Here is a 60,948-nt window from a genome sequence, read left to right as displayed (position 1 = left end):
CAAACAATGCAGCATTTTTATTACAAGTCAATGAATTACGAGACAATGAAAGCTCGTAATTAAGGAGTCATGAATTGTACATAAATTTTATTATACATTAATCATACTCAAATAGTGGTGACATAGTAGGTAGGAAGGTTTTTAGCCAATTTAATCGGGAACCGTTTCAATAATGAAATCAGAAAAATTGGCAAAGTCTGATAGGAAACGATCGACTTGGGGTCACAAATATCCAAGTCTGACCAGCAGCACTACAAATATACTCATAGAGGCAGAAGCTTAACGACCGATCTATGCTGCTGGCTATATTTGCATGACTCATTTTAGTTCGAAAAGTACCAGAAAAATATTCTATATTTAAAAGCGAATAAAAGAACCATATGCTAAGTTAATTCTCATAAATATAATATATATTTTTTTAATTGAGAGGTGGTGTCGCTATAGCTCCCCCCTTGACTACAGCCATGGTTCCTACATAGTATTAATCTCCATTATTCGTGTCCAAAATAAAAGTAAGGCAAACGCTTTAGTTGTTGGCTGGGATACAATTATTATCCACTTGAAATAAAATAACACAATAATACAAATTAAAAGTAAAATAATATATGTATTATTATCAGTAAACGGAAACATAATATCCTTATTTTTCAACTTTTAAAATTCAGCAGTCAACAAGCGTAACAGTGATGTTTTTCCCTATTTGCATGCGAATGGAAATTTCAAAATTTTATTTGTTGATAATATGTGTGGTTTAGACCAACACGAATTAGAATATTTTTTCGAATGGCAACATTAGTTTGACGTTTACTGTTAGTGTTGTGACGTTTGTGCTCGCTTGATTGAGACGGCCACATGGACAGCGCGATCCCGTTATGAAATTAATTTATAACTCTCAATACTTTGCAACACGTTTAATTACCACTTGAATTTAAGTTGTTTATAGTTTGACTTAAATAAAAACAAAAATGAGACGATCAAAAGGCTATCAAGATTTGGACGAATCCGGTGAAACCACACAGAGGACTAGAGGACCTCCACCGGTATTGGGCCCCGTCCAAGAAATCGAAATGGCAACAGTTTCAGTCGTTCCAGATGGTAAGTCCTATTATGACTTATGAATCACCATCAGCTCTATCTTTGTCCCATATTCATTTTTTTAATCATATTTTAGATACGTTCACTGTTACTCAAGCTGTAAATTCTCTTGGCTTTGGATGGTTTCAAGTGAAGCTCTCTCTCTGCACAGGTTTGTGTTGGATGGCTGACTCCATGGAGATGACTATATTGAGTATACTATCTCCTGCGCTTCATTGTGAATGGAATATATCAAAGTAAATATTTCTATATTATAATTCTGACTTTTTTTTTGTTTGGGAAAATATAAATTTGATTTTATTTCAGGTATCAACAGGCTCTCACTACCACGGTTGTGTTTTTGGGAATGATGTTGAGCTCGACATTTTGGGGAAATCTCAGCGATAGATACGGGCGAAAAACGGTAAGCATCCGATGGTTGCCAGTTTATTGTTTGTTTAATTTTGCATTTCCTTAATTTCTTTTCATCATTTCAGGCTCTTTCAATGTGTGGAGTGTTGCTATTCTATTATGGGTTTCTAAGTGCTATAGCCCCCAACTTTTTGTGGTTGTTATTTTTAAGAGGTCTCGTCGGTTTCGCAATCGGCTGTGTTCCGCAATCGTAAGTATAATATGTCTTCATCTTTGTGTTTTTGTGTGTTTTTTCGTTTGCTTTTCTGCCTTGATTTATTTAAAGAATCAATATGGCCATTACCATTTCATTTTCATACTTTTTTTAATACATTTTCAGTGTTGTTTGTTGCACTGTTTGTTTTTTTTAATTATTGTTTGTTTTTGGTTTATTTGCTTAATTTTTTTCGTAGCGTTACCCTTTACGCTGAATTCCTGCCTACAAAACAACGAGCAAAGTGTGTCGTTTTACTAGACGTAAGTATATAGTTATTTTATCTTAGAAAAGCCCATTGATATTCACTGATTATACGATTTCTTCATCCCTTTATAACACTGAGCAACAAAAAATTATGTCTGAGTTTGCAGCGCGGAGCTAATCAACTTAACTAAGTTTGACCCACTGAAAGCATGGGAAAAAAATTCTATAAAAACTAATAACATGGGAAAAAAATTCCCAAAATACACAGATACACACGCATTTTTTCTAAATCATGAAAACGGGATCAGTGATCGATTCCGAGTTCGAATCAGTCAAAATCTCGAGTTCGAATTTTCGCATGATCACAAAACTTCATCCATTGTTACTACATACATATGTAGATAAAGTAAAAAGTGTAAAAATCATATATTTCTGACTTTTAAAACTCGCTAGATAATTAATTACAAGTATTTAAAGTAATAAAAAACACAATGAATAAAAAACCTCCGACTATTGATTACAATACTCGCTTTTAGTACAACAATACTATAGTTTGATATAAAGACCACAAATGCTAAAAAACTGCGCATTTTTCAAACGCTCATATGTCATAAATGAAAGCGAAACAAGAAAAATCATTATCATATTCGAATTCAGTGAATCAAACTTAATCACGATTGATTGAGCCACAGAGTAGCTCATGGGTTAAATCACTGTTTACGAATAGAAAAGATCGTGGGTTCAAATCCCGGCCCGAATCGAATAATATATACACAGCTGGCGAGATCTGGATAGTTATTAACCACTTAATGGCCACGCGTTTTTACAAACTGATTCGATTATTTTATTATATGTATTTAGTGCCTAGACACTCTTGAATATATCACAAACTAACGAAAAATATTGTTTCAATTTCATTAGTATCACAAGATGTTTTTAGATGTCACTGTGAAGAAACCAAAATTAATTTCAGAGTCATAGCCTTAAATACGAAAGAGTGCGCTTATGGTGATAAAGTGGTTTAAAAAACCCAAATCGACCATCTCCTGCTAGAATTTTCTGATTTATCTAGCTTAATTGTTGTGATTGTGAGTCTTAAATGTGTTTCTTGCAAATTCATCATATATTACATTTGTTGATTTTACCAGTTTGTCTATAGATGACGCTATTGTATTGCAATGTATTGTTTGTTTAGTACTTGTATCTACAAAAATTTGATCGTAGGTGTCGCCTTGGAGCAACCTGTCATGGCACTCGTGGTAGAAATATATGTATATGTAATAAATAAATAAGTTGCTCAGTGTAATTAGCACATATTAATTTTCTCACAAAAATACTATAAGAATGAGCTTTTGTAAGACGAAATCCTATAAATAATAACTATTTATACCAAGCACCCAAAATATTTATATTTCACATACATAGTTTGATCCATTTTGTTATTTTGAAATAGCATAGTCTCTAAGCTGTATCTGTGTTATTCATAATTTTTTTTTTAATTTTATCATTCCAGTGTTTTTGGGCACTCGGTGCTTGCCTTGAAGTGGCATTAGCTTTAGTAGTCATGCCTACTTTGGGAATCCATTGGCTTTTAGCCTTGTCGACGGCTCCACTATTACTATTTGCTATGATTTGTCCGGTAATGCGATATGAATTTCACAGCAAAAATTTTGATTTACAATCATAATATGACTGCAATTATGTATATTTGATTTTAGTGGCTTCCAGAATCTGCACGATTTCTCGTTGCTTGCGGAAAACCAGATAAAGCCTTAGCAACATTAGAACAGGTGATTGTCACAATATTTGCTGTGCTATATTTTTGGTATTCGAATCATTCATGTTTGTAATTCAAATTCTTTAAGGTTGCTCGCGACAATGGTCGTCCAATGCTAACTGGAAGATTAGTCTGTGATGATACCGGAAGTATTGGTCAAAGAGGTAGATTAGGACCACTTCTATCACCTCCACTGAGAAATACATCATTATTACTTTGGTTTATTTGGTATTAATATAACAGGTCCCTACGAGGAGCATTGTCATTTTTAAAAAAGCAAAACGGAATTAATTTTTCAAAAAAAAAAATTTAACTAATGTTAATGTTTGATGGAGTATACCACTAACGTTACGTAGTAAAAATGGAAAGTTCATCATCCCTGATGCAGTTTTCTATCCTGGGCATCTTCTATTCGGTTCGGTGACAATTTCGCACATGGCGATCTTGCACACGTCATGAAAATCTCGAACACGGAATATCTGGCACTCGAAAATTACACCCACCGAGAGTTTCCCACGTGAACTATTACGCTAACGAGAATTCGAGTGCCAGATATTCCTTAGTCGCAATTTTCGTGGCATCGATTGTCATCTGCGAAATTGTCCGTTTACCCTTATGTTCATCCATTCCTGGGGCGCCTGGTGATTTATTCTTCAATATTTATTTATATGTAGTTTTGAACCATTGTGGCATTGCAGAAAAATATGATTAAAAAAACAAAATAATAATACATAATAAAAATAAACATAAGGAAAAAATTAAATTAAATATGGAATAAAAAATATCAAATAGCAGAATAAATAGTAAGGAATGTCTTGAATCTACAGCCAGCACTGATATATAAGAACCAGCCGTAAATACAAAACATCCCCACAAGGGTCAAATGGAAGAGAGAAGATCAAAATTCACTCATACGTTCATCAATTATGAAAATAACGATGAGCGCAGGCTATCAGATAAATAAGTTAAAATAATCTACGCTCATTTGGTGGAAAATATCACATTCAGGCACGGCAGCCTTTCATTAAGAAGTCGGATAGCTCTTAGAATAGAAACCATTCGATAAAGAACTGTGCAGACAAGAGGTACACCCATCAAATGATGTCTACCACGCACATAATCAACAGGGACATAAATTCCCAATTGTGCCAGCAACGAATTAATCCAATCATTTTTATTTTATTTTATTATACATCAATTAATCAAGCACACTTGTCTAACAGATTGCTCCAAAGCGACGAGTGTGCTAAACAGATTAAGAATGGAAAAAATATATGAAAATACAAGAAAAAATACAGAAATTCTTAACTGTTCAAACTAACTCAACTGTTCCAATTGGTCGCGCGTGCAGAAAATGACGAGAGATGTGACAAATGTCAATGGCACCATCCAGTGAATTTAAGAAAACGGAGGCCACGAGGAGTGAGAGAATTGCTATAAGCCACAGCTCTAGCCAGAGGAGCGTGAAAAATGGGACGATAGTGGGTCCATATCAAAGCATGAAGCATGAAGGCCCAACTCAGCCAGAATAGACGGACAGAAAATAAAACCTCTAAATAATCCATACCCAAAATGTAGGCTAGAAATATGAGTAATACCCATGCTCTTTCCTATATAGGAAACGAAAAAATGCTTTTTTCACTTTATCAATAACTAAAGAGTAATTTGCATCATACGGATTCCACAATCGCATTATACTCTAGCTTGCTTCTAACAAGCGAGAAGACAAATAGTTGGAGAATATCCTAGCATGTCTCAGGATAAATCCGAGTCGACGAAAGGAAACGTCAGCAACTGTCTTGATGTGGTCGTGAAAGGTCAGTTGAGGGAAAATGATACCAATCAACTATATGTAGTATCCACACGCTTCAACAAAATAGATCCAATGGAATATCGGTGACAATAGAGAGAATGTACCTCCATAACTCAAAATTGCATCCATTAATTATTAAAATTAAGTTCTAAACCTAAAATAGAACTGAACTCAGCTTGAAGAAGTGAGGTTTGCCTCTCATCCTTGACCGACAAGTATGATTTGACGTCGTCAGCAAACAAGAGACATGATGCATTGGATAGGACTCTAATTTTACTTGTGGTTCGCAATTTCTCAACCTATTTCATAATTAACCACTGTTCCATTGCTACTGAATACAAAATGGCGATCCATTTGAAGGTGAATGGCCGCACCCTCACCACTCCGTGACTCTCCCTTCCAAGAGTATCAACCCACCAAAAATTACAATGCTCCTCATTGTTACCCTTTACTTATATCCGTTGTATTTTACATATATGTACTCACATATGTTTAAACTTTTTGTCTATTTTATTTAGGATGACTTGTGCTTTCTGCTATTATGGTCTAGTTTTAATGACAACGGAATTGTTTGAAACATCGGTAGACCATAGCGGAACATGTGCTTCAGACTGTAGACCACTACAAACGACTGACTATATGGATTTGCTTTGGACAACTTTGGCAGAATTTCCAGGTTTGAATTAAATGTTTAAAAATTTCAAAGTCCATTTTATTAATGAATCGTAAACAACTATATTTCATCTTTACAGGTATATTTGCTACAATTTATATAATTGAACGCTTTGGAAGGAAAAAAACTATGGCATCACAATTCATTATATTTGCAATTTGCATCTCATTTCTAATCATTGCTACTGAAAAGTAAGTGTATATTGCCAATATTTATGCTATATGATTTAGTAAACATTTTATCAATTTATTTTCATATTTCAGTCGCACATTTATGACGTGCATTCTTTTCCTAGCGAGAGGAATAATAGCTGGTCTCTTTCAAGCTGCTTATGTTTACACTCCAGAAGTATGCTTTGTTTCATCGTAAAATATTTTTTCTTATAAATCTACATATGCTAAATTAACTGACATACTTTCTAGGTGTATCCGACACCTCTAAGAGCAACTGCTGTCGGTGCATGCAGTGCTGTAGCAAGACTCGGCGCCATGATTACTCCGTACGTTGCTCAAGTGCTTTTGAAATCATCAGTGGGATTAGCGACCCAAGTTTATGGGGTATCAGCACTGTTGGCAGCTGGAGCATGCCTGGCACTCCCGATCGAAACAAAAGGACAAGAATTAAAAGAAAACATCGAAAGACCAGCAACATCGACATAATGTAAAGAAACGCGTCTCTTTAAAAGTTACTATTTATTTTTATTTAAAGTTTAACTTAAGCACATGTGTTATACCTCAACTTTTTAATATTTTTTTAAGCATAAAAGTAATTTATTTTTGTTTTATACTTGGATTTTTCCTTATTTAAATTATATTATACGAGTATATTGCATCATATACAAGTGAGATTAAAACATTTAGTCGTAGCTAAATATGTTAGTAATTAAATTCAGATAAATATTTCCAAAGATTTTAAATGTGCATCTGTAACTTTTATTTAACTATTAATCTACTCAAAACGTATTATCATGCAAATTTAATCTGAATTTTAGTATTAAACATGACAGCGCGGGATACATGCTAACATTAAATTAATTACTTAAATAAATAAATATATTATTGTTATTAACCGATTGACATTTCCGTGTTGTGATTTTGAAATTTTATGTATTTAACCCAGTATTAAAAGGATCGCGAGTATTATATTCTAAAATATATATAACTTTAAACCATATTGTTGAGCGATTTAATCGATTTATTATATTAAAAAATATATTGTTTTAAATAAAATATACATATGTATGTATTGCAAGATTAATTTGACTAAAGTAATACAACACATCTGCCAAACGAATGTAATTATAGAACTATTATATGTAGGTTTTGATGAATGAATTTTAGATTCGAGATATTTTATACATATGTAGACTGATATCGGTCAATTGCTATTCTTGTTACTCTTATATGATATTTATTGTGATACTAAAAATCGAGCATTTATAATTTTATAAAACATTGAAATTAACTAGATTTTTTATTTTGTTCAAGTTTTAAATCACCGTTCTCCTAAAATAAAATAATTATGTGCACATTAGTTTTTCCCATTTAGTAGAACCTCGACAGCTTTACTTGTGTGAGTGCGATTCTGATATAATTTCAACATCTGTCAGAGTATCACATCCTTAAAACCAGGACTGTGGAGTAGCTCCAAAATTTACCAACTCCGATGCTCTGACCTTATGCTTCAACTCCGATGCTCTGACTTGAACAATTTTAGTAAGATCGACTTTTCTTGCCAAAGTATAAAATTGTTAGTATAAATATGAATTATCGGTAATGAAATGGCTACAAATAATAAAAAGTAAGTACATTCATAGTGTATTGTGTATGAATTTCATACAAAAACAATCCAATTAAATAAAAATAAAATGAGGGGTTTTTAAATAAAATAGGTGGTTTTGGAAAGGAGTTGATTCTGTATTTGAAATTAAAATTAAACGATTGGGAAAGGAGCAAGGATATTGAAGTCGTGAGAATAAAACTCTCAATTATAAATCTATAGCTTGTAATTGTGTAGATTTACAAATTAGGTGTTTTACTTTTTTACTTGTTTTATAATCAATTCTATGTAAATTTCACAAGTATTAAATGAAGTCTACTGACTTCTAACATTAAAAATAAATTTACTTTGGTACATCTAACAACTTCCTGCAATAGTGAGTAGAAATATTAAAATTGGAATGAGTTAAGATATGATAACTAATATATTATACGTATCACAATTAAAATCTAATAACTAACATAATTTTAATCTCCTTAATAATGAAAAACTTTACTAGTGCATTTCTGTAAGTAACGTTTGTATTAATCTTTAAAAACGTTCTTTTAAAATAAAATAAAACAAAAATAAAAATCATAAAGCTTTTACAAATTACAAATGGGACATCAACGATACACAATTACTAGGATTTACGAATTAAACATTTTTTGGCGCTTCACTAATGCGATTTAAATATTTATTTAGTACTCTTTTACAAAAAATTTCATTGTAACACTGCAACCATGTAACTTTAATTTTGAAATAAAAGTGACAATTTTAGACAAAATGACACAAATTCAAACTAATATACGAAAATAACAACTGCGTGCGAAATTATTGGAGATTACAAACGTTGAAATTAATACGTAACAGTAAAGATATCCTTTAAATGAAAAATTAAACTGTTTGAAATAACTAAGTATGTATGTATGTGTTATACAAATCATAAAATATTATATTTACATAATTTTTATTAAAATAAGCATTAAAAAAAAAATTTCGTTTGCATATAAGTCTTGTAAATAGGCAAGATAAATGTACATATATGAGATAAAAATATCTTCATTACATAAATTTCGCTGAAGCTATCAAAGACTGTGGTCACAAATTAATCATTACGATGCGGTTAGTAAAAGTGTTAACATAATACTAAAATACATATGCGAAACAATCTTCGAGGAGTAAAGTTGAAAATCATATTAAAATTATTTATTTATCATACATTTCCATCTATATTGTGTAAACCTTCCAATATTAACGATCTAGCCTATTTATTTTAACTTCAAGCATTTTAAGAGATTCATCAACACACTCTTATATAGTTATAAATTGTAAAAGCAAAAAATAATCATAAAAGTTTAATAAAACACATACACTAGTCACTCTGGTTAAAAATAATTTTTCAAATAACTGAAAAACACATCTTAACTAATTGATCATCAGAATAATATTATATGCTAAAAATCATAATAAAGTTTTACCATACATTTTAAAGGACCAATAGAATCCACTCGTTATTTACTAACACAAAGTTAATTTTTATTTTAGTACAACATGTAAATTCCAATGATAGTTATAAAAAAAAAACATTTCAATTTAACATTAAATGAAGGACAAAACTTTTAACACAAAAACGATAGTACCTAGTCGAAGACAAAAAAATGTGTCTTAGCATATAATAAAAAAAAAGAATAGTGCAATTTAAAACATTTATCAATTTTATAACTATTTTAAAGTCCTAATTCCTTTCGAGATAATCAAACATCTTGAGGAAATAATCAAATTACACAACACACAAACACACATCAACAGACCAGTTATCCGTCCCGCTTCACCGCCAATTCAAACCAAAACATTAAGCAACAATTTGCTCAAAAATTTAAATTAGCTACACACATTCAACGACATTACATCAACACACCCTCCAAACAATACTGTATCTAAGAAATGACTGAAATATAATTATATACACAAATAAGCACTACAACCAGACCTGGCTTAATACTTTGGATATATCATTTTGCAAATGGAAAGTCTTACATGTGAATATTCAATTTTACAACTTGGTTGTTTTGAGATTCAAAGCCAAAAACCATACATTTAATTTTGCAGTTTATTCATAATCCTAACGATATTTAAGTAGTGATACATTAAACTATATTTGGAATGAGGTACAGAATAAAAGTCGTTAAAGCAGCATTTATCCAAAGTTCCATTACATAATAGTTTATGGCATCAACTGATTTTATTGCACCCAAAAATGTATCACTGAAATACACATGACCTCAAGGAAAATGTTTTTTTCTTAGACTAGTATAACATATAAAAAAAATACCAGTCTATTCCTCGAAATTGCTGATACAGATAAAGCATACACAAAAAACATAAAATTTCAATATATGTAGTATTTACAACAAATTGGAACAGCAGCCTACCAAATTGAGTACTTGTCAGTTATACGGGCGCATCTGAGCATCGAGTATACACACACTGACACATACAAATACGAGCAAATGGCCACTAACAGTTGCAGTTAAGTGACAGTACACAACCGGTAGCTTGGTCTCCACTTGTTCATTTTTCGTGCAATTTGAGACGCATGCGCTTTAGAGTTGAACGGACGCGTTTTGAAAGATTGCACGGGAAGTATTCGTCACGACACACAATCAAATCAGAAGAAACAATAAATTTTATAGAAGATTATCGAAATTTTCCGCTATGGGACTACAAGGTAAATAACAAAAATAAATGACCCTTTAAAAGTTTTGGGAACAAAATACATATATAACCTCTGAAGAAGTGAAGAAAAAAATGAAGTGGCTTCAGACACATTATTGTAAAGAGAAAACAAAGACTGTAAACAAAAAAAAAGTGACGCTGATTAAACATACGTCAATTTTTAGTCAAGATTATTGAACAGTTGATTGCATACGCCGTAAGGCATGCATCATGTTTCATGTTGAAATGAAAATTAAAAGCGAACGTTGAAGACGAAAGCGACTAAGTGGAGACATAGCTAGTGATTGAGGTTTCATCAAACGATATTGATAAAAATCGAAAACGCATTTCATAAATAATTTTATTATACGTACATATAAGATCCATTTGAAGAGATTCTCTCTGCAGTAAGGCAATACTGGCGTCAACCAAAACATATATGAAAATAGACTTATAATACAATATTTATATGTATTAGTGTAAGTGTATACCCTCAATGCTCGGATGCGCCCGTATAACCAATAAGTACCCCGAATTGATACTATGTATAAAGAAAAATAATACTGAAAAAAAAACATTTTGTACTAGAAAGTGACAAAAAAAATCATCTCATTTCAATCATCCAGTTCGATCACTACCGGATCAACAGGTCTGGAGAGTTTACCATACTCCACGTTTAACTTATCCAATAGTCGACATTTTGGAATCCTCAACGACCTAGATTGGCCGAGCAAAATTCTCATCCTTTCGAACTTCCCCGCTAGTGGCGCGTTCGGATTGATCAACTTCTTCGCCCTCGTCATCCATCGATCGAAAGATTCGATCCTCCCTTTGAGGGTGTTCAGCATGACGTGCAGTTCTCTCAGCGTGTATCTGTACAGCAGCTGCTGATTCTCCGGCGAGCAATTGCACAAGAGGCCGACATGCTCCAAGCAGACCGTGTTGTGACAAGCTTCGCAGGTGACAGACGATAGGAAACAAGTGGTTTTACACACGTCGCACAGCCGCTCATCGTCGGACAACAATTCAAAATGGCGCATCAAACTTCGGGTCACGCCTCTTTTCTGCAGGTCCCCCCGCTGCTGTGTTTCCAAGCGGATCATGGACACGAGCTCTTTATAAGTCGGTATTACTATGGCTAAGTCTAGATTGTTGCCGATGAGCGCCATTTTACAAATCAGCTCGTCGTGAGAGAAAACACACAGTCTTTTTAAACTTTTGTAGTGCAGGACGCATTCTCGTCCAATCGGCAACCAATCTGGCGGTGCAAAGTTGACAGCCTCGGCGAAATTGTATCCCTGATTGAAACCGGCGTGGTAAGAACGCGGAAAAGTCACGACAAATTCACCGGCCTTTTGATCTGTGCGATATACCGGCACACCCGCGTCAGATAGTATGTTAGGATTGTAAATCGTCACCAATTGATGCAGCAGATCCGGTTGGGTCGAGAATAAATCCGGTGTGATGCTCTTCATCGTTCTTTCCAATAGTTCGGCATTTTTACCAGGCACTCCGTACCAAGTTTTGGTGTCGCCCCAATGTAAATAATTAATGGAATAGCTCCAGTGATCTTCGTTATGCCAGCAGAAGGCAGAAAAGCACATGCCGACATACATCCACGGTACGGTCATTCCGGAAATATCATCGTTGACGAAGCGCAAAACGGAATTATCTAGCACGGGCAAGTTGTTCAAATTCCAACCGGAGTCTACGTATTCTTGATCGCCTGGGAATACGTTATGAGACGACCTCGTAGGAAAGCCGGAGCCGTGATCCATCGAATGAAGATCGGCACCGTATTCAACGGTGACATCCACGTCTATGTTGGAAGCGATCTTCCAAAACTCTTTTTCGGCCAAGACGGAAGAGACGCGATGACCGGGCATCATGAAATAATCAGACTTGAACGAGTCGGCCATCATTCCAAACTCTTGCAACGTATACGTCCTGGTCGCCTGGGTGAATCCGAACGCTTCCGGCGGCTGTTTGATCTCATCGGCGATGCAAGGATAGCACCACCAGTCGAACTCGGGTATGCGTTTCAACGGTGGATTCACACACGAGATGTGATAAGCGTCGAAACATCTGTCGCAAGTTACGATATCTTGCTGGCTGTGGTTTTGAGAGCACACGGTGCATTGATACACGGCCAACGGATCTAGTTCGGGTCGGGGTCGTTTGCGCCGGGGTCCACTAGGAGGAGGCGTCTTAGGTTTGACTTCGCACCCGGGCATCTTAGGTCCGGCTCCGTAGCATGCCAGTCTGCGTAGCTCTCGGTTACACTTTCCGGTGGCATTCGCTTCTGCGGTCATTCTCTGTTTGCGAATGCGTCGCATCATACCACCGGGTGCTACGGCCGGAGTCGGAGGCTTCGCGTCGTCTTCTTCGCTCTTCAATTCCGGTTTGCGCTCCTTTTTAGGTTGGAGGGTCGTGTCGTTGAGGAGGTCTTGGAACGGAGCCAAAATGTCCATGTAAGCTATTTGAACGAAGGCAGCCGCTTCGGAGGAATGTCCGAAGCCGAGCGACGAAGATATTTTGGGCCACTTGTTGGTGGTTGTGCATTTTAAATGGCCGCCCTCTAATTCGACGCAGTGATATAATGAGAATAGGTCAATTTTTTTACCAGCCAGTTCTGGAGTCTTGTAGGGTTTGGCTCTGAGTTGCCAGTACCGTTGCAGGCGGTCTCGGAAGTGCAACTTGAGCCTGGTGAGTCCTTCGAGCTCGTTGGGGCGCATAATCCTGGGCGTGAACTCCAACGAGTCCACGTCGAGGGCGAAAGGTGGCTGCCATCTGGAGGGCGGTTTGATGCGACATATTCCGTAGGGTTCGGCCTCTTGGCGAATGCGAGCGATGTAGGCCAAAGGGTCCAGGAAGTCCTCTCGGGACGGGGAGAAGACGGGGGCTTCGGGGGGCGGCACGAACTCCCACTGGCCGGCGAGGGCGGCCCTGAGGGCTCGCTCTCGGTCGCCGACCAACTCCACGTCGGCTGCGGCTGCGGCTGCGGCTGCGGCTGCGGCCCCACTTTCACTCGCCGCGTGGCCCGCTGCCATCGTGACAGCTGACACCTCGACTCGTTCACTCGTTCACTCGTTCTCTCGTTCTCTCCACGCTTCGACGCTTCAGCCGACAACCCGACAGCTGAGCAGAGGCACGCGAGCCGACGGCCGACAGCCGATTGTCGATTCGCACGTACACCAATTCACCAATACGTTGACAGCATGTACACAATAAACGCCTGTCTGCCTCGCACCATAGACAAATTTAAGCTTTTCTGAAGCCAAATGACTTTATATTAGCTAGTAGTGAACGGGAGCACTATCGAGGAATTGAAAGGTTTTCTTGTTTTCGAATGGATATACGAGTATGTATACGGCAAGCAAAGACGTCACTTAGCTTTTTCCAGAAGGAGGCAAAAGTTAGCCAATGTGTGGTTGTTTTTTTATAAATTACTAGTGGTTTTACCCGCCTTCGCACGGTATTTGTAACAAAAACCGCTTAGACACGGCTAGTCTAATAGTAAACATTTATTTGTTTTTTTATTCTGGAACTGTAAAGGGAATACGGATCTAGAACTGGAAAAGAAATCCGGAACCGGAACATAAAAAATAATTTGGATCCCGAACTGAAACAGGAATCCGGATCCGGAACTGAAACAGTTATCGAGATCTGGAACTGAAACAGTAATCAGGATTCGGAACTGAAACAGTAGTTGGGATCTGGAACTGAAACAGTAATCGGGATCCGGAAATGATAAAAGAAACCAGAAACGGAACTAAAAAATTAATCCGGAAACATAATCGAAATCGATATCTTCGTCATAGATACTTTTTGTTTTATGATACTTTTACTTTATGTTTGTTTTTGATGGTCCCAACCAAGCCTTTAAACCTTACATACAAAGTCTCTTTCGAGATTATATTATTAGATAAATATTTTTTTTTTGAAGAAGAAGAAGCTTCTGATCGAAATTCTGAACTTGTTGCAGTTTCTCTTAGTTTAAACTTTTAGTAACGAATAATCGATTTGATTAAGATTTATTGTATTTTATCAAATAAAATGCTCTTTCCTGACCTGGTAAAATGTGCCTTCCCACCTCCCCCCAGATGACGTCCCTGACAGCAATGTCAAATATTTATTTAAAAAAATTATATTTCAGTGGTATTACAAAATTACTCAATTTGGTATTGCGGCCAGAAAACAAATTAAATGACCAGTATTTTATTACAAAATTGTCAGTATTATATTATTAAATGTCATTATGATTAACAAATGGACAGCATAAAAATTTGACGTACATTCGTCGGAATAAATAGCAATGCTTGTTGGATAGAATTGTCTATCAAGATCGTACCAATCTGGTATTGATATCAAAAACATGAAAGTAATATTGGCCATTCTTCAAAATAAAACTTTTCATTTATATTTAAATACTAACCATTTATATTTAAATACTGACCTTTTATTATAATATTTATACTGAACATTTGTATAATGAACGATGGATACTGGCTGTTTAATTAATATAAATACTGGCCATTTAATATGAATACTAACCTTTCTATTTAAATACTGAAAAAAATAAACTAAAATACTAGAGTTTACGCTGTACGAGTAAATAAGAGATAAGAGATATAAAAAATGACCACTTAAACGAAAACCATGTGAAACGAACGAGAGGTTAGTAAATACGCTGAGTTTTTCCACCACATTAAGGTCTGTTCATACCTAGTCGGCACGAACCGACTTCAGCAGGTATCCGGCCGTACGAAAAGTATTATTTGGTACATTTTGTATGGGTATGTTCATTTCAACCGTCACGTTTACGCCACGGCAGGCTTACAACAGTACCCGACATTTCCTGTTCATACCTTACATCAACATCCGTCAACGTATCGTATCCGTCTTTTTGGCCATCGTGGAGATATACACGCGAATTACGTGCCATGAGTCTGCCGCTTTGCTGTTTTGGACTAATTATTTATCGATAGTGACAGTTGACAGCTGTTCAATCTTTCGACATGGTTTTGGCACTGACAATGACTTCTTGACAATGCTTCCTTAAATTTTGTAGATTTTTTGGTGATTTGTGTTTTTATTTTATCCAGTATTGTTTCAAATTGGTATCGGTTCATACGGAAATATTTAAAAAAAATTTTGTCCATCATCCACTAGCTCCTTATACAGTGTCCAAAGCTCTCCTTCGGTTTTTCTATTTTTTAACATGGGATGCACATCAAAACGCCTCCGTGCTTTTTTATTGCCTTCTTGAGCTTCTTCTTCCAACAACAGCGCGATTATACATAATTTTTCGTTCGATAAACGTCGAAACATTTTTGCTGACTTGTATTCTGACGCGTAGCTACGAATGCACGTGTATGCATTCATATTGTAAGTACTCGACAATACGACGTAAGCAATATTGCGCCGTATCGTCATGGCCTGTAATGTATGAGTAAGCCGATTTTGCCTTGCACTCGGCCAAAGTGCTGTAAACGTGACGTAACCGCGACGTGTAGGTAGATATGAATAGAAATGTAATAAAATGACATATTTGAAACGGAGTCGTGCAGTGCTGTTAAGTATGAACAGACCTTTAGAAGTTCTGTTTATTAGCCAGTTTAGCACCGAGGTGGAAAATATATTTTCAGCCAGTTGGCTACATTAAAGGGTGTGTGCTGTCTATGGTTTGAGTTTGACAGCCGAGTGTGGGCATCGGCTTTTGATAGGTTAAGTGATCCTTGGAGCAGTGATGTGGGCGAGTGGGTTGCGAGATGTCGGAAGTGCAACCATTGGAGTATGGAGAGTGTGTTGTAGAACATTACGGGGTCGTCCACCTGGGGAGGCACTTTCGCTGAAGCAAAAGCTGGAGATGTTTCAAAAATTGCAGCCGATCACTTCACCGCCTCCCACCGACATCGGATTTCCCAAGTATAAAAATAGCCTCATTTTTCAATTAAAATTGCCCAGTAGGGATGATAAAATAACATTACAGCGTTATCTCCTAGTTTTTTCTACACGCGGTACATCGCGTAGTTCAATAATAATTAAAAAATCTAATCCCTCAGTCGTGAACTTTAGACAAAAATGAAAACAAATCACATATTAATTTTAAATTTCAGACTTTCTAAATCAACACAAGCGGCAATGCGTCTCGCAGATGAAAAAAAGAAAAATAATGATCAAGAACTCGAGAAATTAGCTCGTACGCATCAACTGTTAGTGGATATAAATCAAGTCGAAAAGGATTGGTTGGAAATAAATGGTCCACATCAAATCAAGAAAATCGCCGAACACTATGGTGTATTTAAAGATTTATATGACGAAGGCTACTTCGTACCGAGAGTCCCGTTGAAGATATTGTTTGATTTTAAAGATGATATATTATGTCCCGTGTACCATGGAAATATCGTTAAACCCACTGAAGCGAGTAAAGCGCCATACGTGCAGTTTGATGCTGAAGAAGACACTCTTTGGACGTTATTATTAACGAACTTAGATGGTCATCTCACAGAACCAAATAAAGAATATATACATTGGTGTGTGTCAAATATTCCAGGGAACAATTTAAGTAAGGGGGATACCATTGTTGATTATTTACAACCAATACCACCAAAAGGAACTGGTTACCACAGATATGTATTTGTACTCTATAAGCAAACGAAAAAAATGGATTTTGAAATGATTAAAGGTGTTTGTTTTCTCAGTTCATGTCGTTTATAAGATAAATGTGCAAAATTCTAAAAATATTTTTGGATTACAGTTGCTGCAAATGATCCTCTGCAAAATAGAACATTTTACACTAGGGATTGGTATCAAAAATATGAAGATGACGTTACTCCAGCAGGACTTGCTTTCTTCCAGTCAGATTGGGACGTGAACTTGACAGATTTTTACCATAAAAATTTGGATATGATGGAACCAGGTAACATATCGCAAAAAAATTTTGTTTTAAATTAAATTACAAACAATTGATGTTTAAATGTTCTTTCAGTTTTCGAATATAATTTTCCACAACTGTACATAAGACCTCAAGAATGGTTTCCGAAAAGAAAACCCTTCAATCTTTATATGGATAGATATAGAGGTTCAAAACAAATTGCAAAAGAGTATTTCTTGACAAAACTTAAAAAGGAACATCCATTTAGGAAGCCTGATCCTCCATTGAAATTTCCCAATCTCCTTGTTAACCCTAAAAATACTCCATCATGGCTGAGGCAGAAGATTAAAAATGATAGAATAAATAAGGGTCGTATCTTAGAACATTGAATGAAATTTATATAATAAACTTTTTAATAATTAGTAGAAATACTGTTTTATTTCTTTATATATATTTTAAGTAAAATAAAGGTTCAAAATTCATAGATTTATTTTCACAGACCTTAGTTTTCATATAATAATAATAACTATCGCAAAATTATAAAAGTATTATAATTTTATGAGATTAAATAATGTGTGCAATTGGAATAACAAAATTAATTTGTAAGCATGTTATAAAAGATGCTTAATTATTCTTACATATGTCCATTATTAACAAAACCATTATCAACATCATAATCTTAAATTAATAATCATATAAAAACATGATACATATCTGCAAATTAGAAATGAATGGATAACATAATAAATCACTTCACATAACAGTTCCTTAATAATGCACATTTTATTTACAATTTAGCTTATTATTAATCATCATCACTGCCTGATTCCGAAAGGCACAAGTCATCATTTAGAAGTTGCATTGGCATGGATGGCATGTGTACATCAATATTGCCTAAATTTCTGCCATTTGCCACACCTGCACAAATAAAATGGTCAAATACAAGCACAATATAAAAAAAAAAAAGATTTTTGTAATGATTTATACTATCTTTACCATTTACAGCAGGTTTTGAATTATTCGGTACAGTCAACTGGTTTCTATTTGGTTCACTGTCACTTCCATCACTGTCGCTATGGTCACTATCACTTCCACTGCTAGAAGAGTCGCTGGAAGAACTCAATACACCAACTTCAGGCTCTTGCTAAAAACCATGTTTAAAAAGTAACACGTTAAAAAAATATGTAGTTACAAAATTATATTTGTAATATTAATTATAGAATTCAGTGTACCGTAAAAGTAGGCGTGTTACGGGTATCCAAGTTATTATGTCCATTTGTAGGTGGGATTATAAGTGCTGCAGCGGGTGGCGGAGTTTCAACAGCGGGGGCTGACAGATCATCTAAACCGATCATCGGCAAGCTTGCAAGGGTACTTTGACCGGCATTTGCCGTCCAGCTGCAGAAATAAATATTTTAATAACTCATCGTAAAATGGAAAATACTCTTTGCTATGAGAGTAGATGTATTTACGGAGCGACTTGAGGAGGTGAAGTTCTATGCCTAGGTGGAGACGCTCGAAGAGAAGTAGGAGTGTTGGATGTTCCCTTTCTACCACCTGAAGTTACCCTTGTACGAGATGTAGATCTTTGGGTACAATTATTTATAGGATCTACGGGAGTGTGAGGCCTCGGTACTGATGTGGGTAAATGCGTCGGTTTATGAGGTGGCTCTTGTCTAAAAATATAAGATTAATTTCATTAAAAAAACTTATGTTGAAAAATAATAATTGTATTCATTACAAAAAATGTACCAACCTTGTTTTCTTAACTTGTATATTGCTCGATAGTTTCTCTAAAGTTATTACGCCTGTGTTTCTATCAATAATAAGTACACATTCTTTCTGATATGGCCTTTGATTTCCCTTAAATACAGTTTGTGGTACTCCAGAGCCATCTATAATATGCATAATGCATTGATGAATTATAAAAGTGAAATTTTGAAAGAGTCACAAAAATTAACTACTAACCTAAGTGAGGAACGGTTACAGTTACTTGATTATTAGTTCCTACTTCTACTGATGCCATTTTATTTGCATCGACGGAAGCCGGTTTAAAATCACCTACAAAAATTAAAATAAATTATAAATATTGCATATACATATGTGCAATAGTAACTTTGCACTCTTGTCGATAGGGAATATTACATTTTAGAGTGTGAAAAGATGTGGCTTTATTGTTGGAAAAACTGCTTCCTAATTTCAGTTCTCGGAGTTCACCCCCTAATCTTAGTTTATCTGCCATTGTAATCCAATTCCTTACTCCATTCAGTTGAACCTAAAAGTAAAAAATTAAATAAAATAACCATGTAAATTATTATAAAATGTAACATGTTATTAAACTTGTTTGTTCAATTTTTACAATAATTGTTGAGAAAATTGTACTGTAGGCAAATGTGAACTCCTTGGAATTCGTATTTGAAAGTAAATAAATCTTTCCATAGAAGGAAAAATCAATCTATAGGCATAAATCTAATTTGATCTCATTCGGAAATCATCAGTTTTCTATTTGGTGGATGTTAATACTCTACATGGAGATATTTGCAGTTTCAAAATTAATTCAAAGGCCATTTCTACATTGGTACGGAGAACTTTATAGTTAGCGATTTAAGAATAAAAAGTTACGATGGTGTAATTTTCCTTGGTTTTGTTTGAGGTTATAACAGTTGAACCAAAGTTATACAACTGTAATTGTTATTGTTTTCTTTTGCATTTAAGAAGGATATATTGATATATCCTTAAAAATGGTATGAATGTACTCGTAGTCGAAGAATAGAAACAAGTGAAAGAGGAAACAGGAAGAGGTTAAAAAGTAGGCGAGGGTTGTGACACACCAAAGGCGACATATTGGATACGATACGTGGCGTAAAAGCAGAGAAAACCAGATAAAATGTGAGATTCGAAAGGTGTACAGAGAGAAATGAAATAGTAAAGTATAAACGTATAGTATAGGTTGGATATGGTCGAATACGAACCTGGCAGATGGTGGTGTGGTGTGGTGTAGTGTGTCGAGTGATGACGTTTGGCGGCGAGCGAGTGGAGAGAGAAGACGGAGTGGTGGGGGATGAGTCGGGAATCGGGAGTCGGGAGGCAGGAGGCAGGAGGCAGGAGGCAGGAGGCAGGAGTCAGGAGTCAGGAGACGGAAGTCGGCTGGCGACGACCGCACGAGTCGTTACTAAGGCATCGGAGGCGACCGACAGACCAGCCGAACAACAACCGACTAAAGACTACCACATTTGACACGTGAAAATTGAGAGCGCTTTTTTTATTACAGCGCTTTGGTCTAAACACGATACTCTACGTTAAACTTTCTATAAACAATTCGCCCACTACTGATTTTTCTTCTTGTTTTCTTCCCAAAAACCCACCTGACCCAGTTCAAAATGAAACCATCTGTAGAATCAAGTGTCACTAGCCGATTCTGATATATGTTAAAGTTTTTTGTAAATTTGCACTTTCTCTTCGGTATTTTTACGACAAAACTAAAACATAATGAAATGATGTTTTAACAATTAATAAAAGCAAAAGACACGATACGAGTAATCCCTAACCGAATCGCTTAAACGAGTAAAGATACATACAAAAAGCACACAAGATTAAATTACTGCTCCACAAATCGTATTGTCTCAGATTATCTAATGTTCGTTAACATTTTTGGTTTTTCAAGTAATTATGTTTTTTGGAATAAATGTCTTGGTTTTGAGTAAGAAAAAAATGGTCACCTTATAGAATCTACGATCACGAGATGCACCTCGTCGATGGTGGCATGCTGCGAGTCCCTCTTCTTCGCTAGAGATCACTTGCGAGACTATTTACTCCAACAGCACTATGTAGGGAAAATGACAACGATCCAGGAACTCTTCACGCTACCACTTGACCTTGACGACTGTTCTCAGTGGCTCGCCACACTCATCTCTGGTCTAGGTAGACTCCCGCGCACAGATTGGCTGCTAGGGTGGGGGTAGTAGTAGGCATACCAACTTAGATCGTTAGTGCGGCTACCAACTATGTTATGAATGATATGGTAAACGGTTTATTCCATAAAAAGCGATCTCGCGCACGTCACTAAGATCTCGATCACTTGAGTTCTCGTTAGTACAATATTTCGCATGGGTACCTTTCGATTGATGGAGTTTTTGGGTATACCAGATGTTCCGTGATCGAGATTTTATTGACGTGCGTGCGATCACTTTTTGCGGAATAATCATTGAGCCGGATAACATATATGTACATATAAAGTACGTGGCTTTACACATTATAATATTACTATAAATTGGATGATGTGATCCCCACACACAGATGGCTATAGTCCTTCATGTATATTTTTTTAATATATGGTAATATGTATATAAGTCAGTAAAGAGATTGAAAAACATGATTTTTTTTTAATGGTGGAATAATACATAAATATACAAATATCATTTTAGTCGTAAGAAATATCAATTGATAATAATTTACTTTATAAAAAAAAATTGTCATTAAATCATGATTTTAATTAATAATAAATTTGTAGGTATAAAAAGAATATGCACAAATAATTTTAAAATAGTTTTCATGATAGTTATTATTTACAATTACAGCGGCAACCTGTGTCCTCAGGTATATAATATTTGTTGGAGAGAGAAGAGCTTCTAGAGTTTTTGCGGTCAGTGGGGGCATTTTTATGTTTAGTCACGGAGCTTTTACGAGAATTCGAAGGAGATCGATTAGAAGCTAAAGAGTTTTTATTAGAAATTGAAGACTTCCGACGTGTAGATGTGGATCTTTTTCGAGGAGAGTGTTCAAATTGACCTGTAGCTAAAACAAATGGAGAAGGTTCACTTTTGACTTTGGCTTTGCCTACTACAACTGTGGAGCGCTCTTTATTTCTTCCTCGTTGTTCAGATATGTTTTTTTCTTGTTTGATTGCGATGTTACCACTTTTTCCAAGAAACCGTTCTACTGTAGAATTCAATATGCTTTTAATTTTATCAGCAAATCTTAAAAAAAAAAATCAACGTGAAAACAGTAAAAAAACAATTTTTTTATGTAAATTTTTGTACGTTTATTATATAATACCCCAGTCTCAATGGCGTAGGAGAGTTACTAGTACGTACAGCAACATTAGTATTTTTGTTTTTAATTAAAAACATTGATACCAGTAAAATTACAAACAGTGATAGTAAAATTGATATCAAATCTAATATTTTGTCTGACGATTCTATGTAATCACTGAGGAAATCATATTTTTTGAAAAGCTAAAATAAAAAAGAATAAAGAATGTATACATATGTACATATGTGGGTAACAATATTTTTTATTTTGTACTTAAAATATTTATTTTATTAATTACTGAGCCGCTAGCACTATGCAATACACAAATTTGCGAAAAAATATTATTTTCTGTTCATGATATAAACCCATTTTCATTTGGGTTTTTGGTTAGTTAAATTAGCTTAATTAATTTTGCTTTAAATTATTTTGGCTTAGGCTTCAAATTTATAATTTACCGATCGAATGAGGGGTTCCATTTGGGTTCTCAAAATGTCATCAATCGGCAAACAAAAATTTTCTAGTGCCCAATGTGATAAAACTGCTGAAGTTCCAATCTGAAACAATCCTTTCATTTTATGTCTGTTGTTTCAACTTCCATTACAATTTCGAATAAATGTATTTAAATATCAGATTGTGTAAAATGGAATAAAAGGTTGAAAAATGAAATATTATTTGTAAATAAGTGCATACATAATAAAAGGTAAACGGATTATTTCGCACATTGTGATCACGTTGCCACGAAAATCGCGAATGCGGAATAGCTAGCACTCGAGTTCTCCTTAGTATGATAGTTCTCGATGGATGGAATGGATAAATGGATAACGAGGAACGTTGGCATTTTTGGGTTTAGATTTTAGTGACATGTGCGGGATCGCTTTGTGCGGAATAATCACTGAAAAATATATTCGTAGATAACTATTACCTGTACAGTGTATTGGACAACTGGATCACAACTATACCAATTTCCAGGAAACCAGTTGGCCGTACCGATAAAGAGGTTAATACCTCCACAAAATAGCATATATGCTATTTTTTGCAACAAAAAATCATCTTTGATTCTGATAACTTCGTATAAATTCAAAATAATTCCACTAAAAACTGAAATCACGTATTTTGACTCCATTTTAATTTAGACAATGAAATGCATTATTGAAAACAAATGAGTAGATTTTTTTGTAATATTAAACTTTGTTTTGTATTATAAATTTGAATAAATAGGATTTCGACGTGTTGCCAGTTAGAAAGACCATTTTCTAAAAGTAAACATATGACAAATTAATTGTATTGATGCAATGATAAAAAATTATAGGTGGTACGCATCCTGTTCCCATGCAAGCATCTTTTTGTGCACAAAGTTTTTGTTAAGGAGTTGTTACAACTTTAGGGGGTACAGGAGCATCATTTCAGCTTTTTATTTGGCGGGAGGGGGGGGGGGAGGAATTTTTGACCAATTTGAGAGTTGTCTTTCTAGGATTTTACACAATATGTTCAAAATTGTAACGAATAAATACAACGACTCATCACGAACTTATGTATAAAGTTGAGAATATTGAAAAAAATTATGCACGTGATCTCATCTTAGATTTTTACAGAAAAAATTAAGTGAAAGCCAAAGCCGTTTCAAAACAATAAATGCGAGCTTTATAAAATAGCGGTCCTTTCTGACAATTCATTTCATAAGATAAATGAGTTTTACAAATATTTCTCAAAGCAAGCTATTTTCAAGCTTTTGAAGAGTGCACACGAAAAAAGTGCACTCTTTCAGGTAGGTAGTAGATGGATAGGTAGGTAGGTAGCTTTCAGATAGATAGGTAGGTAGCTTTCAGGTAGATAGGTAGGTAGCTGATTTCTAAGTCGATTGACATTTTTGCCTACTTTCCCCGTACATTTAACCCCCACATCACTCCGTTATTGGGTCCGCCTTCTTAAGGCAAATTTGTTTGCAATGCCTCATCTATATCTATAGGTCCAAATGACATTCTAGATTATAGGTACATAAGTATGTAGGGGAAATATTACAATATTACAATTATCTATTGTGTCCCTAAGAATTTTATCAGTATTAATTTACCGTAAATATGTAATTTTAGCTTATTGGATTATTAGTCACATTGTGATGGTCACAAAAACAATTTTTGCTATGAAAACCGCGAATTCGGAATATTTGATACTCGAGTTTTCGTTAGTATGATAGTTATCGTTAGTATGATGGGCTTTTCGGCTGCCAGATGTTCTGTTATAGAGGTTTTCATGACTTTTGGGGGAGCGCTTTGTGACCAATGATCACCGAACCGTAATTTGAATTCAATAAATATTATTTTAATTCTATTGACTAACGAATTCTGCATGGCCAAGAACAAGTATTTCTCTACGTTGAAACATATTCAAAATTATCAGCGTAGGTGTAACTTGTGATCAGTTGGAGAACTGAATCCTCTGTGACATTATGATTTGATGATAACGGTTGGTGGCGGAAAGTGTAAGATGTGGCGAAGGGAGGCGGAGGGGTGGTGTAAGCGAGGGGTGCAATCGGCCCTTTGGGCAGCTGTCGGTTTTTCATCTCGTCTTGGGATGGCGTGGCGCAGTCATGGGAAAGACAATCCCGACATGGTTCGCTGTCTTAGAGGTTCGCTGACTTAGACACCATTATCTCGTCCCCTTCCCTTTCCTTTCACTTGACATTTCATTCCCTTTCCTACACCCACCTGTCAAATCAGCTGTTAAACTGGTAAAATTGACACTGACAGTTATAAACGTCATTGTGATTTTTTAAATAAATTTTGTATGTGACCACTGCTACTTACCTTAAATCGTTTGCGCTTTCTAATTGTAGCCAATCATGTCATACGTTCTGATGAAGTGGAAAATGCTATGCTAGCCGTTGATAGAAAGAATTATTGTCCAACTTCTCCATACATGGATGCACCTCAACCGATTGGATATTCTGTAACCATCAGTGCTCCACACATGGTAAATATTTATTTATAGATAATTTCAAAGTTTGTAAATTTTAACCAGTCAAGTGCAAAAAATATATATATGAAAGGGATTATATATAAAAATATAATCCCTTCATAATGAAAAGGAAATATAGTTTGTTTTTATGCAATAATATTTGAGTGGTAAATCTTTTTATTTATTTGTCTAACATTAGCATGCACACGTTTTGGAATATCTAAAAAATCATCTCGTGCCCGGAGAAAATGCATTGGATGTGGGATCCGGTTCTGGATATTTGACTTCTTGCATGTCTATTATGATTGGTGAGACCGGCACTGTTATCGGAATCGATCATATATCTTCTTTGGTTTCTATGGCTACGACTAATATCAATAAAGATCATCCAGAGCTTTTAAAGTCCGAAAGAATCAAACTTGTGGGTCAGATATGAAAATTGATCATTATATTTTTTTGCTATTATGTTTTGTTATAATTATTTTTGATTGATTTTTTTACGTTTTATTATTGCACAGTTGGAGATGGAAGATTAGGCTATGAGTCTTGTGCGCCATACAATGCAATTCATGTTGGAGCCGCTGCGCCTACAATGCCACAAGCTGTAAGTTTGTTTTAATCAGCTCTATATAAATTTGATGGAATATTTTTAATAATGATTATAATCATGCAGCTTATAGACCAGTTGAAACCTGGTGGGCGGTTAATAGTTCCAGTGGGACCTGGGGGAGATCAGCGGCTAACTCAGGTAATATACCTTTCTTTTTGTTTACATAAACATTTTAGTTTAATCATAAGAAATTCGGATTATTATTATTGGATTTTTGTTGTAGGTTGACAAATCCGCCGACGGTTCAATTACTACCAAAGTACTAATGGACGTTTGTTATGTTCCACTCACAGACAAAAATAAGCAATGGAGAGAGTGACACTGGCTGACATTCACTAAATATGTCATTTTTATATTTTGCCTTTGTCTAATAAGTTGGCGATTATTTATATTTTTGGCACCACGCATTTATCGTTAAAAATCTTTTTTTTTTAGTTAAGAAAATGCATATTTGAAAACGATTTTTTTAACAATCTTGATGATAAAAGTACAATCACAGTCTGTCTTTTTTCTCTGTGTTAAATTATAAGATGCATCTATTGAGTTTACATATAATGTATAATTTAAAATTGTATTATAAATTTTAAAATCATATTATTTCTTTTTGAATTGAGTGATAAGTATTTTTATGATACTATCGTTTTATTTATTATAATTAATATCAAATATCATTGAAATCAAATAAAAATGTATTTTAATTATAACATATTTTAATATACATACCTATTTAAGCATAATATTCAGTCAAACTGCACGTACCTATATCTATCGAATTATCTTCGATATGAAAATTAATATTTTAACAGTAATGATGACATTTCAAATGTTTAAGTCTACTTAATAAATTATATTATGTTTTATGATTATTGTAAATATTACTTTAAATCAAGAAATATAAAGTTTTTATACAATTCTACTTTTATTTTTTTTCTAATATGGGCATGTACTATGTATTTATGTACATATTTGAAATTTGACTTGGTAACGTATTCCAAAGGTCTGCCATGGTAAAAATTCGATTTTACATGAAATATTACACATTTAATAAGAATTTATGCCTTATTTTGAATATACATAAAATTGTTGCTAAGAAAAACGAAGGTAATCCAAAATGTAATGTGATTTAATTGTAGAAGTGAAAGATTTTAATCTCAATATCATTTTTAAAGAGAAAGAAAACAATGAAATCATTAATAAGGTTTACATTAACGCTGATTCGTAAGTGTTGCTATAAATGAAATACTTAATATTACATAGTCAACATTTTTAGGCATTAGATTTCGTTATATGTATAGTATTATATTACATTCGGCTATATATGTATGTACGTATACTTATCTGACCATGCATGGATTATGCTATTAATCACAAATGTATACATAAATACCCGATATCAAAAGTACCGGAAAATATCAAAACAAACAACAACAAAATAAGGTCAAAAGCAATTTCGCTTAAGATTACGAAATTAATATTTCAAATTGTATTCTGTGAGAAACGTACGTATGCATATTGAAGCGTGTGACGTGTGTTTATGTGTGTGTGTGTATAGTTTTTTTTTTGTTGATTTTCCAAGTGGTTATTGTAACAAAAGGCGATGCGGTTTGTTTGGATGAACCGCACGCGATGAGAACTAACAACATGTAATCTTTACATAGGTATCGGGTTTCACAAATAAATGATTTGCATTAAAACGTTTATAAATGCGCTAGTTACGCGCATCGTTGCACATAGATGGCTATCAGTTTCACAGTGTTGAGATGGCCAAATTGGATACGTTTCATGTACATATGTGAGCATCTGCTCCCTTGAGTGGTCGGTGCCATTTCAAACCACTTCAAATCGGACCCTTCGCTTACGAAATCGGTCCAATTGTGGGATGTACACGGAAAACGAAACCACACCCCTCGATTATTATCTGAAAAGCTTGAAATTGGGAATTAGACATACATAAAATCACTTAGCCACTGTTGTACTAATGTCATCAACGATACAACACAATCACAAGTCTTCTTTGAAATCTTGTTCGCTCTTTCTAGTGATGATAACTGTAGCTGAGAGAAAATATTTTGCGTTTTTTGATATTTCGCAGATGATCATATTTCATTTTAGGAAAACGAAGTGATTCCACGCTGTTATTTTATCAACACCAATAATATCTTATTTAAAGTTCATTGAAGTCACAGGAAGTGGCGATAATTTTCTAATCCGAAAAAAGATTTTCAACGAAAATTTCACATTATTTTATGTCAATTTTTAAACTGTTCTAAAAACTGTTTAAACTTTCAAAATTTTGTAATTACTTTGCATTTTGAAATTGCACTTCAAAAATAAAAAGAAGATAAAAATAATCGTTCTCGGTACGATTTAGATGTCTTTTTTGCACAAAAACAAAAACAAAAAGGTGACATGCTAAGTCTGCGCAGTCGCGATCTTCTCGAAACTCATCCCCCTTGAGTGTTGATTCGATGATATTTTGTCCTCGTACTGACACAGGTTGATGAAAAACGGTGATTCCCATATTTTAAGAAATGTAGGAGAAACTTGTCGAAATAATAAGATTGTACGAATTTATAATGACCTGAAGAAACGCCATTCTCAGCCGGAAACCACGAGCACGTGCGTGCCTTACGATCCAGTGTGTTTGCGCCGTTATCCAGAATTTTTAGAAATTTGTGAATAAATTCTGTAATTAAAACAGTTTTGTGGAGAAATTCAAAATAAAATTAATATACACATAACATATGTATATTATTTATATACTTATAAACCTCTTAATGTCAAAATCACATTTCTCCAGTGGAGAGTGAAAGCTTTTTTACTATCGACATTGTATCACTTTTATCGTGTTTTTCTGATACTTTTTTTGCAGGTGGATTTTGGAATATTATTTTTGAAAAGGTTATATAATATAAAAATATTCATTTTGACCAAAAGTACAATATGCTCTTATATTATTTAGCGAAAGTGATCAAAAATGTGAAATCCTTTTTCAACATTCACTATTTCACTATCAATTATTTCGATTTCTTATTCAATGCATATTACAAATGTGCATTATAAAATTTTATTATTAGAAAAATGTAGTAATTTTTATGTTGGCCACAACTTTTTTTTTGCGTATTTATAATAAATTAATCCAAATAAAGAGTGACGTATACTATGGTCCGTGTAATTTAGATCCATGCGCCCCATTTTGTATCATATTACACAAAGAGTGGCGACTTGTAAACATACTGCGAAAAATTTGATGTCGTCAACACACGACTTTGTGTGCATATTTATGTATATTTTTCAGTTACCCGAACCGATATTTTTTTCGGTTCGGTGAAATTAAAATATATAATTTGGAATTGTCTATTAAAAATATGTTTTAGAAACTTTTACAAAAATATATCGATATCAACACACACACACACACACACATTTTTTCTAGATCATGAAAACGTGATCTGTAATCGATTCTGAGTTCGAATCAGTCAAAATCTCGAGTTAGAATTTTCGCATGATCACAAAACTTCATCTATTGTTACTACTTACATAGATAAAGTAAAAATTTGAACAAAATCCGACAACCGGAAGTAGAACTTTTGTCTTGTGCAAGTTTCCATACATTTGCGCTCAATTTGTATCGCTATCACATCTTTACGGTTCAATATCAAATTTTTTTTGTAACCTTCTTATATTCCTCAAATACATAGATAAAGTCATGGGTTGGTCACACCCGAATTTTTTTTACTGAACCGGAACGAAAAAAAAATAGCTGTTCGGGTCTTTTATAGCTAAAAATAGCTGTTTGGGATTTTTATTGAATATTAAATTAGACCATCAATAAGTTTTTTGAAAGCGTTTAATCTTCAAGCATTTCTTATTTATTTGTTCATGTTGGCTCTCCTGGGTGTGCCACTGATTTCAGGTATATTTCGAATAGTTACTGGTCCAGTGACCATTATGAATTGACACATTTTTGTTATTTTCAGTATTAATGATAATATTTTTGTCTCTATAAAGTGTGTGAGACATCATACATATACCTATAATTGTATATGCATAGTTATTATTTTTTAGAAAACTAATAGACGATGTGGCTATTATAAAAATTTTGAACAATGCTTACATAATAATTTGTTATTTTTTGCATCCACTTCTAAATTTATCCCGTAAACATATCATGTTTCTTTTTAAGGGAGGGAAGTGATTTCAATTGTTGCTACTGAATAATCTGGTTCCTATTATAATAAAGCATTCGTTGCCATTGGATGGAAATCCGAAGGGGCGGTTCTATGAAGTTTATAAAATTGTTCAGTTCCGATTGTACGAATAGTACGCCCCTGTCTTTTATCGGAACATCCTACATTTGTGAAAATTAAACTTAACGCGTTCGTGCGTACATTTTGAAGAAAAAAAAGATAGTAAAATTTATATTTGTAAATATGTACATGTGAATTATTTTAATTGGAATAATACGTATTCATTATGAAGAATGAGGTTAGTTTAATTTATTTTTTAAGTCAAAATTTATGGAAATTTATATATAAATATATATGTACGAATTATAAGCAGTGAAAGTTTGAATTGTACAATAAAAGTGTTTTTCAGGAAAATCGAAGTTCGAGTAATTTTTCAATTGATCACATACTAAACCGAGCTGGTCAAAATACATGCTCTTCCGTACAATACGACAAAAATGTTTCAAGTCAGTGTAATATAAATACGAACCAAATGATTGTTGATTATTCTGTGCAAATGGATTATGAAAGAAGTGATTATCAGCCGTATACATTTCAATGGTTAAATTGTACGCGATATCATCCACCAAAACTACCTCGTAATAATAATACAAGTTAATTGAACATTTTTTCCATTGCTAGATTGTTGTAATTCAATTTCGTTTTATCTTATGTACATATGTAGGTCCGTACAAAAAAGAAACTGCCAAACGTCAACCGGGTAGACATCCTAGAATTCCGTTCACGGCCTTGCAAATAGAAACGTTGGAAAAAAGTTACAAGAATTCGCAATATCTTTGTCCAGACGAAATTGTGAAACTTTCACAACAGCTTGATCTTTCAGATACAAGGGTAGGCTATTAAGATTTTTTTTATAACATAATAAGTTTTGATGTTTCTTAGGCGTTGTTTTAATTTTAGATAAAAATTTGGTTTCAAAATCGACGAGCGAGAGAAAAACGCGAAAAAGATTCCAGTTCCCAATATTCGAAATCTGAAGAACGAAGCCATACTATTTGATAAATTTATTTTATAACTATTACTGGAATTATAATACATACATAGAATATTGCACATAGTGGAAGCATTTAAATTGTCTTGTTTAACAGAAATCGATTTTATGAAATATATAGTATATAGGTATTTGTAATTATTCCATAATAATTTTAAAATTGATTAATACTGTTTGAAAATATTTTGGAGTCGGAATAAAACTTATTTTATTTATAATGATCAGAAAAGTATGAATGAAGAAAAATGAGTGCTCTGAGCAAATTAGTGCAAATTCAGTTTAAAATGATTTGTTTTGTACAATACAGAAAAACTGCATATGTATGTACATAGATTCTATAGATACTGTAACTATTAAAATAACGTGGCCACTCGTACTAGTTTTTTACAGTATGTGCTGATAATTCATGATATACTTTTACCATTACAATTTTTATCTAATAGATAGATTGAAATATTCAAAGAATTCAGCGAAAATGAAATCTCTTATTAAAATATTGGCAAATTAGTCGGAAAATTCCTCTGTTTACTAACAACAAATACACCTGCCGAAGACTTTTTTCTTTAGCGAACAATTACGGTCCAGTGGTTGAATGTTGAAACTTCAAATGTAAGACGCGAAGTATAATTTTTACCAATTTCGTGTAGAATTTCACGAGAGCATTAAAATATGAATTTATTTTTCATAAATGTGCGCCCACGGTTTTTTGATGTTCGTTATTAATAATTGAAGTATGTTTTGGAAAAAATGTTCTGGTTTTGAATTAAATAAAATTGGTCAAATGTGTATTTATATTCTAATCATAAAACTGCTGTTCATCTTTGAAACTATTGAAAAACAATACATATTTCAAACTATTATTATTTGATACTAACAAACTATTACATATTTCAAAACAAAATGTAAACTTTAATATTACGTGAAATTTTATTTGTCTATAAATAATAATTATAATACACTAGTGTTGTGCCCGATGGAATATCATCGCATGGGCTATGGCATATTAAGCTATTAAAAAATTAAATGAAATGTGTCGGTTCTGTGTTCGATCCACACGCGGTCGTATTTTTTTTAAATATATTTAATATAATATTTATATTTAATTGCTTAGTATGAAAAAAATGTTAAAAACTACCTACCTACCTACATATAAAAATATAAAACACCAATAGAAATATTAATTAAATACATATTCAATAGATGGCGCTAAACGCTCAGAGATTAATTTGCCTAGAGGAAACATTGGTCGCAAACAGTATATATACAGTAGCGGACTGGCCATACAAGCGAACATGCCCGATGGCATGGGGGCCCTACTATCTGTTAGAAAATATGGGCCCTCATTAAAATTAAATAACTTTTTAACTACTTCACGTGTGTAAAAATTTATAGGATATTGCACTTTGGGACCTAAAGTTTAGGTATTTCAACAAAACAAATTATCTTACGACATACACAAACAACTAATACCTGCTTTAACAGCGCAAGGATCGGTTTACTTTTTTTATTAGGCTCGAAATGTAAGTTTCAACATTTACGTGGGCCCTTTTGCCGGGCCCATTTCCAACCTCAAGATTATGTATATACCAATATCTATGTAACAACTACCTACTGAAATAAAAATGGGAATAAACGAATTTCCGTGAATAATACAAACTGAATTGCTTAAAACAATTTTGATAGGACGATTCATTATCAACCAGCTATTTAAATTTACTTCATACTTTCAAAATAACATTTGATTATACATACTTCGACGATATATAATAGTAAGATTTAAATACACAATTTTAAACAGTGGAAGAAAAATCCGGTAAACTACCAACAGGAGTAAACTGTCACTTTCGGTCAACGGGTGTTCACGAAATTTTATATATCAAGCATTAGGTTTATAATTATAGATATGAAATGTCAGTTCGATACGTTGAAATGTTTCCGAGAAAAAAATAAAAATACCTCGATCTTATAGGGTAAAAGTACTACTTCCGGTTGAGATAAAAATAATTTTATATATACGTATACATATATAAAATAATAAAAATAATAAAAAGACACAGAAACACACACTCAGACACACAGAGCCGCAAATATTTTTCTATATTATGTAAACGTGATCAGTAGAGGTAGGATTGTCACAGTGCTATCCATTGTTCCATTGTTGTAAATCCTTTTTAACAATGCATTTACAACCTTTGAACAATACGCGGCACCTTCTGGGTCCGGTGACTAGTGATCAGTGATCGATTCTGAGTTCGAATTTTCGCTTGTTGTTATTACGTACATATGTATGTACATAGGTACAGTGAAAAGACAATCGGTAGAAGTTAATTGATAGTTTTTTAGTGACTCAGTTTGATGGTCTATTTTTGTTAACCATGTGAAGATTTTTGGAAAAAATTTTTCGCCTGCGGCACTTTTTGCGCTTTTTACATAATATTTTTTTATAATGATTTTTTCAAAAATTAGTTATAAAATATGAAAATAATAAGGTTATTTTTGAAAAAATAATTATAAAAAGCTAAAATTTTCATATTTTATAACTCAATAAGGTGTATGCAAAGAATATTTTCCATTTTTATTACGATATAAAAAAGATTTTTTTTTTAAATATTCAATTTTGCATTCTTACCTAGGACAAGGGTTAAAACTAAATATACAATGTAATTTATGGATCTATTTTGCTTTTGCCATTTTTCTTGTACATACCTAAATTTGTTTATTCCATTTTTTTAAATTTCATTTATTTTTTACCCTTGATTTTTAGCGTGATGGAAAGAAGAAAATTTTGTTATATGGGGGGGGGACAAATTTTTGTAACCCTGGGGGCCCCCTTTGACTCCTGGCATGCACTAATTTCAGTCCCAGTCCGCCACTGTATATATATATAGAAGTTTTTTGTTAATTTGTTATGATCAGGCGCGGCTCGTGCATAGGAACTGCGGCGCTGCAGCACCCCAGAAAAAATACAAAAAAAATAACATTTGTATACATTTAAAACTTGTGAATATAATTTAATAATAATGATTAGATATTTGACATAATCATTATTAATGAGTATGTCAAATATATCTAAATACAAGTTGTAAATGCGATTTTTTTCTGGGAGTGCTGCAGCGCCGCAGTTCTTATGCATGAGCCACGCCTGGTTATGATGTCTGTATTATCTTCGTACGTTTTGTTGGCAGTGTTTTAACTGTGACGTAAATATGTCGAATCGAAACGACTACAATAGTACAGCGAGCGTTATCTTACACAGACACATAGAATAGTGATATTATATACATACATATATATTATGTATGTGATTTAATTTTTGTAGATGAATTTTAAAATATATTCAATTATTTTAGGTTATTTTCTTTAAATCTGATTTTGTACATACATATGAAATTTTATGGTTTTGAATATTATTCAGCTTAAAAATTGTTTTATTTATCATAAAGTGCACGAATACCACACGAGAACCAAAATTTAAAAAAACATTTTTGAAGGTACTTTTTTTACAATGGTAACATTTGTCAAAGTATCATGAGTATGGCAGCACCAAGGCATCTGTCAGTGTGATACAAAATTTATCGGTTCGATATGTCAATTAATATCGAGGAAATATGTCGTGTATGTCTTTCGCCAGCCACCGCCAAGAAGAACTCCAATTTATTTTTTTCAGCAGGACGTTCAGTTCAACTTTGGGCGAAGGTTATGGCCTGCGCTTGGGTACAGGTATTTCCATCAGTCACATTTCTTCTTGAATACCTGGATATTTTGTAGAGTATATTTTCAAAATCCACATCGATTTCGACCTTCTATAATCATACAAAGCAGGGGTCTGATTCTACACGATTTATTAATTTTTAACTTTCAGGTGTATGAGGGGGATGGTTTACCATCACAAATATGTTATAAGTGCCACAATAAATTAGATATCGCTTATCAATTCAAACAACAGTGTGAAGCTGCTGACGCTCATATACGACAAATACTGAATAGAAGTTCAAATGAAAAAAGTCCATCGATCAATATTGATTTGACTCAGGTTTGCATATGTAAAGTATTTTAGATTTAAATGATCAAGTATTTAATTTATTTTGTCGCATTTTCATTTTTAGAATCAACCGGATTGTCTAGCTGAATGTAAACCACTTAATTTCAATGTAACAAGTGAATGTTTGGATTTGGCGCAAACTGATTTCTCTCTTACTACTTACCGTGTAAATCAAGATGTTTCACTTCATCACCAGATAGATTTCAGATTGCGAGACTCAGATTTGGCATTGATGAAACACGAGCCAGGAATAATTTCAAGTTTAAATGTTTGTAATTTTTTTTACATGTGTAAATATACTAAAAGGAAATTTTTATAATATATATTTATTTACATTACAGGCGTTTAATAATTTACCTCTGCCGAAAAATGATTGTCAAGTGAATTCATCATCATTCAAATGTGAAAGTTTCAATGAAAATGATATATTATTGGACAACTTGCCTGCAAAATTGTTTGAATCCGTCGACGCAACAATTAATCAAGGGACTATTGAACTGACTGATCATAATGATTCCAAACTGCCAGTTTGGAATCTAAATCAAAAAGATCCTACTATTTCATCAATAAGCAATAAGAGTGACTTTATTTTTAATTCAGAAGATAATAGTGAAAATAGTGACGATAAAGAAAATTCACATAAAGATAATGAACCTGATATATCATTTTTGTCTGTTGATTTTCCTGTGAACCATTTTAATGTCGAAAGTATATTACCTGACGTCTGCAGCGACTCATCTGCAATGGATATAGAAAATGATTGTGATTTTTCTAAAATCGAAGAAGAGAATTTGCCTTCAGAACATACCGTAAAGGAAACAATTAAACCTGCCATAACTTCGAATGAATGTAGTGAGCCTATTGTAGAGACTAAGAAAGTCAAAAAAAAGAAACAAAATCAGGTAACTGTTTCCTAAGTCAACATCTTAAATAAGGTATATGAGATAAAATTTATTGTTAAAATACATATGTACATATATCTGGTTTATTAATTTTAGAATAAAAAACATAATAAAAGCAATGAAAACAGTGATACTGTTCAAAAGCCTGGAAGAAAACCAGTTCAAGAACAATGTGAACTTTGTGGTCAGTATAATCCTGTATATTAATTATCAGGGCCGCCGAAAAAAACCCCGAGTCCTGGGAAAAAATAGTTCTGGGCACTGATAAAATTAAAAAAAAAATCTTATTAAAAATTTTGGAAATTTTAGTATATTCGGCATAAAATACAGCAATTACGGGAATAAAATGTAATTGAACGTCGCAAGCCAATTTTTGTTTTCATTTATTAAAATCTTTTTAGTGTCTTGTCTTCATCCAGACGTTGATGACCACCTCGTCGACTATTTGAAGATATCCGCATTGGTCTTCTGCGGCTCCGAACAGTCCTTCGGTGGTCATATCGGTCCACATGCGCATGCTTCAAAGCTAAGATAACTTCTTCCTGCCAATCCATTTTCTTCCTTCTATTTTTCTCATGGCCATCAGATGGAGACATTCGTATTTTGGACCCCGTATTATATGTCCGAGAAACTCCATATTTCTCTGCTTGATGACAGAAACAAATTCCCTGCCTCTCCCTATCACGCTGAGGACAGCTTCATTGGTGATTTTTTTGGTCCATGGGATCTTCAGCATACGCCTGTAGACCGACATCTAAAAAGCTTCAATGCGGCTGATCATCCTGATCTTCAGAGTTTACGTTTCGCATCCATGTAGCAACACTGACCAGGTGTAGTTCTTCGCGAATCTCAAACGCGTATGGAGATTGAGATGCTTGTTTGTAAGCGCTGCCTTAATTTTGTTGAACGCTGTTCTAGCCGTCTCGATGTAGATTATCAAGTTTTCATCTGGGTCCATTTCTTCATTGAACCAAGTACCTAGGTATTTAAATCTCTTGACCCTTTCTAACACCTCTCCATCCAACGATAGATTACCGGTGTCCATTTGCACTTTATTGACTACCATAAATTTCCTCTTCTTTATATTTATATGTAGACCTCTTCGATTGCTTTCTTGATATACGCGGCTTAGGGATCTTTACAAGTCTGCTAATTTTTGGGTAACTAGTGCCATGTCATTGGCATATCGTATGTTGGTAATTGTTTCGCCGTCTAACTTTATACCATCTGCTTATTGGAGAGCATCGTGAAAGGTAGATTTAGTGTAAGTGCTAAAAAGGGAAGGTTATAGGTGATAGGATGCATCCGTGCCTGATGCCCTGCTCTATTGAATCTCATCAGCGAATTGATCGCAGTCTGAATCCAATAAATATTTCGTAGCAATCTCACATCTCTGTCATCCAGGCCAATATTTTTTAAAGTTTCCATCAGGCGAACGTGTTGGACGTGGTCAAAGGTTAATTAGGAATCTTCTAATCTATCTGCAGACAAATCATTGTGAAATCGGTCAGTCGGACTCCTGACATGGGTCCTTCGAATAGCCTGGAACTTTACCCGGACTCCCCCACCCTCTCGTCAGGCTTGATTATTATTATACGTATAACAATCATGTTATATTAATGCATTTTTTTAAATATGATTTTTATATTTTTAGGTAAAGTATTTAAATATCGCAGTTATATGGTGCATCATTTGCGTTTACACTCCGGAGACAAACCATTTAGTTGTTCGATTTGTGATCAAAAGTTCACTCTTCGCAACTCGCTGGCTAAGCACCAGAAGACACACACGAGTATTACGGATACATTCACTGCGAGACTTCATATTAAATTGTAACTAATAAAATTATATACATTTTCTATGTTTATTTTAGGTGATAGGCCATATATATGTGCAGTTTGTGGAAAATGTTTCAGATGGCCCGCAGGTGAAATAAACGACTAATGAATAATTTTTTAAACGACTTTGTATATATTTAATAAATGTTGAATATTTGAACGGATGTTTTAGGATTGAAATTCCACATGAGGGCACATACTGGTGAAAAACCATATGAGTGTGATGTATGTGACAAAAAATTCTCTCAAAAGAGTAATCTGATAATACATAAACAAATTCATTCTGGGCAGCGCGATCACATTTGTACGATATGCCAAAAAGCATTTAAATTTTACAAACATTTACAAAGGTTATTTAATGATTATTTGTGTATGAAATGTATAATTCGATTTATTAGTTATATATTTTAAGTATGATAATGTAAAGCTTGAAATGACATACATACTTATATTTTATTTAGTATGAGTTTTCATATGTCTTATTTTATATGTAAGTAAGTTTGGTTTTATGTGGTAAAAAATACCCTTTCTTCTTTAGCCATTTGTCATTGCATTCCGGTGTGAAAGGATTTAAATGTTCCTTGTGTGATAAAAGTTTTCACAGGTAAGCGATCTTCTCAATCATTCAAGTAAATTACGCTTATACATTTACTCAATTACTCAATTTTTGTTAGAAAAAATCAGCTTAATAACCATTTGTCGGTGCATACCGGAGAAAGAGCATATAAATGTGATATTTGCGGATACGCGTCTTCAAACTCGAGTAACCTTAGATCACATTCTCGAATACATACAGGAGTGAAACCATACAAGTGTAAAGTGGGTATTTTGTGACAAAGTATTGTTTATATTTATTAAAAATTAAATGATTTTAATTGTTCATGCTATTTTTAGATATGTAAAAAGGCTTTCTCGCAATCGAGTGCGATGAAAAGACATATGCAACAACATTTAATGTGCTTAAATCCTAATAATGCTAACTGAGTCTGAAAATTTTGTTCCATGTTATTGTGATATTAAAAGTTATATTTATGTACTATGTGATTTTTGAGTTGTGAATGATTTTAAGTCTGATGTAAATTGTTTTGTTTATTGTAAATTGAATGTAGTAAACGTGCAAACTCGAATTATTTGTATTATCATTTATTATATTCTTACATGTGGATATAAAAATAAATGGCTTTGATTTGTCAATAATTTTAAATGCTTTTAGTCAATTATTACGATGAATGGTGAGTAAATAATATAAACAACATGACATTCCAAATTAACATTAAACAGTTAATATAATAAATGGTCAGTTATATGTATACATATGTTGATTGGTCAGTATTTTAATTAAATTATCGATATATTTTAGTAGTTCTATTGTGCTATTGCATAATAAAATTATTTCTTTTAACCTTTAACGTTTGAGTGGTTTTATTATTCTACAAAATGAATATTTGGTTGAATTCAATAAAAACATTTACTGATTAAACTGATAAATTAACTGAACAAATTTGTGTTTATTCATACATATGTAGTTACTGACCATTTAATTTTAAAGTTACAAAACGAACGGCGAAATTAGTATAATCGAAAATGTAGTTATTGAAATATTTTTTTAGTTTTGTACAAGCAGTAGTTATGAAAAATCAGTAAGAATGAAATTTATACAATAAAAAAATATAGATGAAGTAAAAATTTTGAACAGTCGATTAATAAATATGGCAAGATTCGTTTTTAGATGATTCCAAAAAGCTTAGCATGCAAAGTTGCATGTGTGAAATTTTGCATTGGATTTGAATAATTTTAATTTCATTCATTAATAGTTGGTATGTGAATATACGCTGTTTATATTTATTGAAATACTAATACATAGGTCGCCTTTTATAGGCGTTTAAACTATTTATTTTTATTTAAATCTTCCGTATATAGAATATTTTATCATAATAGAGACATCATTTAGTGCAAGTAAACACTTTTTGTATTTATTTTCTGAATCTGTGATATAACTTTTAATATTTGCAAATAGATGCCTTTCGACATTTTAATTTAATTCCTCGATCTAAGAAGGAAATAATGTAGACTTGATATTTCATTTAATTTTATCTCTATTAAATTAATTTATACATTCAATTTCACTAAGGCATTAGGAATTAAAATTCACGTCACATATTTAGATTTATAATATCATTTTAAATATTATCTTTAAAGATGCACCAATTTTAAGATAATTATAGATGAATGTAAATAAAAGGGTGGCACAAGTTCAATTTGTTCAGCAGTGGATAATGGAGGCGTTAGTTGTTATTAATACATTAAAAAAAGCGTCACGTATCCACGAGGTGAAATAGTTCAAACATCAATTTTCCGCAAATCCCCGTATCCCATTCGTGGCAAACGTAATATCCTTAGTAAAATGCTTAAAATAATAGGAAGGCATCTGCGGTGGCGGCTATAAAAATACAAGATAGCGATGATGTATGTGCGCGCCACGGAGAAAGCCTGGCCTGGCCTTCTTCCAACCAGCACTTCCTAAAGGTGCATCGACCGAAAATTCACCTGCTACCTTTTAAAATTTTACCATTATATAAGATACGTGCAATACTCATATAATTCGTAACAGATGATTTTTAAACCCTCATATATACTCCAAGCTGTAAAATACAACAGAAAATTCAATAGGGATCTTGTACAAAAAGGACGTATTTGATTATAAATATTATATGTGTATGTATTATTATTATATATGTACATAATATAATCCAAATGCTTTTTGACAAATTTGAATAGCAAATTCATCTAAAATTCCAGGTAAAAATAGTATAATTCCATTACATTACAGTCAACCGTCAATGATAATAAAAAAAATAATAAGTGAAAATGTAATATAATAATGTAAGTAAGGCTGTGCGACGAAAACAGAGAATTTGCACAGCGAAACAGAGAATGTATTCTGTATCAAGTTTTCTTACAATATTATTATTTTTTCTTTCTAAATTTTTCTTCGTTTTTATTTATTTAGAAACTACAAAAAAATAAAATACAACTAAAATAAACATGAAAACTTAAATTTGCGTATTCCATTTGGAACTTTTAATTAAAAAAAGACGTATATTTAGAAAGGGTCCAATGAAGAATCACAAAAATGCCTTCCGAACTTAAATCACTTTCATATGATATGAGATTGAAAATAATTAATCTTTATACTTTGGAGACAAAAAGAATCAGAGGTGATCTAATTGAAGTCTATAACATTATAAATAATCATTAAAATTTTCCTATGATAAACCTCCTTACGTTTAACAATCACACATATCTGAGAGGTCACACTCTCGGACTCCAAAAATATATTTAGTTCAAAATAATGAAAGATATTCTATCCAATGAGAGATAGTCTATCCAATGAGTAACTTCTAGTAACTTAAACCATTTTAAAAATAAACTTGATGATTTCTTTAAAATAAATGGGTTTTTGTAGTTCTTCCTTTTTCAATTTAAGTTTTATCTTTTGTGTTTTATTTTCGTCTATTTTGAGTTAACATTTTCTTTACGGTTTTCTTTGTTTTTGATTTTTATTTTTATTATCTTGTTTGATGATATTTGTATTTCTGAATTACTGTATTTACATATCTACATATTATCAAACCCTTTCAGTCCATGGGCTTTATCGCTTTTCCGAAGTATTCTTAAAAAAAAACTGCAACTAATAACTATAATATACCTAACAATATAATAACTATAATATAATAACCCTACATATGTATATGTATATACTTACTCATCAATTAATTCAATTTTACAAAATATATCCAGCGTGTTATACAAGGGTTGACCATAATTTTAGTCATATTCTTCTATAAAGCGCAATTATAAGTAAAGAAGCGTCCTACTAATGTACATACATTGCTGTTATTTGCAACTTTAATTTCTGTGCGATCGATTTTGCTTAAAGTATGTATAAATAAACTTGATTAAAATTAAAAATATACGCTAATCATTGAATTAATTTTTCGAGATCAAATGTTGCATTGATTATTTTTCCGAGTAGTCTTTAAATGAAAAATTTTCGAATATAACACGAATTACGTTTTTGAACGAATTTCATTTGTTTATTTATCCGACCATTTTACGCAACGTGAAAAAAAACAAACGAATTTTTATTTGAGAACGCAATTGTGTACGGAAATTAGTGAAAATTCTGGTTCATATTATATACACACAACAGGTACATATAAGGATATTCTAAAAATACAATATAGAGAGTTGAAATCGGGTTTGCGGAAAAATACGTAATATATTTTCGTTATTTCCACTGAAAACATGTTTTTTCAGGTGTGGGCGATCGACTCGTCTAAGTTGAAAGACCTGTGGTACATTTGAATGCGGCGCACATAAATCACTGAAAAATACGTGCGGTTTTCAAAATAGCCACGTATCGAAAACCGTGACGTGCCCCCCAACGGAGGCTGCGCCCCTTCCGAGCCCCGCTTATCTGCCGCGCGGATATTTCGTATCTGCACCGGAAGATATAACTGTGGGGGCGCGCGATGTTTGTTGCCCCTATCTCGAAATACGGCATCCATATCGATAAAAAATAATAACAACGCGATATGGGAGGGACGGGAGGAAGGGTTAGGACAGGAAAAAATCCGTGGAAAAGCTATATCAAGGAGCCAACCGGAGTGGAAAACCGGCTTATTCCCGCCACTTTTCCATCAGGAGCACGCTTCGGTTGTGGCCACACCATTATCTTGGTGAAATATCGACAAGAATGCTAACAGTTTTATCCGGGTCATGATTGGAATGCAGTGAATGAACGGTCTGGTGAGCGTTTTATTATTAAATAAATTATTTAATTTTTATCAAAAACGGGGCGAGTCGGTGAGCGATACTGTTATATTATCCGTCGGTTTAAAATAATCGCTGGGTTTTTTCGGTTTTAATATGATTTAATTTTCGTGGATGTGATTTCACTATATAAATATACGGATGCGTGTCAAGGAATGTAATTAATTTTGTTTCGTTTTTTACATTCTTTTTTTACCCCAACTTTTTTTACACGATACTGTATCGGATTTTCGATCGACGAAAATTGGGTCATCACCCGTTGCGTTTTTCATTTTTGTTTTTCTACATATTCTACATATTTTCAATGGAATCATTATTGAATGTATACAAAAAATGTTTATGTTTTATTTTTTTGAACAGCGTCTCTTTTTTAATAGTCACTAATTGTTGAAATTTTCAACATACACCATAACTATGTTCTGTTTGATGTTTAAAATGGTTTAGATGCTTTTTATTGTTTATAAATTATGTTCGCAATATATCTTTGGTCTATTCTAATAGCTACTCAGTGATAATTGCCTATTTTACTAATTATTTTTCTCATTAGTATTTTATATTAGTGTATATGTTACAGTCCAACTGTTCACTCCGGTTCGTTTATGAACATACTAGTTTGTTCATACACGAATGATAGGTTTTAGTTTAAGATTGTTAAATCAAAAGCTATCTCCAAATAGACTCACAAAGTGTCGCATGAAATTTAAACCGTCGAAACTTTTTAGCTTGTCAAAACCTCAAAGATGTATTTAAAAGGGAAATCCCATGGAACCACAATACGACGTTGCTATAATTCCCGTTTCGACTAATATTGCAACCCAGGGTAAGCAAATATACATACATATAGAGATTCAGACAAACGATTGGCAATACTCGAACAGTTTGTTCATGAACATTTCATTGTTCATCTGTTCATGGTTTGAACATGGTTCATTTGTCAATTTGTTCTTGTTCATGAACGAACAACTTGTATAGAGCATAATAGGAAAAAAAGCTTAAAAATCTATTTACAATGAAATTTTTATTGACTACCAACAATGATGCAAACGTCAACTTTGCAACAATTTTCTATATGTAATTCTACAAAAATAAACTGCCACTTCCGGTTGACGGATGCTCACCAAATTTTATATATACATAACTTGGTATTAAGCTTAAACTTTTAGATATGAAATTTAAGTTCAATAGACGAAAAGGTTTCTGAGAAAAAACATAAAAAACCTCGATTTTCTAGAATAACTCAACTTCCGGTTGAGGTAAAAATATTAAGATATAAAATTTATAATTTCTATTACATGTAAAAAAATCTCAGTCTGATTCGGTTAGCGGCTTAAGAGATAATTGAATTCAAAAACCTAAAAAAGGAGCACACCTATGAGGGGAGGTACCATTTCCGGTAAACTTAGAAATCTGAAAAAAATTATCGTCGTATCGATAAGAATTTCAGTAACCGCTAATATGTTTCAGTTCGATAGGACGAACTGTATTCAAAAAATTCCCAAAACACACAGACACACAGGCACACACGCAAATTTTTCTATATCATTAAAAAGTGATCAGTGATCGATTCTGAGTTCGAATTAGTCGAAATCTCGAGTTCGAATTTTCACATGATCTCAAAATTTCATCTATTGTTACTACGTAGATAAATAAAGTAAAAAAAAAATGCAACTCACACTAGTAGTATTGCAATCTATAATAGTATAATTATGTATGTAATTTCAAAAATTGAGTTAAATTATTATTCAATTGTGTTAGTTCTTTATTGCATGCAACATATGTATGGCGGCACTTTCCATACAATACATCACTGACACTCATAGCTAATTATATGTATTATATATACATAGTATAATTGATAGTCGTCAGATAACGTATGGTTGGATGATGAAATCAGTCCGATGATTTTCAATCTGATTGTTTAGTTGTCATTGTCAATATGACGGTTATAGATTGTTCCATACAAAATTGGTACTAAATATATATAGGTATATTGTATATATGTACATATGTACATATGTGTTTATATTATATCTGTACTATAATACTTCTCTAGCAACGATTTATCGTCAGTACTTCAAACTCGTCATTTTATTTTATGTTTTTTCTTAAAGAAAATATATATTTTTTATTATAAGAGTGGTTCCATTGAGCTTCGCTCGATTTTTTTAATATAAACCGCTTAAACATGACTAATCTGATACTAAACATGCATTTTATATTTATTAATTTGAATAGAATTTATTTGAATATTTAACGACAGCCAATCAAAAACGAATTACACACACACACACACACACACACAATAATCGGCCTTGGTTTTATATGTAAGACTAGTAGCACTCGGTAAAATATCTCAATTCCGATTAATTAATAATGGAATTAATAATTTAAAATTGAATTATTTTGTTGAAAAAAAAATCTTTTGCTTTTGTCGACCGATCCAAAAGACCGCTCAAAAGAAAAAAGTTTCGGTTTTTTTACAAATAAAAAGCCGGTTGACCGGCTTTCACCGGTTTCAGAAAATTAAGATTTTTTTTTAGTTTTAAATTTTTATATCGAAAAAAAATTGTAAATATACATATTTACACAATAATTTATTCATAAAAATAATTGCTTATAAATTAAATTGAGTTATAAACATTATGAACTTTCATAAAATCATTATTATATATTATTATTACATATAATAAAATTTGTATTATATATCATAGCCGTAAAATGGTAGATCCTGAATACGCACAAATAATTAAAAAAATAATGTCTTACCTTGTAGAGAAACTGTAATCGTGGAACCGTGAACAAAAGACACTGCTGAGATGAATTTGTGTTCGAAAACGTAATTAAATATGAAATATTTCCATCTTTCAAAGTTATTTTATACATCTGTTTTAGCTTAAAACAACAACGAATTCTTACGTACGATAACATTTTCCATACGTTTATATCTGAACACGCAAAAACTACAAATTATGGAAAACGTAATTTCCCGAAGTTTTGAAAGGCATTGCGTAGGTTATTGAAACTATTTTCAATATTATTTTTTTGGTTTATGATCTGGTCGTCGTCCATAACTAAATCTCAAAGTTACCGCTAAGTGCTGTACCTTTTTTTGTTGTTCAAAGAAATATGCGCCTATTCAAGAAGGAAGTTTGAAAAACACTCACAAACCTCCGTCTCTTTCCACTATATACGATTCCAATGGGAGAAAAAGAGACAGAGCATGGTCTTAACAGCAAGTAAATCGAACGCACGCATGCATTAGGGCAAAAAAACAGCGATGAACGGCACATCGTGTGCATGGCTCCCCGCCGTGGGTGGTCTCCATGTCTAAATTTCTTCAAATATGGGATACACCGTGATCAATATTTATTTATAATAATATCAATATTTGTGTGTATATATACACATAAATATTATAATAATATATCATCATTTACAGCCATTCGCCATCCACTGCTGGATGAAGGCCTCTCCAACACGCTTCCACTCGTCTCTGTTTTGCGCAACACTCATCCATCTCATTCCGCACATTTTCCTAATTTCGTTCACCCATCTTCCTTGCGGTCTTCCTTTTACTCTTTTGCCTTCTCTCGGGTACCATTCAAGCACTTCTTTTGTCCACCTTTCGTCCATCCTCCTAGCTACGTGACCCGCCCATTGCCATTTCAATCTCTTCACTCTATCCACTATGTCCACTACCCTTGTCATATTTCTCACCCACGTGTTCCGCTTCCTGTCTTTCCTCGTTATGCCAAGCATACAGCGTTCCATACTTCTTTGAGTGCATTGGATTTTATTTTGCATCTTGGCGTTCAGTGTCCAAGTTTCACATCCATACGTCATCACTGGCAAAACGCATTGATCAAAGATCCTTTTCTTCAGGCAGAGTGGCATTTTTGATTTAAAAACAGCATTCATCCGTCCAAATGCACTCCACCCCAATTTCATACGTCTCTTTATCTCTTCATTTTTACTACCAGACATGTCAATTATTTGACCTAAATATAAATAATTATTTACTACTTCTACTGGTTTATCATCTAAGGGGATGCTATCAGGCATGCAATAACTATTGAACATTAGTTTAGTCTTATCTACGTTAATTTTTAATCCTACTTTTCTACTTTCCCTGTCCAGCTGTGTTAGTCTGATAAGTAGGTCAGCTGAATCACGAGCTACTAAAACTATATCGTCTGCGAACCGAAGGTGACTCAAAAAGCGACCATTGATGCTTACTCCGGCTGTATCCCAATCCAATTTCCTGAAAACTCCCTCAAGCACCGCATTGAATAACTTGGGCGAGATTGTATCTCCTTGTCTTACTCCTTTTCCTATGCTAAATCTATCTGTACCTGAAAAAATTTTAACTGAAGCTGTGGCATTCTTATATATTGTAGCTAACAGTCCCACATAGGGTTCCGGCACTCCCTGTGTTTTTAGAGCGTTAAGTACTGCATTATGACTAACTGTATCGAAGGCTTTCTCATAATCGACGAAACCTAGGCACAGTGGCCGTTGATATTCGTTGGCGCGCTCGATTAGTTCGCCAACTACTTGGAGGTGGTCCATTGTGCTGAAATTTGCCCTAAACCCTGCCTGCTCTATAGGTTGGTTCTCGTCGAGGATATTCTTCAGCCTTTCTGTAATAACCTTCGTGAAGAGCTTGTAGACCGCTGAAAGTAGACTAATGGGTCGGTAGTTCTTGATATCGCTTTTGTCGCCTTTTTTGTGTATTAAAATGATAGTTGCGTTATTCCATCCTTCTGGTATAGCTTGGTTCTGGATGCATTTGCTGAAAAGCCTAGCTAAGATATTAATTAGGGGGGGGCCGCCACATTTTAGTAAGTCGATGGGAATATTATCTTCCCCTGGGGTTTTACCATTCTTTGCAGTTTTTAGCGCGGCCTCTACTTCGCTAGGCAATACTGCAGGAACCCTTTGGCCGTGTGTCGATTCCAGAGTGGGGAATTGGCCGTTGTCGTTCTCGTATAGTTTTGCATAGAACGTGTAAACTCTGTCTATGATTTCTTCTCTATTCCTAATTATTACTCCGCTCTCTGATCTGATTGCGATCATTTGGTTTTTGCCTAAGAAAAGATCCTGTTTGCACTTTTTCAGGCTACGGTTATTCTTAATGGTATTTTCTATTAGCTTGCTGTTAAAATCCCTGACATCCCTGACTATTCTCTTCTTAATTTCCTTATTTACTAGATTGTATTCTTGCTTATTATTATCCCTATCTAAATTCCTTTTATGCTTAATTAGGTTTTTTGTTTCCGCTGAAATTTTGCTTAATTTAATCTGTTTCCTGAAACCACCTAATTTCTTACCTGTTGAGGTTAGAACCGAACTAATTACAGTGTTCAATTCCTCGATGTCTGCTTCTGGGTTTAATTTCCCGTATCGATTTCCAAGTTCGAGTTCGAATTCCTTTTTCCTAGACCTTAGTTGAGCGAAATCTGGAGAGTTACTGCATCCTTTTATTAATTTCCTACGTTCGCAATTTATATTAATGGCCATCTTGGCACGGACTAATCTGTGATCGCTGCCTATATCTACTTTACTTAAAACACTAACGTCTTTAACGGAGTGCAGGGCATTTGTTAGGATGAAATCGATCTCGTTTCTGTCTCCTTTAGGACTCTCCCAAGTCCACTTATTGTTGGTGTTTTTCCTGAAAAATGAATTAGTGATGAAGAGCCTGTTGTGTTCTGCGAATTCTATGAGGCGATCGCCTCTGTCGTTTCTTTGGCCGGTACCAAAATTGCCTACTGCTCTTTCTGTGTTTGCCTTTTGTCCTATTTTTGCGTTAAAGTCGCCCATGATTATTTTAAAGTGGTGGCGGCTATTATCGTATGCGCCCTGTAGTTTTTCGTAGAAGTCTTCTATTTCCTCGTCTGGGTGGCTAGATGTGGGGGCGTACACTTGGAAGATTTGACAAGTGTACCTGCTCGAGATTCTTAATACTACATAGCATATACGTTCCGATATGTCGTTTATTTCTATAATATTTCTTTCTATTCTCTTATTGATAAGAAACCCTACTCCTCCTATTCTACCATTTGGTAGCCCTCTCCAGTAGAGACAGTTACCACTTTTTAGGATTATTTGGTTTTCCTGTTTTCGTCTTACTTCGCTAAGTCCTACTAAATCCCATTTGATACTTTCTAGTTCATTCTCTAATGCAAGCACACTTCCTTCACTCGATAACGTTCTTACATTGTACGTGGCTAAATACAGGTTTCTATTAGCTAAGCTATCATCCATCGTCACTCTTACCTTGTTGGAGGTTTGGATATTATTTTTCTCGCATTTATCCAAGATGTGTTGAGAAAAAGGCGGTACTTGAGAGAGATTTCCATTCAAGGAGTGAGTTCTTACCGCCATAAACTCTTCTCTGTGGTCAGCTTTGACATATAGTCATCCTAGGTATCACTTGGATCACTTATGAGTTATTACATGCCATTTAACAGGGTTACTTTGTAAGTGAAAGTAGTTAGTTATGATAATAATAGATTAGCAATTGTTATACTACTTTTTTACAGATCTTTATCGTGAGACGCCTCTTTGGAGACAACGGATTTATATATGTGAGTGCGGTTTGCAATTTAATATTTTAATAATAACTTTAGTAAAGTATATAAAATTACACGAATTACTTTAATATAATTTAAATATGAAAAAGAACTGAACTGATAGACAGTTGGGAAACACCGTTTCTGTTTGCTATTATTCTATTAAGTAAAGTTCGTTAAAGATTTTTGGCTGGAAGCAATTATGTGGAAGATTTATTGCTTCTGTGGGACCGACTTGGCTGGCGAAGGACCCTTTTTTTGTATTCAGGTAGGGAGATGTATCTCGTTTGACACCGATTTGACACAAAAATTAGCACAAAATTTTTCGAAATAACTGATATAAAACCGCTTTTTACGACCGATTTGCTGTTTATTTTTACACTTAAATTATACTAGGATGCAATTAGTAAAATAAGTGATTAGATGGTTAAGTTAAATTTCGTGCAATAGCCGGGTTTAAGCGAGTAATAGCGGGAGGAACGCAGAAGCACGTCCTCCTCACATGACACGAAAGACCGAACTCCATAATAATATAATAATATATATATATATATATATATATATATATATATATATATATATATATATATATATATAATATATAATAATATCAATATATTTATATATATATATATATATATATATATATATATATATATATATATATATATATATATATATATATATATATATATATATATATATATATAATATAATAATATAATATCAATATTTGTGTGTATATATACACAATATTTTAGTTAAATTTCTAAATATTACAATTTATTTTTAAATTAATTTTTTTTTTATTTATTAATCTAATTTAATATTCAAATAAATAATGAATTTTCATTAATTGTGCTCATTATTTTGTAAAGAGAACGCCTTAATTTAGAAAAAAAATGTATTTATAATTAATGGCTTCAGTTAGAATACCGTGAAATGGTACGAAATGTTGTGGTTCTAAATTGAAAACTGTGGGCTTGCATAGAAAGACGACAAGGAACAAACATTATATTTTAGCCTAAATGAATTTACCGCATCTTGGGATAGTGAGAGGCACCTGAGTTTTGTTGTAAGCGAGATAGTGATTAAATTTAGGCCAAACGGATAGCTCGCTCCAGACGAAACGGGGCGAACAACGTGCTTGATAAATTTACAGACGGGAATATAAAGATTAGAGAGGAGCTTTGGGTAAGATACGCGGTTACACCCCCCGCTTCTCCTCTCTAACTCCTCCTGCTCCCATTCCTTCTTGCAAACACCACAAACTCACTGATATTTAAGATAAATGGGCGACCGTCTGGGGAGCTTTTTGCACGGCCACTACCCCTAATAGTCCCACTACTCTTTTCACGCCGAGAGGCGAAGAATCCCGTCCCAGTTTACAGTCTCCCGGCTCCTTTCAGTGTTCCGCGCCGTCTTTGGGTTCCAGAATTCGAGTGGTCGGATCAGCGTTTCTCAAGTGTGGCTGCTGGTTTAACGCTCACCGATGTATAATCTTATTCGCTGAGCTCATATTTAACTTGTGGACTGGGTCGCTCACTGTAAATTTCAGTCGGACTGAAGCAACCCTGTGTATGGGGCTTAGGTTTTGTAAAATTCTAGCAACAAGTGTTTACATAGATACATACATATGTAGTCAGGATTTTTCATGGAATTACCCATACTTGTATGTAGTATTCTGAGTTGATATATTTTTTTGATAGTTATTTGTAGGCGTTGTTTTTTTATATGCAGTAAGTAGTTTCCTAGAGTATTTTCAGTAGTGTATTTTCATTTATATTACAGTATCCAGTTTTGGTTATAATATATTTTGACTCGTTGGAATATATTTCGTCTAACCCACGTAAGATTTATAATTTTTTCATATAGTAGCCAGCAGTATGGCTCAGTGGTAGCGTGTATGCTTAGCACCAAGTGATTATTGGGTTCGAGCCCGCTATACCGTCATCGAAAAAATGATTCGATTTTTTTTTCATAGGTGCCGAATCGATTTAGGCACTAATTCGATTAGGCGCTCGGGGGGGGGGGGGGGGGGCGAGGGCGAAGCCCTACAGGGCAAAGGCTCTGGGGGGCACCGAGGGCGAATCCCTACAAGGCAAATGTTCTGGCGGACGCCGAGAGCAAAGTCCTACAGGGGAAAGGCTCAGGGGGCGCCGAGGGCGAAGCCCTATAAGGAAAAGGCTCTGGGAGGTGCCGAGGGCGAAGCCCTACAGGGCAAAGGCTCTGGCGGATGCCGAGAGCAAAGCCCTACAGGGCAAAGGCTCCGAGGGCGGACGCCCTATAGGGCAAAGGCTCTGGGGGATGCCGAGGGCGAAGCCCTACTGGTAAAAGGCTCTGGGGGACGCCGAAAGCGAAGCCCCATAGGGCAAAGGCTCTGGGGGCGCCGAGAGCAATGCCCTACAGGGCAAAGGCTCTGGGGGCTCCGAGGGCGAAGGCCTATAGGGAAAAGACTCTGGGGGCTCCGAGGGCGAAGCCCTATAGGGCAAAGGCTCCGAGGGCGAAGCCTAACAGGGCAAAGGCTCAGGGGGCACCGAGGGCAAAGGCTCTGGGGGGCGCCGAGGGTGAAGCCCTACAGGGAAAAGTCTCTGGCGGACGCCGAGAGCAAAGCCCTATAGGGCAAAGGCTCTGGGGGACGCCGAGAGCAAAGCCCCATAGGGCAAAGGCTCTGGGGGCGCCGAGAGCAATGCCCTACAAGGCAAAGGCTCTGGGGGCTCCGAGGGCGAAGGCCTATAGGGAAAAGACTCTGGGGGCTCCGAGGGCGAAGCCCTACAGGGCAAAGGCTCCGAGGGCGAAGCTCTACAGGGCAAAGGCTCAGGGGGCACCGAGGGCAATGGCTCTGGGGGGCGCCGAGGGCGAAGCCCTACAGGGAAAAGTCTCTGGCGGACGCCGAGAGCAAAGCCCTATAGGCCAAAGGCTCTGGGGGATGCCGAGAGCGAAGCCCTACAGTGCAAAGGCCTGGGGGACGCCGAGGGCGAAGCCCTACAGGGCAAAGGTCTGGGGGACGCCAAGGGCGAAGCCCTATAGGGCAAAGGCTCTGTGGGCGCCGAGGGCAAAGACTCAGGGGGCGCCGAGGGCGTAGCCCCACAGGGCATAGGCTCAGGGGGCGCCGAGAGCGAAGCCCTATTAAGATTATTGTTAAGAGCCCAAAACCCACACTAATATTGAATATTCATTCAAAAACGAAAACATATCAAAGACATTCTAATAAATATAAATATGACAATGTTTGGAAGAATAAAATAAAATTTAAAAAAATAAGCCGATCGTGCTTTGGACAGCATCCTCTGGTTTGAAAAGTCACCGCACGCCACTGATACATACATACATACGTATGTAATGATAAGACAAATAAAAACAAATTTCATTAGGTCTATTGTTTGACAGTCAAAGATTTCCCTTTTTGTTTCGGTATTTTACATATAAGGGTCGTTTAATGAAAAATGTCACCGTTTCTATTAGTATAGTTAGACGAGTAGTACGATAATCTCCTCTTTGATCACACCGTGTACGTAAACATTAGCGTTGCGGAAGTTTGAAGCAGTGCAGTCGATTGGTTGAGCCGGTTGCCATTAATTTGACTAATCATCGTTTGCACATCCTGCCAAGGAGGCTGCGCGGCTCGCTCCCTCGAGACTGTGGGATACGACGAACACAATAGACTGGAGTAGACGCTACGTATATATAATACGTACATATTTACATGTATGTGTGTACATCCGTAAGTAAGTAGAATCAATTTGTCAGCATTATGCCGACACCGTATGCTATTTATACGAGAGGAAAACCCCCCTCCACGCCGCCCCCTCCCTCTAGTTAAAATCACTTTACAAATATGAAAATCGCCCTTAACGATGACGACGCGTCGCGACGGCTGCTATTGTTCGAGTGCATTTCGTCGTCTTAAATTTAAATTTGTCTCGGGGATCGCGCCGTGGGACGAAATGTCGATTGAAATCGAATCAAATTTGGGCGGATTGCGATGCAAAACATGCTCAAATATTCCGCACGAGATAATATCTCCGATTGAATCGCCGCGCCGTTCTCGCTCCCGCCTCCCCCCAAACCTCCACCCCCCCAGCCGCTCTCACCGTCCCTCTCCTGCTTTTATTATTATGGAAAGCGATTTTCGCTTCATTTTCTCGACTCTCAATTTTCCAATAAGTTTGCGCATGAATTTACGATCGACAATTAATCTAATTTAATATTATAATTCGCTGTGAAAGCGATTTCACTCTTAACGGACGACCGTTTGTGAATTATATTTCAATGAGTGAATCATTTGACGACATTGTGTATATTTATTATGAATAAGTACATATGTACTTGTAAATATTATATTGAGTAGCTACATATGTACAAGTTATGTGTACTTTTTATGATAATACAATTGTTTTATTTCGGCTTGCACAAACGCTTCTGTTATACGCATACGGGAACTGAGCGAAAATCATTCTTACGCAAAAACCGGTCGAGTTAGTAAGTTTAGATAAAAATAAAAAATATTGAGATAGAAAACCAATCTTTATAAACGTGGTGAAATAAAAAATTTGCCAAATAAATGAAAAATAGCACGGGAAAAAAATCCGTCAAAAAAAATATATTTTTGACTTTTAAAATTCGCTAGACAATTAATTAGAAGTATTTTAAAGCAATGAAATATAACAATTAATAGGAAAAATATCTGACTATTGATTTCAATACTCACTTTGAGCGTACCAATCCTAAATTTTGAGTTAAAGACCGCAAAAGCCAAAAAACTGTAAAAATCGCGCATTTTTTTAAACGCTCATATCTCGTAAACGATCACCCACCAACAAAAATCAATATCATATTCGAATTCAGTGGGTCAAACTTAGTAAAGATTGGCTAGTCTCCGCTCTGGTATTTGTTTTTGTTGCTCAGTGTAATTAATTATAAGTATTTTAAAGCAATAAGATATCAAAATGAATAGAAAAAGACATCCGACTATTGATTCCAATGATCAATTTTGTCACAACAATACTTTTTTTTTACAATTTTGTCACAGCGATAGATTTTGAGTTAAAGACCACAAAAGCTGTAAAAACTGCGCATTTTTGTAAACGCTCATATCTCATAAACGAGGAGAAACAAACAAAAACCATTGTCATATTCGAATTTAGTGAGTCAAATTTAGTAAAGATTGGTTCATTTCCGCTCCGGTAGGTAAAAACCGATGCTATAACATTACTGTAGGAAGAGAATGGAATTGATGGATGTTTTAAAATGGAGTATTTTTGAACTCATATGAAAGAATTACATTTTAAACTAGTTTTTCTAAGAATTGTTTTAAATTGTTGACCACCTGTATTATTTTGTAATTTTGTTACTCTTGTATAATTTTAATAATCGGTTCTAGAGAACCGGCTTCCAGCACATCGCTGCCTACATATGTATGCATTTGTATGTACATGTATGAATCTTGTTAGTTAATGTGCTTATAATTCACATAGATTACATACATATTGCACAATGTACATATTAATTGACTAATTACCAATCCCTTGACGAATTGTAAATTATCTTTGAGAGAAAATTTCCAAAATTTGTATTGTTTATCAAAAATTTCATTGGAATTGGAACACATCAATGACTTTAAAATTAAACTACATAGTCTTGAAAATTCATGCAAGTGAATTACTCAAAATTAACGAAGAAGTCATTTAATATAGTACATATGTATAAGATGGGACAAACAATATCAAAGTATATTTTATATTAAGCTCGTATTATGTACGTATCATAATCATCATACACAGCCATCCACTGCTGGATGAAGACCTCTCCAACATGTTTCCATTCGTCTCTGTTTACTCTGGCCACTCTTATCCATCTCATCCCACACTTTTTCCTGCTTTCACTCACTCATTTCCTCTTCGGCCTTCCTTGCACCCTCTTACACTATCTTGAGTACCATTCGAGCACTTACATATTTCGTCCATCGATCCTCCGTTCTTCTAGATACGTGACCCGCCTATTGCCATTTATAAGGAAAAATGAGTTATAGTCAGTTTTGTAAGACATAATAACAAATTAAAGGGGTGCTTGGCAGATATGATAAAGAAATTCAATTTAAAAATTTATTATCGTAGTGAATCTACATAGGTACTGGTATAACGAAGTCGGGCGCACTTTAATAATGAAATCATTAAGATATATACGAAGGATAAAGCTTTTAATTCAAAGATCACAAATTAGACGAAAACTTAGGGCGAATTTCTTCAGATCGGTTTTTGTTCTTCGCTCTCCTCGGCTTATCGCGCTCTAAACTTTCGCACGGCCCGTCTAAAAATGTGACGGCTTTATAAATTTTTCACTTTCTCCCTCTCTCTCTTTCAGTCTCACTCTCCCTATCTTCGTTTTATCGTTGCGTGTGCTGGAATTTAAGGAGATCTCGCGGTCGCCGAAGGGGCGCAGTCTCCGTCTGGGGGGCTCACTTCGGGGACAATTTGTATGGATGGCGTTTGTCGTGTCTAATCCAGTAGCGGTCTGGTCCCCAAGTCTGGCAATTAATTGCCAGCGAGAGCCAGGGACGGAGGGGCGCGACGGGGCTTCGGAGGGGTGGTAGGGGCGCCAAGGAGCGCCCGCTCGGCCTGCGCCCCTCCAGGATCACCGGGATAAGCCCTACAAGGCAACGGGACTTACTCGAACGCCATAATTTACGGGTTTCAGTGTTAAAAGGTATTAATGATAATTACCGTCGGTTAAACCGTAAACGCTAAATGGTGTTTTAGTCTCTTGTATTTTGCGCCCGCACTCAAAGCTTCGAAGGGTTTAGCGTGATTTAGACTCATTAAGATTTATGCGTAGACTTTCATATTTGGACGGACCTGTGCTCGTGCCATGCATTGTGCTCGTGCCACGATTCGGATGGGGGGTTTCTGTGAACCGATCGTCGATAAATATGTATGTATGTAGTCTCAAGATCGGGAATATTGTGTATTGTATTATATTACAGTATATACATACATACATACATACATACATATGTATAAGTAATATAATATTGCGTGTCCGTTTAAGCCAAGGGGCTTGCGATACACTTCGATGGACTTCGAACAGTTGGGCCGTATAATTTGGATTTGAGATAACAGTTCTATGTATTACGCGAAGTACAAATTATAGATTTGACCATTTAACCAAATATATCCGACATTCAAAACTGTCACAATACCAGGGCTGTGGGGTCGGATTAAAATATAACGACTCCAATTTGAACGATTTTATTAAGATTAACTTTTCTTGCCAACGTGTAAAATTATTAGTAATAAAAATAATAGCGATTTTCAAAATATAAAAAAAATGAAAGAATCACTTAAAATTGACATGGAACCCAATTTATTTAATTATTGGTAATGAATTAAGTATGAATAAAAAGTAAGTGCAGTACACGTGGTAACAATAGATGAAGTTTTGTGATCATGCGAAAATTCGAACTCGAGATTTTGACTGATTCGAACTCAGAATCGATCACTGATCACGTTTTATTTTGATCTAGAAAAAATGTGTGTGTGTCTGTGTGTGTGTATTTTTTTTATTTAATTGATTTTTTTTGTGTATGAAATTCATACATACATATGTATATGTACATACACTGTGAAGGTAATTACTTTTTATTTATGCCTTTTTTATTCAATAAATTGAGTTATTTGTTAATTTTTAGTGAGTTTTTAATTCATTTAATCTAATATATATATATAATTTGGAAAGAGATTTTGTTTGTATGTATGTATGTATGTAACTATTGTTGGTTCGTAGAAAAAACAAATGAATATTCAAATAAATTTATATAAAATAAAACTATTTACTATTAGATTGGCCACATTTAAGTGGTTTATATTACAAATACCAAGCGAAGCCGGGTAAAAACACTAGTTTATTGTATTTTGAAAATCGCTATTATTTTTAATTACTACTAACAATTTACATATACGTTGGCAAGAAAAGGTGAGCGTACAAAAATTGTTCAAGATTGTTCAAGATTGTTCAAGAAAAAGTCGGAGTCGGTTAATGTTGAAGCGAATCTACAGCCCTAAAAATAAGCAAACAAAAGGATTTATGAAAATATTATTGCTAGATATGACGTATACATACATATGTACATCATATATGTACGCCAGCTACTTAATTTCATACAATATTTATGTGTATGATTATTAATTTTAGATCAAACCACCATAATTGTTTCATATTTAGAATGACTAACGTATACGCATGAATACCTATCTTATATATTAAATGTCTGATGTTTAGTATTATTAAGTTTTAATTGGTTTGTTATTTTTACATACATTGTTTACGAATTCGCGTATGTTTACACAGTGCTCGAGTCAGCTTATTCTATTTAGTACAAACAAAAATATTTTTTTGGTAATAGAAGCGTCGAGTTTTCGAAATGCTATCTCTTGTACCTACGTGTATAAATATGTGAATGCTCTTAGTAGGTACATACATACATACAATGTATGTACGTATGTATAGGTATATACGAAGTGGAAAATTTCCAAACTTTTTATTGAAATAAAATTCCTGTGGAAGCACTTCAAAGATCGATTCGAAAACGTTTACACAAAAAAAGTGTCAGATTGAAACTCGTGTATTTACATAACAATGTCGTTATGCTTACGCATAGTGGGAGAGGGGAGAGGGGGGGGGAGACCAGGAGATCGTCGGTCGTATAATAGAGCGAGGGGTTGATTCGATTCGATTCGTTCGGTCGAAATTGCGTCAAAATTTCGCCACATCGCGTTTCGAAATAGTCATTAAGTCGTCACAATGGCCAGGAATCGGCCAAAAAGAGAGGCGCGGGCCTGCGTCGAGTGCACTGCAAATATTTGGCGGAAACTCGCGCCGAAAAGCCCATATAGTATCGTTCGAATTCGCCGGATACTTTTGATTTGCCGATTTTAATTTTGCGCCGTTGAATCGACAGTTCGCCACCGATGTGGACGTCAAGTCGTCTCCTCCGCTTTCGACGTCTTTATATAGGCCGCCACTCCATCGTTGGATCCGATCTCGACGAGGCCTTCTGACGAGTCCTCGCTTTATATTAAAAATAGGTATATCTTCTGTCTCTCTTTCATTTTTATTCGAAAATCAATTTGCCAGTTTCAATTCCAATTCACTTCCATTTAAATGTATATTCAGATACGTTCCGATTTCAGGCACCGTTCGCTGTGTCTGAGAGCTTCGCCGGATAAAAGCTACATACATTTTATATTTATTTTTATTGGTTTAACATCATCTTCTTTTCTATATCGTCGTCCATTTCATTGTTGAGGATCTTCACTCTTGATTTTGAAGCTGTATGTGAGTAGTATTTTGATGATCACAAATTTTTAAAAGTCAATAGAAGGTGGAGACGCATGTTTGTAGAACTGTCAGATTAAAAATTATATGGGAAATCGGACCATATGTACGAAAGTTCAAATTAATATGTATGTACATTGAGTTATGCGCATATAAATTATGATTGTACACATACCACATAGATTTGACGTAGTTTTGCAGAAAATAACCGAATCAGATGTCTCAGAGATTGTATCATGTATAAACAGTGTATTACTATTGATGCCTACTATTATGATATTTCTATATTGTTTGGATCATTTTTGTAGAATTATGTATGCAGTACAATCGTTTACTGCTTTTGATATTGTAGAGAGCATCACCAGATTCTTTATTTTAAAGTTTTTGGACTTTACGTCCTTTAAGACTTTTGGTTACCTATGAGCTTTTATGTTATGAAATTGTGGAATATGATAATTAAATTAGTGTAAAAACATGGTTTTATAAAATTTAATTAAGACACACTCACTCACTAATACAATTATTGAATGTTGATTAATTTTATGGTAATCAAGTTCATTGGCAGATATCATCTATCAAACATACTTGTAGTATCTATTAGATCTTGTTGACGATTCAAAGAATATGTGTATGAATTTTTGGTGGAACGAAGATAAACGACGTAAACTGCCAGTAATGAGGATGAAATGGCTGAATTAATACTTAGAAGAGAAATAGAGAGTAAGCACCTGGGTCTAGAGATAAATAGAGATAAAAATAAAACCAAAATTATTGTTGACTTATTTTGATTTTCATAAAGGCTTTAAAATACTATGAGGAAGTTAACTATACGCATTGATCTCAATAGAACGAGGATGCCAATCAGAAAGTTGTAAAAGATAGGGATGGCGAAATCGGCGATGCCAGTCTGTCGAAGATATGGAGGAACCGTTCTATAATGAGAAAGACGAAAATCTTTCTGCTAGGATCTCTGGTGATCCTCATTAAATTGTATGAAGCCGAGACATGGACGCTAAAAAATAGGGAAAGCGACGTGTTAGATGCGGTGTGAAAATTTAGTGCTGAAGGTGGATGCTGTGCACGAACGTCTCAATTCTCAAAAAAATGGCGATTTCAGAGACTTTCCACAACATTCTGAAAAAAGGATTCATTCCCACTTTGTCTATATTGCCAGGAAGAATGTGGAGAGTTTTGAGGAGCTGGTAGTCACCGAAAAACAAGAGGGAAGGCGATGGAAAGAACGGTCTTCCACAAGATGGTCAGATAAAATCAAAGAACTGAAGGGATCATCCCTAAATATCATATTTAACTGGACATAAGATCGGAGTAGAGGTGGGTTGTCCACCCGATCTCAAATGATAAGACATGGCTCAGTATTGTGCAAAACGAGAAAAAAAGGAAGTATAATATATGAATTTCTGATACAAGGGGATCAATTTAAGTCATTAATATTCCGTATGTTTTCAGAAATTTTGAGAAGTTTGGCTCAGCGTAAGTGGGTAAAATTGATAACAATAATGCGGCTCCACCTATAGAATTAGGAAATTGAATTTAAATGATATAAAAATTGATTTGAGGCTTTCGTTCAAGGTCAAAAACGATTGGAGAATTTTCTTTCAAAATGTTTTATTTCGGATATTCAATATTGCCAGGATATTATGTCAAATGAAATGATCCAAAGACGAGACGGCATTGAGCTAACAATTAATCTTGTTCATGAAAAGCGACATGTAGCCTACGTCGCAAATGGCAGCCGGGATTTATTTACATATGTATATTTGATATTACTTTTGAATTTTTATTTACTTATTATTGAAATGGTAGACGCACTTTTTTTATCAATTCAATTAAAATAATACGTTTGAATTTTGTTATACATTATACATATTCTTGAGCGGGGCTCTTTAGTGTGGGTAGGGGCGGTGTCAATCGAGTACGTCGTCGTAGGATACGGCCACAGGGCTTTGGCGTGATTTATTCAAATTGCATATTGAAGGAGTGGTCCCGCCCTTATTGAGAAATAATATTTCCTGGTTCGGGGTCCATCGTCTGGTTTTCGGTCG

At 34.4% G+C, this 60,948-nt stretch overlaps 7 protein-coding genes across 9 annotated transcripts; 5 read left to right on the top strand and 2 right to left on the bottom strand.

Annotated features, from left to right (window-relative positions):
- The first annotated feature begins 794 nt into the window (after positions 1-794).
- LOC143911522 (synaptic vesicle 2-related protein) lies at positions 795-6,833 on the top strand. The gene is made up of 12 exons (XM_077430415.1): positions 795-1,095; positions 1,172-1,331; positions 1,402-1,498; positions 1,572-1,696; positions 1,899-1,962; positions 3,420-3,545; positions 3,625-3,696; positions 3,772-3,911; positions 6,015-6,172; positions 6,249-6,360; positions 6,433-6,517; positions 6,592-6,833. Exons 1-12 carry the CDS (start codon positions 966-968, stop codon positions 6,826-6,828), a joined length of 1,506 nt encoding a protein of 501 aa, XP_077286541.1. The 5' UTR covers positions 795-965; the 3' UTR covers positions 6,829-6,833.
- A 4,426-nt stretch (positions 6,834-11,259) lies between these two features.
- LOC143912329 (lysine-specific demethylase 5-like) lies at positions 11,260-13,695 on the bottom strand. The gene has a single exon (XM_077431614.1). The coding sequence runs from the start codon at positions 13,693-13,695 to the stop codon at positions 11,260-11,262; it is 2,436 nt and encodes an 811-aa protein (XP_077287740.1).
- A 2,604-nt stretch (positions 13,696-16,299) lies between these two features.
- mRpL38 (mitochondrial ribosomal protein L38) lies at positions 16,300-18,021 on the top strand. 2 transcript variants are annotated; one of them, XM_077431407.1, is made up of 4 exons: positions 16,300-16,573; positions 16,765-17,333; positions 17,406-17,567; positions 17,637-18,021. In XM_077431407.1, the coding sequence occupies exons 1-4, from the start codon at positions 16,395-16,397 to the stop codon at positions 17,909-17,911; spliced, it is 1,185 nt and encodes a 394-aa protein (XP_077287533.1). In that variant the 5' UTR covers positions 16,300-16,394; the 3' UTR covers positions 17,912-18,021. The 2 variants fall into 2 exon arrangements, with proteins under 2 accessions (XP_077287533.1, XP_077287534.1); XM_077431408.1 differs by having other exon boundaries at positions 16,306-16,573; positions 16,765-17,339; positions 17,637-17,946.
- Positions 17,929-20,818, bottom strand: Eaf (ELL-associated factor). Its single transcript, XM_077431409.1, has 8 exons — positions 20,495-20,818; positions 19,668-19,797; positions 19,491-19,583; positions 19,279-19,417; positions 18,995-19,198; positions 18,755-18,920; positions 18,519-18,666; positions 17,929-18,440 (listed from the first exon to the last, which is right to left on the bottom strand). The coding sequence occupies exons 2-8, from the start codon at positions 19,762-19,764 to the stop codon at positions 18,328-18,330; spliced, it is 960 nt and encodes a 319-aa protein (XP_077287535.1). The 5' UTR covers positions 19,765-19,797; positions 20,495-20,818; the 3' UTR covers positions 17,929-18,327.
- A 4,222-nt stretch (positions 20,819-25,040) lies between these two features.
- Positions 25,041-27,031, top strand: Pcmt (Protein-L-isoaspartate (D-aspartate) O-methyltransferase). The gene is made up of 6 exons (XM_077430764.1): positions 25,041-25,179; positions 25,387-25,523; positions 25,708-25,933; positions 26,027-26,112; positions 26,182-26,256; positions 26,342-27,031. Exons 1-6 carry the CDS (start codon positions 25,125-25,127, stop codon positions 26,435-26,437), a joined length of 675 nt encoding a protein of 224 aa, XP_077286890.1. The 5' UTR covers positions 25,041-25,124; the 3' UTR covers positions 26,438-27,031.
- A 3,833-nt stretch (positions 27,032-30,864) lies between these two features.
- On the top strand, positions 30,865-31,367 carry LOC143912328 (homeobox protein H17-like). The gene is made up of 3 exons (XM_077431613.1): positions 30,865-30,946; positions 31,033-31,199; positions 31,269-31,367. The coding sequence occupies exons 1-3, from the start codon at positions 30,865-30,867 to the stop codon at positions 31,365-31,367; spliced, it is 348 nt and encodes a 115-aa protein (XP_077287739.1).
- Positions 31,368-34,869: 3,502 nt separating this feature from the next.
- On the top strand, positions 34,870-39,343 carry LOC143911753 (uncharacterized). Of its 2 annotated transcripts, XM_077430775.1 has the most exons (11): positions 34,870-35,079; positions 35,222-35,392; positions 35,466-35,669; positions 35,743-36,303; positions 36,400-36,487; positions 37,958-38,095; positions 38,177-38,230; positions 38,314-38,491; positions 38,680-38,745; positions 38,816-38,960; positions 39,036-39,343. In XM_077430775.1, exons 1-11 carry the CDS (start codon positions 34,945-34,947, stop codon positions 39,123-39,125), a joined length of 1,830 nt encoding a protein of 609 aa, XP_077286901.1. In that variant the 5' UTR covers positions 34,870-34,944; the 3' UTR covers positions 39,126-39,343. The 2 variants fall into 2 exon arrangements, with proteins under 2 accessions (XP_077286901.1, XP_077286902.1); XM_077430776.1 differs by lacking the exons at positions 38,177-38,230; positions 38,314-38,491 and having other exon boundaries at positions 37,958-38,135.
- Positions 39,344-60,948: the final 21,605 nt, after the last annotated feature.

This window comes from Arctopsyche grandis, chromosome 5 (assembly GCF_051622035.1).
Source record: "Arctopsyche grandis isolate Sample6627 chromosome 5, ASM5162203v2, whole genome shotgun sequence".
Classification (NCBI taxonomy): Eukaryota; Metazoa; Arthropoda; class Insecta; order Trichoptera; family Hydropsychidae; genus Arctopsyche; species Arctopsyche grandis.
This window is presented reverse-complemented; position numbering and strand designations above follow the sequence as displayed.

Bases quoted from the DNA above. Each gene is read 5' to 3' on its own strand.
- LOC143911522 (XM_077430415.1), top strand. From the start codon at position 966: ATGAGACGATCAAAAGGCTATCAAGATTTGGACGAATCCGGTGAAACC. The intron at 1,096-1,171 runs GTAAGTCCTATT...ATCATATTTTAG, and splicing joins AGTTTCAGTCGTTCCAGATG to ATACGTTCACTGTTACTCAA. The intron at 3,912-6,014 runs GTATTAATATAA...TATTTTATTTAG, and splicing joins TTATTACTTTGGTTTATTTG to GATGACTTGTGCTTTCTGCT.
- LOC143912329 (XM_077431614.1), bottom strand. From the start codon at position 13,695: ATGGCAGCGGGCCACGCGGCGAGTGAAAGTGGGGCCGCAGCCGCAGCC.
- mRpL38 (XM_077431408.1), top strand. From the start codon at position 16,395: ATGTGGGCGAGTGGGTTGCGAGATGTCGGAAGTGCAACCATTGGAGTA. The intron at 16,574-16,764 runs GTATAAAAATAG...TTTAAATTTCAG, and splicing joins ACCGACATCGGATTTCCCAA to ACTTTCTAAATCAACACAAG. The intron at 17,568-17,636 runs GTAACATATCGC...ATGTTCTTTCAG, and splicing joins TTTGGATATGATGGAACCAG to TTTTCGAATATAATTTTCCA.
- Eaf (XM_077431409.1), bottom strand. From the start codon at position 19,764: ATGGCAGATAAACTAAGATTAGGGGGTGAACTCCGAGAACTGAAATTA. The intron at 19,584-19,667 runs GTAATATTCCCT...TAATTTTTGTAG, and splicing joins ATCTTTTCACACTCTAAAAT to GTGATTTTAAACCGGCTTCC. The intron at 18,667-18,754 runs GTACACTGAATT...CATGGTTTTTAG, and splicing joins GTAACACGCCTACTTTTACG to CAAGAGCCTGAAGTTGGTGT.
- Pcmt (XM_077430764.1), top strand. From the start codon at position 25,125: ATGGCGTGGCGCAGTCATGGGAAAGACAATCCCGACATGGTTCGCTGT. The intron at 25,524-25,707 runs GTAAATATTTAT...GTCTAACATTAG, and splicing joins CCATCAGTGCTCCACACATG to CATGCACACGTTTTGGAATA. The intron at 25,934-26,026 runs GTCAGATATGAA...ATTATTGCACAG, and splicing joins CGAAAGAATCAAACTTGTGG to TTGGAGATGGAAGATTAGGC.
- LOC143912328 (XM_077431613.1), top strand. From the start codon at position 30,865: ATGGATTATGAAAGAAGTGATTATCAGCCGTATACATTTCAATGGTTA. The intron at 30,947-31,032 runs GTAATAATAATA...GTACATATGTAG, and splicing joins TCATCCACCAAAACTACCTC to GTCCGTACAAAAAAGAAACT. The intron at 31,200-31,268 runs GTAGGCTATTAA...TTTTAATTTTAG, and splicing joins TTGATCTTTCAGATACAAGG to ATAAAAATTTGGTTTCAAAA.
- LOC143911753 (XM_077430775.1), top strand. From the start codon at position 34,945: ATGTCAATTAATATCGAGGAAATATGTCGTGTATGTCTTTCGCCAGCC. The intron at 38,231-38,313 runs GTGAAATAAACG...CGGATGTTTTAG, and splicing joins ATGTTTCAGATGGCCCGCAG to GATTGAAATTCCACATGAGG. The intron at 38,492-38,679 runs GTTATTTAATGA...TTTCTTCTTTAG, and splicing joins TTTTACAAACATTTACAAAG to CCATTTGTCATTGCATTCCG.